This window comes from Diospyros lotus, chromosome 11 (genome assembly GCF_014633365.1).
Source record: "Diospyros lotus cultivar Yz01 chromosome 11, ASM1463336v1, whole genome shotgun sequence".
NCBI classification, from domain to species: Eukaryota; Viridiplantae; Streptophyta; class Magnoliopsida; order Ericales; family Ebenaceae; genus Diospyros; species Diospyros lotus.
The window spans coordinates 10,149,100-10,221,188 of NC_068348.1; the positions used below are offsets into that span (position 1 = coordinate 10,149,100).

The window sequence follows — 72,089 nt, forward strand, 5'->3', positions numbered from 1 at the left end:
AGTAGGCATAGTCCTACTCAAAGCATCAGCTACCACATTGGCACGCCCCGGGTGATACAAGATGGTGCAGTCGTCGTCCTTCAGGAACTCCATTCATCGTCACTGCCTCATGTTCAACTCTTTCTATGAGAACACATACCTTAGACTTTTGTGGTCTGTGAATACATCGAACGTCTCTCCATATAGGTAGTGCCTCCATAGCTTCATAGCATATACCACCGCTACCAGCTCCAAGTCATGTGTTGGATAGTTCACTTCGTGCCTCTTTATCTGGTGTGATCCATATGCGATCACCCGACCATGCTGCATCAATACACAGCCCAAACCAACATTCGAGGCATCGGTGTATACCACATATCCACCGAGCCCACTAGGCATTGCCAACACAGGTGCCGAGGTCAGTCTTCCCTTGAGCTCTTGAAAGCTTTCCTCGCACTTAGCAGTCCATTCAAACTTGACCTCCTTCCGTATGAGCTTCGTCATAGGTGCAGTTATCTTCAAAAACCCTTCCATGAATCTTCGATAGTAGCCTGCCAATCCCAAAAAGTTTTGCACTTCGGTCACACACGTCGGCTGCTTCCATCTCTGAATAGCTTCAATCTTGGTCGGATCCACTGAGATTCCTTCGGCCGAGATTACATTCCCAAGAAATGAAACTCGGTACAGCCAAAACTCGCACTTCGAGAACTTGGCGTACAATTGGTGTTTCCTGAGGGTCCCTAGCACTATTCTCAAGTGCTCCTCGTGGTCACTTTCATTTGAAGACACTACAAAAAAACTGGCATTTAGCGGCGGTTTTTTTTGCATTTAGCGGCGGTTTTTAAAACCGCCGCTAAGTGATTTAGCGGCGGTTTTCAAAACCGCCGCTGAACCAGCCGTCGTGGAGCATTTAGCGGCGGTTTTGACCAACCGCTGGAATAACCGCCGCAAAATCAGTGATTTAGCGGCGGTTTTTTTTAATTTTAGCGACGGTTTTAAAAATCGCCGTTAAAATTAAAAAAAATTAAAATTTTTTATTTTAGCGACGGTTTTTCAACCGCCGCAAAAATTAAAAAAATTAAAATTTAAAAAAATTAAAAAATTAAAAAAAAATTAAAATTTAAAATTTTAGCGGCGGTTTTAGAAACCGCCGCTAAAATTAAAAAAAATTAAAAATTTTTAATTTTAGCGGCGGTTTTTAAAACCGCCGCTAAAATTAAAATAAAATTAAAAATTTTACTCTCTCACCCGCCCGCGCTCACACGGTTGCCCACCCGCCCAGCCACGTGGCCGCATATCCGCGCGCCACGTGGCGAGGCTGGAAATTAAAAATTTTACTCTCTCACCCGCCCACGCTCACACGGTTGCCCACCCGCCCAGCCACGTGGCCGCATATCTGCGCGCCACGTGGCGAGGCTGGAAATTAAATTTCCAGCCTCCCCCCTTCCCCAGTTTCGAACCCACAACCTCCCATATGCCATTGCATGCTTGAAACCGCCTGATCTACCAACTTCCCTTGTTATATAATTACATATATAAATTATATACCACTATTTTTCAGAATTATATTTTATATTTTTTAATATAGAAAGAAAAATATTAATTAATTTATCATTTTTTAAAAGAATAAAGGAATAAATTAAAAATAAATTAATTGAATTAAATTAATTTATTAAAAATAAAAAAATTATATATATTTTAAAATTATTAAAATTTTGTTAAATTTATTTTTATTTTTATTTTTTTAAATTAAATTTTTAACTAGTGGTGAACCCGCGTGATATGTGGGAGAGTTTAATTTAAAAATAAAAAAATAAATTTATTATTTTAAATAATTTTAACTAAATTGATAATTATAATTTTTTTAATCTTTAATCATATTGAAAAAAATTAAGTTTACTTAATTATTCACTATTCAATATGCTAATGGAGAACAATTTTAATTCAATATACTTATAAATTTTTTTATTATATTATATTTATTTATAAATAAATATTATAAAATCTATAATATTTTCACTTAAAGACGTTCGTTATTTTCTATTTATTATATTATAATTATAAATATAAATTAAAACTCTTAAATATGAGTAAGAATAAGTTTTTTCAATAATAACAAAATTTAAAAAAAATGAATTTTGATTTCTTCCATAGTCTTAAAAATGTGATACCTTAAATATTAATTAGTATTGAAAAACTCTAATACTTGACAACCCTACTAATTGACATTTGGCAAAATACTTTATTTCACTATCATATTTTATTATTATATAAATATACATAGAATAAAGATATAAAAATAATATATTAAATAAATAGATATTTTTCTATGACTTAATTAATAGTTTAAGTTGTCTATTAATATTTCTCATAAAATTCATGCAAATTTAATAGAAAACAATTAGCATTGAAAAACTTGTATATTTAAAATTTATTATTAATTTTACATAATTAGTATATATTATTTCGAAACAATTGAAAGATTTAAATTATTAATGCAAATTACAAAATGTAAATTATTAATGTAATAAGTATTAAATGCAAGTTTTGGGGAAAAATTTTATTACTAGTTATCATTTCAAAGCAATTGAAAGATTTAAATTATTAATGCAAATTACAAAATGCAAATTATTAATTCAATTAGTATTAATTTTAAATCATTAATGCAAGTTTTGGAGGAAAATTTCTTTTTTGAAGACTATCCTATTTTTATATATGTAAAGATGCAAATTACAAAATGTAAATTATTAATGCAATAAGTACTAAACGCAAATCATTAATTTGGGGGAAAATTTTATTACTATTTATTATTTCAAAACAATTGAAAATTTTAAATTATTAATGCAAATTACAAAATACAAATTATTAATGCAATAAGTATTACTTGTAAATCATTAATGCAAGTTTTGGAGGGAAATTTCTTTTTTGAAAACTATCCTTCTTTTATATATATAAAGATGCAAATTACAAAATGTAAATTATTAATGCAATAAATATTAAATGTAAATCATTAATGCAAATTTTGGGGGGAAATTTCTTTTTTGAAGACTATCCTACTTTTATATATATAAAGATGCAAATTACAAAATGTAAATTATTAATGCAATAAGTACTAAATGCAAATCATTAATTTGGGAGAAAATTTTATTACTATTTATTATTTCAAAACAATTGAAAATTTTAAATTATTAATGCAAATTACAAAATACAAATTATTAATGCAATAAGTATTATTTGTAAATCATTAATGCAAGTTTTGGGGGGAAATTTCTTTTTTGAAAACTATCCTTCTTTTATATATATAAAGATGCAAATTATAAAATGTAAATTATTAATGCAATAAGTATTAAATGTAAATCATTAATGCAAATTTTGGGGGGAAATTTCTTTTTTGAAGACTATCCTACTTTTATATATATAAAGATGCAAATTACAAAATGTAAATTATTAATGCAATAAGTATTAAATGTAAATCATTAATGCAAATTTTGGGGAAAAATTTTATTACTACTTATTATTTCAAAGCAATTGAAAATTTTAAATTATTAATGCAAATTATAAAATATAAATTATTAATACAATAAGTATTAATTGTAAATTATTAATGCAAGTTTTGGGGGAAAATTTCTTTTTTGAAAACTAAATTAAATATTTTAATGAATTTTGCGACGGTTTTGAAAAATCGCCGCAAATATTAATTTAATTTTAATTATAAATTATTTAATTATTTTTAAATTTAGCGGCGGTTTTTCAGAAACCGCCGCTAAATTAATTTTTTTAATGAATTTTTCGGCGGTTTTGAAAATCGCCGCAAATATTAATTTAATTTTAATTTTAAATTATTTAATAATTTTTAAATTTAGCGGCGGTTTTTCAGAAACCGCCGCAAAATTAATTTTTTTTAATGAATTTTGCGGCGGTTTTGAAAACCGCCGCAAATATTAATTTAATTTTAATTTTAAATTATTTAATAATTTTTGAATTTAGCGGCGGTTTTTCAGAAACCGCCGCTAAATTAAATTTTTTAATGAATTTTGCGGCGGTTTTGAAAACCGCCGCAAATATTAATTTATTTTTAATTTTAAATTATTTAATAATTTTTGAATTTAGCGGCGGTTTTTCAGAAACCGCCGCTAAATTAAATTTTATTTTTTAATTATTTAATTATTTTCTAAATTTAGCGGCGGTTTTTTGAAAACCGCCGCAAAATGTAAAAAAAAACCGCCGCTAAAATAGTATTTTGCGGCGGTTTGCAAACCGCCGCAAAATTTCATTTTTTGCGGCGGTTTTAGAAACCGCCGCTAAAAATCAAATTTTTTGTAGTGAGAATACACCAATATATCATCTATGAAGACGATTACAAACCGATCTAGGTAGGGCTTGAACACCCTATTCATAAGATCCATAAATGCTGTTAGAGCGTTAGTTAATCTGAATGGCATTACAAAATACTCAAAATGACCATACCTTGATCGAAATGTCGTCTTTGGAACATCATCTGGTTTAATTCTCAACTGATAATACCCAGATCTCAAATCAATCTTCGAGAACACCTTCGCTCCCTATAGTTGATCAAACAACTCGTCTATCCTTGGGAGCGGATACTTGTTCTTTACGGTGGCCTTATTTAGCTGACGGTAGTCAATGCACATCCTTAGACTCCCATCTTTCTTCTTTACAAATAGCACTGGTGCGCCCCATGACGACTTGCTTGGCCTAATGAACCCCTTATCAGTTAACTCCTGTAGCTGACTCTTTAATTCTTTCATCTCCTCCAGAGCCATTCGATATCGCAGAATTGATATCGGCTAGGTTCCTAGCACTAACTCAATTGAGAACTCGATTTCTCTAGGTGGAGGTAGTCCCAGTAATTCTTCCGGAAACACGTCCTCATATTCTCGTATCACTCGCACCTCATTGAGCTTCGGTACCTCTCTTTCTTCTAATTGAGCATAAGCTATGAATCCATGAGCTCCTTGACTCAGCAACTTCGCTACCTTTATTGCTAAAATCATTTTTCCAATGTCGGGGTTGCCTTGCCCCTAAAATTTGACCCTCCTTCCCTCGGGTTTTCTTATGGTCATTATCTTCCTATGACAATCTATATTGGCATCGTACTTGGACAAGAAATCCATCCCTAAGATTATGTCGAACTCATATACTTCTAATAGAATCAGATCAGCCTGGAACCGAACATTACTCAGGCTAATTTCACATCCCCTCACCATTTCTGAGGACTTCATACTCTTACCCATAGGTGTCGAAATCACCATAAGACACCCCATAAACTCGGTTTCTACTCTCAGACTCCCAGCCAAAGCATGCGATATAAAAGAATGAGTAGACCCTGGATCTATCAATGCATGCACAGGAGTATCCAAAATGAAGAGAGTACCTTGGATAACTATAGGATTCGCCTTTATGTCCTCCTTGGTTAAGTTATAGACTCACCCTTGTCTGGTCCCCTTTCCCTCTTCAATCCTTAGCGGCTGCTCTTTCTTCTATGAGCAATTCCTCGAGATGTGCCCCTACTGGTTGCAATTGTAGCAAATCACATTCACTAGTGCTGCTGCTATGGCCTTACCTTCTTGGACCATTCCCTTCGAGCAATTTTTGGAAGTATGCCCGGGTTGTCCACAGGTGTAACAGATAATGCTTTGGCCATCGCACCTCTTGCCTGGGTGCATCTTCTTGTATTTAAAGCATGCCTTACCCTTTTTCATGATCTTCCCATCCCGAGGTCCCATAGTCGAGTGGGATTTCTCTTATTGTCCTCCAGTTTGAACAATTGTGGCCTTTAGTTCTTCCACCCGCGTCATGTTCTCCTCGACAGTCATAGCTTTGAAAACTATGTCTGCATAAGACTCCACATGGACCAGGCTTATCAGTTGTTGAAATTCGATTCTCAAGCCTTGCAAGAATTTTCGTCCCTTCTCCACATCGTCCATCCCGTACAGCGGCATATACTTGATTAACCGCAAAAATTCAGCCTCGTATTGGGCCACGGACATATTTGGCCCTCGGCGTAAGTTCATAAACTCTCGAGCTCTAGCCAACTTCCAACAAGTGGGAAAGAATTTCCTGTTGAACAATTCCTTAAACCGTTCCCACGACATCTGGGGTACCTCCCCTACTTCTACGTCTGTTGCCGACCCTTGAGATCCTGTTCGGTTAGGTACTGCTCGCTGCATAGACCTCCACCATTGGGCAGCTTCCTCTTCCAGCATATAGGTCGCACACTCGACCTTATCCTCATTCAAGATTCTCAATCTTTGTAGGATCTTCTCAGTCTTGTCCAACCAGTATTCACTGATTGCGGGGTCATCTGCCGATTTTCCTTGAAACACTGGCGAATTTTGTCATAGATACCTCTCCAAGGCATCTACTCTTCTTTGCTTGGGCTGTAACTCCAAAATTTGCCCAGCCATGCCTTCTAGGATTCTCTCAATCCGATCAATCTAGCCTTCACCGAGGTTGGCCCATGCATCTCTTTGACCTTCCACATCACCTCCTGGGTGCGGGTTGGTGTTGCTTTCTTCGCCATTGCCTCTCTCGTGCCTGTTCCTTCTTGTATTCACCATCTAGCAAGAAGACAGGGCTATCTATTAAATCATCACGGCATGGCACAATTCAATTTGAATAAGCAACAAGAGTATACCACTAAATATTTCAAAAATCTTAACCTAATTCCCAAAACTTACGGTGGCTTTACTCATCTAGCCACATGCGAACTTTTCCTTAGGTTCGCTCTGATACCAACTGTAACACCCTAAATTTCTCGAGCGTGTTATAACTTAGGATTTCAGGAATATAAAAATTTTTTATATCACAATAGCTGTCATACATTACACAATATCCCAAAAACCCTAATTTTCACCTTCTCAGCTTAACAAACCCAATAATCAAATAGCTAAGACAAGCGTTAAAATCTCGAATGCGAAAGCTAGATCAAACCTGATATGGTTCACAGCCATAATACTTTATTTATCATAAAATTGTTCAACACGTCTACAAAATATATTACATGGACATCATCCAGTGATAACTGAACATCTTAAACATATCCAAAATTACATAGGTTCACACATAAAAAAAAAATATGCTAATCATGCTATAGACAGTAAATTAAGCTCATTCTTCAGCTACCTCATTTCCCTTAGAGCCGCTCGTCGAACCTGGAACGTTTGAATATTCCAGAGACATAGTCCAATTAGAAGATGAATCTTCTAGCGAAAAACTCCAAAAACAGTTTATATCAATGCATGATTAAGTATAAAATATATGAGAAGACAAGGAGAACTACTCCGAGGTGCCTCGTGAACACATCAGCCTTCTTTAACGAGAACTTTCTCAATGGCACACGCATAGCGCCTCTCGGGAGGTCCCTAACCATGTCACTTCGGCTCGACCTCGTAGAACTCATGCAAGCACCACATTCATTGTTCCTTAGACTCACGATCTTCCCCACGAGAGCTTTCTCGATGGCGCACGCATAGCGTCTCTCGAGGGATATCCAACTTTTGCGCTCGGCCAACAACAAATAGGTACAATAGTATGGCCACACGAATTTTATAAATGCAACAATTAAAAAGCCAATAGCATATATTTTCAGAAAAATACATTTCATATATGCAACATGATTTCACGTAAGAGAATAACAAGAGTTTATGTATAAGAACTTCACAAAACATGTCTCATGTAATAGAAGTCTCTCATAAGAGAATAAAAATAGGATTTGGAGTATAGAAGTCTCACTTTGTTGGTTTATCTCTTGGACGGTACGGTTTCACTGCAAACGGCCTAGGTTTTTGCAAAAAATACACGTTTCGATAAACCTAAACTCAAATATTTTTACATAGGGTTGAGCGACATTAAATTAGGGGAAAAACTAAAAAATTTGAAGAAAAATGGGCCCCTCACGCTCCCTAGAAATATGGGCCACGCGCCCTCACGCGCAGCTATTTTTCGGCGCGTGTATCTCACGAGTTGCATAGCAATTTTGGACTACTTCGCCTCGGTTTGGTATTTCGGCCATAACTTCCTCATTTTAACTCCGATTTGGCCCTTGTTTGGACCTACGCGACCCTCTCTTCCCCCTCTACATGATTATAAAAACAAATCAGACTTACCTCTCTTTTTTCTGACTAATTTTGGTGAATTCCGGCGAAGGCTCGTAACTCTAGCGAGGCTCGTTCTCCCCAGCTTCTCTTTCGATTTCTTCCTGCCTTCTTGCCAAACTTCCTTCTCTCTCTCTAGAGAAAGATCCTCTTCTTAGAGTGCCTCAACTCTCAAACTTGTTTGGAATGATTTGAGAACAACCCATGGTGCCTATTTATAGATTTCTTCATCGAATCACATTATGCCACTTGTCACAATCTAAGCCATGGACTCCAAAGTCTCAAAGATATATTTGAATGCCCTTTCAAATCCAAAACTATAATGAATTCAATTTTTGAAATCCAAGCTAATTCCCCAACTTCTTCCAAATGACACTTTGGCCCTTATTTCAAGTTCTCAACTTCAATATTTTACTATATAGGCTCTTAATTTCATCCTTATTTCGTTTGGATAATTCTCTAATTAAAATTACACCCTCAAACATCAAATTTATCAAGATACTTAAAATCTCAAAATTAATAACTCAAAATTACTTGATATGTACGATTTTTCGAAGCCCCTTACCATCATTCGACCATTTTAGGCTACAACTTAGCTTAACCGAAAAATCGTCTCTAATTTGATTTCTTTTAGCGTCATAAATCTCACCTCGAGACGCTCATCAAAAATACACATTTGTCCTTAGGTATCTAAGCTCTAGGGCACTCCCTGCGACCGATTCGGTCACTCGTTGCCATTTCAAACATATTTTTCGATATTTTAAACTCACTTAAAATATGTGGCATCTTCACGAAAATATGGGGTATTATATAGAGTCTTCATGTGATGTATGAAGGTTACTTAACCTAGAAATGTTCTCATAACGAAGCCCAAAAGACCATCTTTGTCAAACGTTATCTACACACTGATTCATGATAGTTGCTTAACGTACAGTCCTCCATGCTATGTATGGGGATTGCTAGAACCAGAGTTATCATCATCTCGGTAGTGTATTTAATGATTGAACCTCAAGCAATCTGAATATTCTATTATACTTTAGTAAGCTATATGGGAATCAGTTGAACTTGGCACTTGAATTGTCTTAATCCAAGATTTCTCCATATCCAAATAACAGATAATCACTATCAGTTTAAACAATTCTCATATTCTTTAAACTGATTGAATTGGTGTGATTATCTCATTCCCTAAGTAATCTCCCTGTGAATCGACCCAGACTTACCCGAAAAATATAAGTTTTTGCTACGATTACACTCGTGCACTAGCGAGTCTAAATGGCTCACCATTTTCTTTGATGATTTGAGCTGCTAAATAAACTTTGTTATAACTAAAAAATGTATAAAAAGTGACAATATAGTGTGAGTGATGCAGCAATGGCCCACTTGAGTAAGTGACCAAAAAAATCGGGCTTCTGCAAGACCTGTTTCAGTCGGTATTTGGTCAACACCTCGATCTTATCCGCTTGGAAATAGTGGCGTAGCTTCCTCGATGCCACCACTAAGCAATAGACGAGCTTCTCCATAGGGGTATATCTGGTTTCCGCATCAAGCAGCCTATGGCTCACATAATACACCGGGTATTACACCCTGTTTTCTTCTCGCACTAGTGTTGCACTAATGGCATATTGAGACACCCCTAAGTAGACGATCAACTCATCTCCTTCCTTCGATTTTGATATGAGTGGGGCATGTCACATATATTCTTTCAGTTGTTGAAAGGTGACTTCACAGTCTTCCATCTATTGGAAGCTTTTCGTCTGCTTCAATACATTAAAGAATGGAATACATTTATCAAAGGCATTGGAGACAAACTTGCTGAGGGCAGCGATCTGGCCGTTTAAGCTTTGCACCTCCTTTATTTTGGTGGGTGATCTCATGTCAAGCAAGGCTCGAATATTTTCGTGGTTGGCCTCAATCCCTCTTTCATTCACCATGAAACCCAAAAATTTCCCAGAAGCTACACCAAATGTGCACTTGAGCAGATTTAGCCTCATTTGATATTTTCTCAAGATCTGGAACATCTCATCTAGGTTACGAACATGGTCATCGATTTGCTTAGATTTTACTAGCATATCATCCACATATACTTCCATGGTTTTCCCAATCAGATCCTCGAACATGATATTAACCAGACGTCAGTAGGTCACTCCAACGTTCTTTAGCCCGAAGGGCATCACTTTGTAGCAGTATAACCCTCGATTTATAACAAATAAGGTGTGTTCCTTATCCTCAGGTTTCATAGGAATCTGGTTGTACCCCGAGTAAGCATCCATGAAGCTGAGAAGCTGGTGACCAGCTGTTGCGTCCACGAGCTAATCTATTATGGACAGAGGGAAGCTATCTTTTGGGCATACCTTATTCAAGTCCGTGAAATCAATGCATGTCCTCCACTTCCTGTTCTTCTTCTTTATGAGGACCAGATTAGCTACCCAAACTGGATAGTGAGCTTCTCTGATAAACCTGTTATCCAGAAACTTGTTGTAACGACCCGTTAGAGGCCTAGTATTTATTCAAGAATGATTTAATTAATTGTTGAAGTATTTGATTAAGTGATTTTGCTAATTAATTATTTAATGTGGCAATTTATAGATTTTGAAGGAAAAGAATAGCATTTATTTCTTTTTAATTTTGGAGTTACAGAATTTGCCAAGATGGCAAACTAGTGATTTTTAATTGAGATAATAGTATTTAAATAGCATTTAAATGGCATTTATTTTGTGGATTAAATGCAAGGGCATGAAGGTAATTTTGGAGTTTTATTATTATTTGAGAGTTTTAATAATAATGTTTAATTAAGTGAGACTATGTATTTAAAGAAGAATGAGAATCCATGTATGAGATGGAATTGGATTAAGAGTCTCCTAGTCCCAATAGGAGAAGGTTTTGAGAGTCTCAAAGTTCAATTGGGAGAGGGATTCCAAGTTATAAAAGGAAAGGGATCTAGGACTTTATGTCTATATATAGAGTCCATAGCTTAGCTTTTCTTCACATTATGTGAAGAACAGAAAGGCTAAGAGATAGCAGAGGCTTGCTAGAGTCTTCAGGATCGCTCCAGGGTTCGATCAGAGAGTTCTATCAGGCAAGTATTCTTCCTGTAATCCCTTCCATTACAGGTTCATATCAGTTTTTCAGATTATTCCAGTTCTTCATTGAGTTCTTAGATTTTATATCAGTAAGCAGAGACGTATATATATATATATGCGTATAACAGTGAAGTTATGAGCAAGTTTCATTAATCCTTATCCATTTTGGATTGCAAGTTCCATTAATCCTTATCCATTTTGGATTGCAAGTTCCAGTAATCCTAATCCATTTTGGATTGCAAGTTCTATTAATCCTCATCCATTTTGGATTGCAAGTTCCAGTAATCCTTATCCATTTTGGATTGCAAGTTCTATTACTCTAAATTCTAATATCCAGATACCTTGTATCGTATCCGGATGTATCTAAAGTTCTTCGAGTATGATATCCGGATGATTTGTTTATACATCCGGAAAGGTCAAGATAATATCCGGATGTCTCGCCTGATATCCGGATGCCTCCCTCAAAAGTTGAATTTTTCATTCGAATAGTCCCCAGTTATATCCAAATGCATCAGTGAGATATTTGGATGACCAGAATCATATCCGGATATCCTAGTTCATATCCGAATACTTCCCAGCATATCCGAATAGCTTTTGCTTTGAATGTCAGTGAGCCTTCTTCATATCCAGATGTCTTTCATCATATCTGGATATCCTTCCTAATATCCAGATGACTTTTCCAGAAATCCAATTTTAGCTTCCAGTGATATTTTAATCCAAGTTTTAATCAAAGTAATGTATTCAATACCTCCAAATATTGAATTTAAAGGCTAGAATCTATCAAGTTAATCATACCCATTCCATAAATCATAATTCATAGAATCTTTGTATGCCATTATATAGATGAAGATCATATCATGTTCGGCATTATTTTATTATAACATGATCAGCATTATTTTGTGAGATTATGTGCATACATTTTGGTATGAGCATTGAGCATGACTTTATATGGAGCACTACATATCGTGTGCTAGCATTTATGTGAGCATTGCATTGCATTATGCTCGTCAGGCGGCTTGTCCGCGGGGATCCCATCAGTTTCAGTTTCAACTCAATTTATGAGTTGCTCGCCTGGTGGCAACCAGGGGGCTAGGGGCTTTGCCCACAGTATGTGCTTACAGTTTTTATGTATGCAGGTTTCAGATCAGACAGGTATGTATTATCATATTATGTGGGCCTATGAGCCAAAGTTGCATACCTGCATTTAGTTTACAGTTTATGTGCATTACATTTTTATGAATGCAATCAGACAGTGATTATACAGTACAAGTTTAGTCAGTTATTTATCAGTATCGATATTCTTCGATTCAGCTTCAGTATTCTTTCCAGCTTATTACTTGCTGAGCTTTTGTAGCTCACCTTGTACTCTTCACCCCTCCAAGTTCTAGCAGGGGAGTATCAGATGTGGGGCCTAGCAGCAGTGGTTTATAGTGTGTGTATGTAGAGCCGCTCAAGATAAAAGATGTATGGGAGTCTGTTGAGTTCTATAGAGTTTTCTTAGATTAGATCTTATTTTATATTTCAGTTGAGGGATTGTCCCTCAGTAAGAGTTTATGCATTTTAGTTTGTATTGACTAAGAGTTTTTATTCCAATTGATTGAGATGTTCAGTCATGGTATCAGATTTCAGATTATCAGTTAGTTTATTTTATTTTCCCCGTAGCACCTCTTCTCGGGCAGTTCTAGGAGAGGGGGTGTTACACTTGTCCACTTCTTCTTTTACGGCCACAAACTGCTCTACAGTCATGGGCCTCATATTCTGGCGAATTGGTCTATAATTGGAGTCTATGTTGAGCCGGTGTAGCATCACATTCGGGTCTATTCCCACCATATCCTCATGATTCTAGGCGAACACATCTAGGTTTGCCTTCAGAAATTCAGCTAACTAGGTTTTTACCTCTGGGGCTAGGTCCCTACCCAGCTTGAGACACCTCTCAGCATCTGTGTTACTAACCACAATGTCTTCCAACTCACCTACCAGGCTGGTAGCTTGGTCACAATCCACCTTGCATGGATCCAAGTCATGATTGACTCCCTTTTCACTAATAGCAGGTGGTCTCCCTCCTGAGACAACATTGAACTTCTTTCCTTTGAGCCCCATTTTCAATGCCTCTTCATAGCATCGTTGTAACGCCCCACTTTTCCAAATACAAAACAACGTGAAATATAGGAAGATATTACCTACGGGCGTTATGGAAACTCTTACCAACGGAAGCATTGGATCGAACCTGCAAGCTTAATCAAAGCTAAATAAAGGGGTTTCCACTATATTTCCTTTATATGTACAAGATATGCATACAACTTGCAATAAATGCAAAAGATGCAACTCACTACTTGTAGTTACAACTGCAACACATGCCCAAACTAGCGAATAAACCCTGATCATGGAAGCCTCCCTATATAACATTCAAAGTGCATCAATTGAGATATTGCCCATGCTCGTATATCAAAGCTACAACCATCGGTCACTCACACGCTTGTTACAAGCTCGAGCATCCTTATTACAATACACTGCTCGGATTACATAGGTACAAAATGAAATAGAAACTCAGATCTAGCCAAGCGTCACGTCCTTGCCCACGTTCGAATTGGAGCTTACAACACCTGATACTTTGACAAAACTGGGACGTTGAATGTCCCAGGGGTATGAAACACCCAAGTTAGATAATAACATCTAAGTGAGTGACTCAGAAAAGGAAAGTACATGCGTGCAAATGCAATAATGCTGTTATGAAATCCACCCCTGTGGTAGCAATGCCAGGGTGTTGCAATCACCCCCGCGGTCATCATAGTCACCCCTTGGCTCACCGCAAGAGCACGAGTTCTTCCATGATGGCCCAACAACTAGCCACAGTCACCGACATGAACATGATATATGACAAAGCAGAAGGAATATGCATAATCAAGGGAAAATATAATATGTAAACCACCAAGGCATGATATGCAATCCATCGTCCACACACAAGTGAAGCAAAAAAATGCTCAAAGTGTCACAAAACATGCAGGAATCACTCACCTCGATCGTTTTCCCTTGATAACACTGTTTATAGCCCGATTTCGAGCACCAGGGGTTGTTCTGTAGAAATCACATATTTCGGTGAACCAAATCTTAAATATTTCTACTCAGGGTTGTAGGTAATTAAAATAGGAGAACAACGGTGAAGATTTCAGGCTAAACGGAGGTCGGATGCGCCCTTATGGGCCCTCGGAAGGGTGGCCACGCGCTACCCCTTCTCTATTTTGCAACCCAAAATTAAAACGGCCATAACTCTCTCATTTTAACTCCGATTTGAGTGCCGTTTGAACCTATGCACTCCCTTTTCAGTGTACTACGATCTTACAGAAAGAAAAGTGACTTACCTTTTAGCTTTCTTCTTTGTTTTTGGCAATTTCCAATCTGGTCTCCCACTTGGCTTCTCTTGCCTTCTTCTTTGGTTTTTCTTGCACCTTCTTTCTTTCCTCTTTCCTTAGCTTCTCGTGGCCTGAATTCCTTCCCTTTATATAGCCTTTAAATGCCCAGATTCTCAAGGTTTTACTTGGCCACCAAGTTGCTCATTTTCCACCCAAGTAATCATCACACTTTGAAATTTTGCAATCTTCTCAAGCAAGCCTTCATTTCTTCCAATCCTAAGCTTCCAAGTACACCTTCACGTGGCCTTCAAGATAAGCTCCATCTTCTCCTTCCTTTGCAAGCCAATTCAAGTCTTACAAGTTAAGTCTCTCAAGTCAAGTCTCCCAAGTTAAGACTTTTAATCATTATAGCCAATCTTCCTATTCAAGCTTCTCCTTTCTTCCAATCTCATTTCTCCATTTGCCCTTTACGTGACCCTTTATTCAACCCATCTTATCCTTATCTTTTAGCAAGCCAATAACATGCTTCCAACTCCATTTACTTTTGAATTAAGAAATTAAGGTAATCATGGTTTAAGACTTTTGAATACAATTACCCAATACAATCTTTCCACCTCAAGGCTTCTCCCACAAGCCTTTATTATGACCATAAGTCTTCCAATGAAAGTTTACCAACTCAAAGCTTTCCTAACAAGATTTTATCATGACATTCATTTGGAGACGTTATCCCTTACCAACTCAAGGCTTCTCAAACAAGTTTTTAATTTATCTACTTTTCTTCCCTAGTAATGATGGCTTATCTTTGAAATTCTTTCACTTGATTCTTCCTTCCTTTAGAAGCCTTTCATTATTCCAATCTCATGCCTCCAATTGCTCCTAACATGGCCTCCAAGACAACCCTTCTTATCCATTTGCTTTGGTGAGCCAATAGAATTCTTCCAAGTTTTCCTTACTTTGAATTAAGGGTAAAAGTAATTATTATCATCATAAGCTTTAGGACTTTTAGGGATAATCCTCCAATCCCATTTCTCCAACACAAAGCTTCTTAAATAAGCATTTATCATTGCAATATTCTTATTGTTGGAGAAGTTATCCTTTGATATTTGCATTTGAGTCCTTAAAATCATTCCCATTTGCACTTAAATTCAAAACTTCCATTTAAAACACTTTATGGCATCATCCAACCTTTATATTAAATTTTGGGATATTACAATCGTCTCGCTGAGTATTGCTCGCCTCTTATGCACCTCGTCCCCTTTGGAGTTCAGAACTTAACCGCCAAAGCTCTGGACGAGGCAATAATATTTAGATCTTTCATTACTGGCCTCCCTATGACGACGTTATATGCTGAGGGGTAGTTGATGATCAGGAAGTTTGCCATCACGGAAGACTAGCGATCTGAATCTCCAACCGTGAGTGGGAGTCTAATACGCCCCATTGGAATCACCGTGTCTCCTGTAAAACCATAAAACAATTCTGGGGATGCTATCAGTTGATTCTATCCTAGACCCATTTGGTCAAAACATCCCTTGTAGACTACATTCACCGAGCTGCCCGAGTCTATCATAATTCTCCTCACTTCAGCATTGCCAATTCGAGCTCACACCATGAGAGCATTGTTATGAGGCCAATGCACGTCTCTGTTGTCTTCTTCAGTGAAGACGATATCATTGGGGGCCGACCTAGCCTTCTTGGATGGTCCCTCCTGTCCACCGTATCTAGCGAGCAATAGGTGACTAGCTTTTCGCTCATAACATTCATTCAACTTGTTAGATGTTCCTGTGATATGGGGCCCTCCATGATTAGTAAAGATAGTTCTTACCGCAGGTGCTTGGTCATGTTCGGGAGCTTGACAAGGCTTTGGTTGGGCCAGTTGTTGAGACTGCTGGTCTCCTGGTCACACCACATAATCACGCAAGCGACCTCTCCTGATCAATTCCCCAATTGCATCCTTCAATGCACAGCATTCAGAGATGTTGTGCCCTACCTTGTTGTGGTAGATTCAGAACTTATCCTTGTTCTTGAATCTTTTAGGAGTCCTCATGGGATTAGGACTCCCAAAATCCTCCCTGCTTTTCTCAACAGCGAAGATTATATCCGATGTGTTAGACAGGATACTATAGTTCTCATAGCGACCTCGGCGTGGAGGTCACTCGCCTCTTTTCTCGTTCCTTGATTTCTTAGCAACCCGATCATTAGGATTTTGCCCCTGGCCTCCTTTCTCATTGTCGCCATTGCCCCATTTCTTGTTCTGGTTAATGCTTCCACATCCATCCTTTTGGTTACCAAGCTTCTTCAAGTCGAAAGTTTCTTCCCATCTGATCTCCTTTGCAGTTCGCTCGTAGAATTCACCCAAGTCCCTTATAAGGGACTTATAGATGCTCTCATAGAGCTTCATATCTTTCCGAAGCCCCTTAGATATCGCAGTCATAATACTTTCATCTGACAGGTTCTCAACATTGTTGACCTCGTGCCTGAACCTCTCTATGTAATCTTTCAAAGATTCATTGTATTGTTAGAAAACTGTAGCTAGGTGACATGTTGGAGCGAGTTTCCTCCGAAGCAATCTATATTGGTTAATGAACCTCTTTTGACACTCCTCCCAGCTACAGATACTACGAGGACAGAGACTTCTCAACCACGTCCGAGATAAGTGCCCTAAGGTCGCAGGAAATACTCAGCACTTCATGAACCAACTAGAGGTCTGCAAGTCCATCTGGATGTTGAAAGCATCCAAATGGTCATATAGGTTGCCATCTCCATTGTACTGAGGAATGTTGGGGACCTTGAATCTTTAAGGAAGAGGCTCCGATTCGATTTCTCTGGAGAACGAGGTCCTCTCATCATGACCTCCCCTTCGATCGTGCGCTCCATGTTGTGCCTCCAATTGTTGGACCCTTTGCAGTAATTCCTCCACAGTTGGGCTTTGATCCACAAATCGTCTGAGGGGAGATCTCCTCTCACATACGCTACCTTGATCTAGAGAATAACGATCTCGCAGCATATGTCGTCTTTTATTCCTGAGATCTGGTGAGTTGCGGTATGTGGCGTGACCTGGGCTAATCCTGGCCGAGCTCTCCCCTAGACGCGAACCCCCACGTCGCCAACTTCCTTCATGAATCTCTTCATGGCGATCTCCATAACGATTTGTTCTCGCCCTTAGATCTATGGGGTGTGCCTCCAGTTCTTTTCCTCAAGATCGATGCTCCTCCGATAGCCTGGACCATGAGTTTGAAGAGTGCATAGATCCGGCTCGTCGTGATGTTCCCCTACCTTTTCTTTCGTCTGGAATGAGCCTTTCATCCCGAGGTTGTGGAACACCTCCGGGTGGTGCGACCTCCACCTGCTTTTGGTTGACTTGGACTTGTGTTTGGGCTAGCGCCCTAACCGTATCCACGAGTTACAGGACTGTATTCTCCAATGCCTCCTAACGTTGTTGCTAGGCCTGGATCACCTCAATCCCTGGGACGGGGGTCACAGACTGGCCAGGAACCTATGAGGGGATGCTTGAGCCAGTTCCAACCAATGGGGGAACAGACGTCGTCATAATAGTCACAACTGTGCCCCTGACTGGCGGGACTTCCTGTGGTTAGCTAACATAGTCTTCGGGTTGGTTGACTACCACTTCAGAACTTCTTGTGTTTCTTCCTCTTGCCATTGCTATATCGATCAGAGCGGCCCCTTCCTCTAATGCCAAAATTTTCGACATTCAGGATTAGTCGACCGTGATTTTTCAGCCCGCACTAATTAAATAAACACGAATACGAATGGAAGAAATAAACAACGCAGATAATAAACAATATGCAAGATAATTTTTACGTGATTTGGCCAAAACAATGCCTTCTCCATGACTGTTCTCTGATAATTTCGGCAGAGTAACAATATATCATTCATCCTTTCCCATTACAATGATCTTTTACCCCTATTTGTAGAGTGAAGTGTTTACAATTGACCTGAAGTTTGAAGTAGTCAAGTCATATCGTGAGGGATAAAGTGTCCTTATCAAACTCATAAAATCGGGGATAAACTCCATATTATCAGGGATTGGGTTTGCTTTTGATAAGGCATGTGGGCACCACCTCCGATTATTACGCGGTCTTTTTGTCTTGCGAGCTGGTCGGACTGACCAGTTAGCTAAAGGCATGGCTGGGAGCTCGCTCACTCCTGTTATTTGAGCTCGAGCTTCCGAGACATGTGACCTTGTTGGGACGTATTCAGGCTTAGGCTCATTAGGCTTTGGGAAGCTGGGCTGCAATGCTCGGTCGAATTCAACCCATAGGAAGGCCCATAAGAAGTGATTCAGAAATTACCCGTAACATGTACTAACTTAGGTATCCAATATCCATAGTCTGTAAAATCAACTACTATCTTTCTCAAAGGTAATAACATAGCATACATTGTTCTCTTTGTGTTATTGATGTCCCATTTCGATGACACTTTTAACTAGAGACATGTTTAAGATTGTACTCTTAGATGTATCAAAAACTTTACAATTGAAGTCACACCTCAATTTCTTTTTACGTAGAGTAAACATTGGAACTTTGTCTTTAGACATGTTATATTTAAGTAATTATTGAATGAATAAATAAATATAAAAGACAAATCTTGCCGATAAATAACATAAACATGAAATAACAAGATATATCACATAACAAATATATCACATCTTAATATATCAAATACAACTTAACTCTTATATATATTATAAAATATACCCAGGGTGAACACACACCTGATGCACACAAGCATACATATATATATATATCATATGACTAGCACTGCCTAATTATAGCTACTGTTTAGCCAAACTACAAGGTGAGTGACTTGAGGTCATACAAAGATGAAGAGATTTTGAACATGTCGAGGCAGGACTCGGTGGCAAGACCTCTGTTCCAAAACTTATGATAGTATTCCTGATAAGTGAATCTCTTATAAACCGCGGGGTGGCTCTCATCGATCAACTCTGAAGTGGGACCAATCACAGCGTCCGGGGATGGACAGTAGAACGTCGGAATTGAAATTCGTTCCTTCTTTTCGTTCACCAAAGCTCGATGCAGCACGCTCTTGTAACGATCATTGCTCAGAACCTAATGTCATTTTTAATGCAAATTAATTAACAACTAGAAAGAATCGTAGATGAATACAAATATTATATATATATATATATATAATTAAGTAGTTGGACCTGCATTTGATCTCCGATGTTGACGATGAATGTGTTGGGAATAGGATTTACGGCTACCCATTTTCCTTGCCGGAGGACCTGCAAGCCGGGGACGTCATCTTGAAGAAGGATTGTAATTAAGTTTGGATCCGTATGGCTCGGCAACCCGTAAGTAAGCTCCGGTTGGGGACATGGAGGGTAATAATTCATAGCCATGTGCTGGGCATGCTTGCCCAATTGGTTACTTATGTGATCTCCAGGCAGGCCCAGGCTCTCCGATATGGCTTCAAGCAGCCTCAGAACCAGTCCCCTCACGCTGCTGCAATACTCGGCTACCTCCTCCCTATAAACCAATTAATCAATGGTCACCGCTCACTAAGGAAATGATGAATTGAAGATTGACAAGTTCATGCCCGGGAGAGGATAGATCCCTGAAAGTGAAAGGGCGGAGGATACCAACGGGAAAGATGCCAACGTTTGGCTAATTGTATGCATTTATGTATGATATGGCATGGTACAAGAAAAACAAAAAATTAAATATTAATAAACAGATAAACCGGTCGAGACCAACAACAGAGAGGCACGCAGCCCTGCTTAGGTTGACCGTGAGGGCCGACGGCCTTACCTAGACGATTGAGGGGGCACCACCGTGGCCTAACAAAGGTGGGCACCCTCGTTGCCCAGGCAGCCGCGAAAGGAAGCCCTGCGGCCGAGGGGCTGCGAATTGAGCCTTTGGGCCACGAGAGACCTCCCACAGGGAACACTTGCGGGCAACCAAGGGAGCAGCCCCACCCCCGTTTTGGAGACCTCCCGTGCGGACCTGTCCCAGACAATGCACAAAATAAATGACTTCAATGTTCGAAAATCCCACCGAAGATTCTAAGAAAAAGATAGAGAATTATCCACATAAAAATTTTAATTCTAAAAGCACAAAATAAATATTATTTATAAGAATGTTAATTCTAACAAAATTTCAAAAAATTAAGATAGATGTTATTTATAAAAATTCTAATACTAAACTATTTCGAATTACTCTATACTCCTTTGTAGACAGGGCAGAGCCAAGTGAGGCCCAGACAAAAAATTAAACTATTTCGAATTACTCTAAATTGCCCCCATTGGGCTGGACAAAAAATAAAAATTAATTTATGTCCAACCTAATTTTTTATAACCCTGTTGCTAGCCCCCCAACCCAAGGTTATGATGTGGCCCAAGCCTACTTGACCAGTTCACCCCATTAGGGCTCCAACCTCCCATGATCCCACCCATTCCCAGCTTCCTTTATGTTATTCTTTTCGTTACAATCACTCTTTCTCTTCTAAGTGCACATATTTTGTGAAATCCAATCTTTTGATCTTAGATTCGACCACATTTTTATCATGATTGCAATCCTGATCTACAAGAAAGTAAGATTTTTAGTTTTATCCATCATTTTTAGTATAGATTCGTGATATATATATATGTATTTACACACAGTTGGGTTTGACCGAAAGTTTAAGCTTAGATTTATCGAGATTCATCCATTGGATCTTGTTAGTTTTTGGGTATGTTGGTTTTCGTTTTGATCAGAAATTAAAAACCAAATTTATGGCAATCCAACTGTTAGATCTAGCTCATTTTTTGATATATTAATCCTATTGGCTTAGAGTTTCAAATGGTAGCATCTGATCATAGAAATCGTCGCCTGATGGTAGTCGTCGATGGCAGAGGATGTGGCTATTATTGGCTATTTTTCTTGGATATAAAATATCAATAATTTATTATTTATGCAATTCTTGTTTAATTTTTAGGAAGATATGGAGAGATTTTTTAAAAGAAAATCCCTATTTTCAATTGAAGAAAATAATGGGGACCAGAGAAAGAAAATAAGTGTTGAGGTAGATGATAATCATGATATTCAAGAGAATAATGATACAAAGAAAGCAAGTATTGAAGAATATTGTGAAATAAAATAAGTAAGTATGAAAAAAATTCATATTGAATAAAATGAACAAGTTGATATTGCATAACTTCCTACAGATCTCAGGCTAGGGAAGTGTTGAGGATTTTGATTCGCCTTCACTAAATTAAAATTCTATCTTCGCCCCTATTTATAAATAGATGTATACTAATTCTAAAAAAGATATATCTTTAATAATAATAAAAATTTAGCTCCATAATTTTTAACATTTTTAAAATTCGACTTAAATATTAGAGTTTTTTCCGGGAGAACTCTCTCGGATACTGTAACTATTTCTTTTTTTGTAAACTTAGACCTGGCAATGATATTTTTAATTAAATTATTTTTTATTATATCTTAACATTAACAATAACAATATATATATATATATATGTATATATGATTGTCTACCTGAAAGATAGAGGATTTGTTGGCCACTCGTGGACGTAGTCACGGAGAGGGTAACAGTGGAGTCGCAGGAAATCTCTCCAATTGGACACCTGCTCGGTTTTCACGTTGAAACTCGTGGACAGCCTCGTGGACTTTGAAGGGTCGTCGGAGTAGTTCTTCAACCTCTCGCTTTCAGGCAGCCTGAAGAATTCTCTCGCCGTCCGCATCGCCTTTCCGATCGTCGTCTCCGGTACTCCATGGTTCTTAATCTGATCCATATATATATAATCAGAAAGAGTTAAGGCTAAATTAATTACTTAATTTGCTTGAAATGAAGACAAAAATTAGAAACCTGGAAGAAACCATCTTCTTGGCAGGCTTGACCAATCTGTGCGATTATGTGAGAGCGGCTAAGACCGTGGAGATCCTCAAGATCTATAAGTGGAATCGAAGCATCAGCAGTAATAGGGCTTTGAATGTTTGTGAGATTAGGACGCTCCAAAACGGGTCGAATGTAGTTTGAGGGGACGTGAGTGGCACTGGATGCCAGGTCGCTTACCAGCATCTTCTTCGCACCACCGGCGGTGGACATTGTGGTATCGGCCGTTGCAACTGGCTCTTTTGATATCTTCGGTGGCGCAGCTCCGCCTTATATAAACTATAGAGGAGTGACGTACTGGGCCAACTAGACGGATTCTTGAATAATTAAGTAATTTATTAATGCTAGCAACAATTGGAGAGGTAAAACATCTAACACCCGCGGTCTAGTTTGTAATTAGAATTGGTCTTGTTATCGATTTATAAGCTCTTAAGCATTTGTTCCATTGATTGCTGTCCTAAACGACGGAGAGACCCGGCTGTCTTTTTAAGTGAAATTACGATTTTGTCTTTGTGTTATTAAAAAATAATATTTTTATCCAAAATTATAATTTTATTACCAAGGTAAGACTAAAATTATAATTTAACCCAATAAAATGACTACTTCTTCCCACATTTTTAAGTAATTTATGCTTATATACTTAATTTAAATCTTAAATTCTAAATTCTAAACTACAAACCTAAAACCTAATACCTCTTTGATCATAAACATGACAGAAATGAAAAAAAAAAAAAAAAACATGACAAGGAGGCCAGCTAATAGCAATAGGGCAATTAAAGTTGCGTCATTTGAGATGAATTATTACCTAATCAAGGTGGTGTCATTTTATACGAGAACGAACTATCTATGTCAGGTACAACATCAGTTTGGCTTGGCTTCGAAATTCGGAAATCAAATTAGAAAACAAAGACACCGCAGAACGAGTGCAATTTTGTTCACCCCTTTAACGGAGGTGAACATCACCCTCACAACTTTTGTGAGAATGATGTGTAACGGAACGGCACTTCATTCAAAATAAAATATCATTCCGTTATATATCACCTTTACAATTTTATGTCGTTTCGTTACATATCACCTTCACAACCCTCACAATTTTGTGAGGACGATGTTCACTCCGTTAAAGGGGTGAACAAAATCGCACTCTCACGGAACGCGCATCCACACATGCAAGCTGCCTCGCGCGGTTGGTGAAGGGTACGGCAAACACGTAAGGGATAGACAGCTGGGCCTGAGTACGCAGATGATTTCAATGAAGTGACATCAGATGCTCGACGTCATATATATATGACGTGCATAGCTACTCTCGCGTCCACAAATTCGCCTCGAGACCTGCAGCCACTTGTAACACATGCTTCTGCTCAGTTTTATCTCCACGATTTTATTATATATAATTAGGAACCGTGAACTTCTTGTCCTTGAACAACCAAAAAAGACATTCTTTAAACCGGAATTCAATCAGTGCGTATATATTATATCAATGTTTCCAATAGAATATATATATTATTGGTGGAGAATACGTGAAGATACCTATATGTATTAAGATATAATATTGCTAATAAAGATAACAATAAATAATAAAATATCATGCTCGTAAGTCGCATAAACTTATTTTATTTCACCTAATGCAATTAAATAAAGACATTTATTGATCCATTAAAATTTAAATCATAAAGGAGATTGCCAATTGATAACGAAAATAGTCGGCTTTGATTCTTCTCCTTAACTTCAACCTCGATGATGGATGAAAATATAATTATAATTTTTTTTTTTTGTGTTGAATAAAGAGAAGACCAAATCCTTATTTATAATAGTAGAAATAGTTTTCTATCAAGATTCATTTGGAGTTATACATATCTTCTAAGCTAAATTAAATTTTAAGTAATTAATTATTTAATTATCTCATCAAATAAATAACATCATATTTGATAAAATATTTATTTCAATTATCATATAAAATATAAAATAATTCTTACTCATTTATTTGATGAGATATTTACATCAATTATCACATGGAATACAAAATAATTCTTATATATCACTATAAGAACTTCGAGTTTTAGAGACAAAAATATTTCGTCACTAAAGCCAAAAATTCGTTACTAAATCAATTTAACGATGGATCAACGACAGACTCTATCAGTCGCTAAAGTCTTTGTTGTTGAATTTTTTTGGCGATAAATCCATTCCCAATTTAGCGACGAAAATATTTTTGTCGCTAAATGTAATTTTTTGAATTTAGCGACAGAAATTTATTCCGTTGCTAATACTGTAATTTTTTTAAATTTTTGTCTCTATAACATATTAAAAAATAAAAAATAATTAAAAAATAAAAAATATTTTAGTGACAAAACATTTTCGTCACTAAAATATATTAAAAAATAAAAATAAATAAATAATTAAAAAATATTTATTAAAATTTTTTAAAACATAAATAAAAAATTAAAAAAATTATTTTACCAAATTAAAAAATTATATTTTTAGCGACGAAATGACATTGCTAAAATAAATGCATTTTTAATTTTTTAAATATAACTAATTATTAAATTAACCTAATTATCAAACCATAATATTTAAATGGAGATAAATAAGTTATTCTCAAGAAAAAGAAGTGCAGGACAAAAAAGATTCAATTGTAGAAGATAAGACAAACCTAATGCGAAATGAGATGAATGCTACAATTCAAACCATGGCAAAAACTTTTCCATGAGAGTCAAATGAAAAGCTCCAAAAGGATCAAAACTGAAGGAGTTATGGTCGCGGAGGGAGGAGATAGCATAACCTTGCCAAAGCTGTGTACAACAACACTGGCACAAGTATAAGAAAAAAATAGGTAAACTCAAACCATAAATTTATTTCCAAGGTAGAAAATACTCACACACAAGCAACAAACATTATAATTTGTAAATCCAGCTATATATATGTAAAAGAAAACAAATATATATAAAGAAAGAATATGACGCTTCCTTTTGACTTCAATCCTTAGAAACTTCAAACCTTATGGAAGTTACAAGGCTGAAACCTTCTATAGATTACCTATAGCTAGAACTTCACTAATTCTTACTTAATTAACCATAAGCTCCGTAATTAAGTCTTTAATCCAACTTCCTCAATTCTATATTGTAACGTGTAACTTAACTTAGAATTGGGTTTGTACACCCTATAGTTTTCACTTTTCATTTCGGATTTGGTGGCTACATATGGTGTATAGATATATTATTTGTTTGTTAGTGGTTGTCGAATCTTTTCTTGATTCACAACGCTCTCTCTTCTAGGTTGTGTGGGGATTAGGGTAGCTTGGGAGAGGGGGTGTTACATGTTTTTCCCTCATTGTTGGATTATGTAATACCCCGTATTACATGGTATTGAAAAATAAATAATTTCTAGTGATTTTGAAAGGATCTCGGGTGATTCGAGAAGCTCGAAAGTCAATTTTAAAAAATTAATTAATTAAATCACCGAATTGACGGCATAGAATGCCCCAAGACTTGGATGCCTAGGGCAGAGGGTATGGGATTGGTGAGCGCCTCGAGGTGAGGCTAATGACGCTGGAAGCAATCCAACTAGGAATAATTTTCAGAATAAATTTTGTATAAGCCTGAATGATTGGCGGTACCAAATAGTGGTAAAGGACCTCCGAGAAGGTAAGGGGACCTTAAGGGTGGTCCAATTTTACGAATCAGGTAACCTTGAAGCGTTTTCGGGTGGAATGAAGGTCTCATGCAAGCGTAAGGACAAAATCGACCTTATCGAGTAAAAATCGATTATTAATTTTGGAGAAATCAAGATTTGTGAGGCTTGACGGTAATTAATTAAGCTTTAGAAAGATCCAACTGTTATTATAAAAAATTCCCAAAACAATTATCCAAATTTCCTAAGTGAGATTATGAGAAATAGAGAGAGGAAAATGTGTAATTATGTGTGTGTATATATATATATAGGCGCGAGTTTGGAGGCCAAGGCATCTACAGTGCCCATTTTCTCTAATATTTTGAAAACAAGTTAATATTGCATAACTTCCTACAAATCTCAGGCTAGGGAAGTGTTGAGGATTTTGATTCGTTCTCACTGAATCAAAATTCTGTCTCCGCACCTATTTATAAATAGATATACACTAATTCTAAAAAAGATATGTCTTTAATAATAGTAAAAATTTTGCTCCATAATTTTTAATATTTTTACAATTGAACTTAAATACCAGAGTTTTTGCGCGAGAACTCTCCCGCATACTGTAACTATTTCTTTTTTTATTAACTTAGACTTGACAACGATATTTTTAATTAAATAATTTTTTATTATATCTTAACAATAACAATATATATATATATGTATATATGATTGTCTACCTGAAAGATAAAGGATTTGTTGGCCACTCGTGGTGGACGTAGTCATGGAGAGGGTAACAGTGGAGTCGGAAGAAATCTCTCCAATTGGACACCTGCTCGGTTTTCACGTTGAAACTCGTGGACAGCCTCGTGGACTTTGAAGGGTCGTCGGAGTAGTTCTTCAACCTCTCGCTTTCAGGCAGCCTGAAGAATTCTCTCGCCGTCCGCATCGCCTTTCCGATCGTCGTCTCCGGTACTCCATGGTTCTTAATCTGATCCATATATATATAATCAGAAAGAGTTAAGGCTAAATTAATTACTTAATTTGCTTGAAATGAAGACAAAAATTAGAAACCTGGAAGAAACCATCTTCTTGGCAGGCTTGACCAATCTGTGCGATTATGTGAGAGCGGCTAGGACCGTGGAGATCCTCAAGATCTATAAGTGGAATCGAAGCATCAGCAGTAATAGGGCTTTGAATGTTTGTGAGATTAGGACGCTCCAAAACGGGTCGAATGTAGTTTGAGGGGACGTGAGTGGCACTGGATGCCAGGTCGCTTACCAGCATCTTCTTCGCACCACCGGCGGTGGACATTGTGGTATCGGCCGTTGCAACTGGCTCTTTTGAAATCTTTGGTGGCGCAGCTCCGCCTTATATAGACTATAGAGGAGTGACGTGCTGGGCCTTGAATAATTAAGTAATTTATTAATGCTAGCAACAATTGGAAAGGTAAAACATCTAACACCCGTGGTCTAGTTTGTAATTAGAATTGGTCTTGTTATTGATTTATAAGCTCTTAAGCATTTGTTCCATTGATTTACTTAGAATGACAGGCTGTCCTAAACGACGGAGAGACACGGCTGTCTTTTTAAGTGAAATTATAATTTTGTCTTTGTGTTATTAAAAAATAATATTTTTATCCAAAATTATAATTTTATTATCAAGGTAAGACTAAAATTATAATTTAACCCAATAAAATGACTACTTCTTCCCACATTTTTAAGTAGTTTATGCTTATATACTTAATTTAAATCTTAAATTCTAAATTTTAAACTACAAACCTAATACCTAATACCTTTGATCATAAACGTGACAGAAATAAATAATAAAAATAGAAAGAATAAAAAAAAAACATGACAAGGAGGCCAGCTAATAGGGCAATTAAAGTTGCCTCATTTGAGATGAACATCATGACCTATTAGCTAATCAAGGTGGCGTCATTTCATACGAAAACGAACTATCCGTGTCAAGGAGGCCAGCTAATAGGGCAATTAAAGTTGCGTCATTTGAGATGAACTATTACCAATCAAGGTGGCGTCATTTTATACGAGAACGAACTGTATATGTCAGCTACGACATCAGTTTGGCTTGGCTTCCAAATTCGGAAATCAAATCAGGAAACAAACGCACCGCGGAACGCGCATCCACACAAACTGTTGTGTGTCTCGTGTTATTTTAAAAATCAAAAACTAAAAATAACTTTAAAAACAATAAAGAAAATGCAATCCGGTAGACTTTGAACAAGTCCAAATCTCAGTTAGAGCCTGGAAAGATAAGAGGCTTTGAACAAGTCGAGGCAGGACTCGGTGAAAAGACCGCTATTCCAAAACTTATGATAGTATTCCTGGTAAGTGAATCTCTTATAAACCGCGGGGTGGTTCTCATCGATCAACTCTGAAGTGGGACCAATCACAGCGTCCGGAGATGGGCAGTAGAACGTCGGAATTGAAATTCGTTCCTTCTTCTCGTTCATCAAAGCTCGATGCAGCACGCTTTTGTAACGATCATTGCTCAGAACCTAATGTCATTTTTAATGCAAATTAATTAACAACTAGAAAGAATCATAGATAAATACAAATATTTTATATATATATATATAAGTAGTTGGACCTGCATTTGATCTCCGATGTTAACGATGAATGTGTTGGGAATAGGATTTACGGCGACCCATTTTCCTTGCTGGAGGACCTGCAAGCCGGGGATGTCATCTTGAAGAAGGATTGTAATTAAGTTTGGATCCGTATGGCTCGGCAACCCGTAAGTAAGCTCCGGTTGGGGACATGGAGGGTAATAATTCATAGCCATGTGCTGGGCATGCTTGCCCAATTGGTTACTTATTTGATCTCCAGGCAGGCCCAGGCTCTCCGATATGGCTTCAAGCAGCCTCAGAACCAGTCCCCTCACGCTGCTGCAATACTCGGCTACCTCCTCCCTATAAACCAATTGGTTACTTATGTGGTTGTAATTGGTTAAGAACTAGTATAAATATATGTGTTTAGTTTGTTAGTTTCATTCATTCAAGTGAGTGTGATAATTCATTAGTGAAGAGTTCAAGTAAAAGCCAGAAGTGTTCTACCAAATATTACAATATTTTGTTATATAAAAATTGGTAGTAATTTAATAATATAAAGTATGCTCTGTACTTGCCAGTACAGTGGCAAGTATAGATAAGGTATGAGTTGACGAACTATTTGATGATATAAAGTATACTCACTATTTATTATTAAATTTTTATAAAATTTTTCTTTGAGTGATAAATTTGACTTAGTATGAGAGTTTCTTTTATTATAAATTAGATTTGACAACAATAAATTTTTATTGTCTCTTCACAATTACAATGCATAAATGTGATGTGGCACCAACTGAAATTACTAGAATACCCCTACGCGCTGATAGTCTCACCTGCCACTTGGATCACCTGAGAGACCGACACGTGGCAAGTCAACACTCCGAAGCGGAGCCCAGAAAATCCGGGCCGAACCGCAAGACCTGTTTCAACTTGACCGGGATTCTCGGGAGTCGTGCCTGCTCATCTCGAGTACCCCAAAACGGGTTCGCTTATAAAAGACAAGGACTCTCGTCAGGTATATTCAAGCTCTACAGCTCTCTCATTCACTACTACTTGCATTTATTCTACTGATTTGAGCGTCAGAGTCCACTCCGGGGGATCCAAGCCCCGGCACTCCATTGTCTTGCAAGTTCTACACCAGAGGTCCGACATCCCCAAGTCCAAGGTTCCATTCCCGAGGTTCAGTCACAGAGGTGGCACGTGGTGGTCGATCCCGAAAACCATCATCATTTGGCGCCCACCGTGGGGCCGACGTCCATACTCGCTAGCCTCTTCATTCCCTACCTCGCGCTTTGGACTTCAACTCCTCACCTCGGACCTCGGTCTTTCCACGAGTGTCAAACGACTTTCGCTCCTTGTCATAACTAACCACATGGCTCCCCGAAGAGACGTGACTCGCAGCCAGGTCGGAGCCAATCTAGAAGCCCCGCAACAAGGAGAGAATCCACCACCTCCAGCCAATCCCATGCCGGAGGACCGACTCACCAGGTTGGAAAACCAGGTCCAACAGCTAACTGAGTTGTTGACTGGTTATCTACACCAGACTGAACAGCATCGTTCGCATGTGCCCTCTCAGCGGGCGGAGCATCAGTCACCTCCTCCTGCTCGAGAGCCTTGTTAATCTCGCCAGACGGGTCAGGAAATCCACTCATCTGAGGCGGCAGGATCCACTTCTGCCCCCTCGCGAGAAAGAGGGACTTCGCAGGAGAGACGATTGCGTTTCCTAGATAAGCAAGTCCAGGAACTCAAGAAGGGAAAGGAAGAGCTACTCCACCTCGGCTCTAACCAACCCTTGAGTAAGGACATCATGGCAGAGGTTCCACCGGAAAGGTTTCGTATCCCCTCCATCAAGCTCTATGACGGAAGCACAGATCCCTATGACCACGTCGAGCTTTTCTCCTCTCACATGCTGGTGCAATCGGGGTCAGACGCGATGTGGTGCCAGACATTTTCGGCCACTTTGGGAGGACATGCCCGGACCTGGTACTCCTGCCTTCCCCATCGTTCCATCAACCGCTGGGAAGAGCTGAAGACCTGTTTCTTAGCCCATTACGCTCCCTTGAAGCACCACCGAAAGTCTTCCATGGCTCTGGTGAACATCAAGCAGAACCAGGGTGAATCCCTAAGGGATTTCGTGGCTAAGTTCAACGAAGAGGCATTAAGTACCGATGAGTTTGACCAGCAAATCGCAATGGTGGCTTTTCAGAATGGCTTGAGAGTTGGGCCATTTGCTCAGTCCTTAACCAAGACTCCACCTCGTACTTTCACAGAGGCCTTAGCCCGGGCTAATAAGTACATCAACGCCGAAGAGGTGATGAAGGTGAAGCGGGCGGAACAACCTGACAGGAAAGAAAGAGAAAAGGAGAAGAAAAAGCCGGCGCCAGAGCAGAAGACGGACTATCGCCCCTCCCGAGCTCCCGATCGCCTGGGTTTTGGGGGTGCACGTGGAAGCCTAGTGAATTACACTCCCCTCAATACAAGTCGAGCAGAGATTCTCCTGGCATTGGAGGATAAGAATTATTTACGGCGTCCTCCACCGCTGAAATCTCCACCCAACACTCGAAGCAAAAAAAAGTATTGCCGTTTTCACCGCGACCACGGCCATGATACTAAGGATTGCATCCAACTGAAAGAAGAAATACAAGAGCTTATCAACCGAGGATACCTCCGGGATTTCGTGGGTCGAGGAGGTACGAGCTCGGGCAGGGTAGAATCCAAGTCGGAGCATCGAGGGAGGTCTCCTACTCGAGATCGCTTTCGAGAGCGAAGCCGAACACCGCCCCGGAGAGAAGGAAAGCAGCCCGCCAAGGAGGGGGGACAGAAGTTTATCTTGTACACGCTGGCGGCAGGGACAGTTCCAGGGTCCCACTCAACTGCTCCCAAGAGCACGGTAAAGGAAGGGGTGGTCATCACTTTCTCTGAGGAGGATCTTCCGAGTTATCCCAACTATTCGGACCCTCTGGTGATCACTGCTCAAGTGGGAGAGTGGGAGATGAGGCGAATCCTCGTGGATCCAGGTAGCTCTTTAGAGATTCTCTACAATAGGGCATTCCTAGGGATGGGGTTCACGCTCGATCAGCTAAGGCCAGTCCGTGTCCCATTGGTGGGTTTTGATGGAATGGTGATCCATTCTGAAGGTTTGATCCGGTTGCCCCTGACGGTTAGTAGTGGTCCTCATAAATCCCGGGTGACGTTGGATTTTTTGGTGGCAGATGTGCCCTCGGCGTACAATATGATCCTTGGTAGGTCTGGGCTTAATGCTCTGAGGGCAATACCGAGTACGTATCACATGGTGTTGAAATTCCCTACTTCGAGAGGGATTGACAAGGTAAGAGGAGACCAGCGGCAGGCTAGGGAATGCTACGTGGCCTCCTTGAGTGCCACTGTGGCCAAGGGGTCAGAGTTAGACTCAGGACCGAATCAGGAGGCGGTCCCTCAAGCTGGTCAGGGCCAGATGGAGACGGAACATGTGAGAGACCCAAGTATAAGAGCAGGTCAGAGGTCAGTAAGGGAGGAGGGATAGAATTCCGCTGCCCCTCCCACTGTGGTTACTAGTTTCATCTTGGAAGGTCCAGAAGAGCCTAAGACTTCAGAGCCGGTGGATGAGCTCGAGGAAGTCCCACTGGGGGAAGAGCTCGATCGGACAGTGCGAATCAGTGCCAAGTTACAGGAGCCCTTGAGGTCCGAGATCCTTTCACTCCTGCGCCGATATCAAGATGTGTTTGCATAGTCTACCCTGGATATGCCGGGGATAGACCCAGCGATCATGACACATCGCTTGGGGCTCTACCCGGATTGTGTGCCGGTAAGACAAAGGAAGAGGAAGTTTGCCCCGGAGCGAGCTAAAGCTATAGAGGCGGAGGTGGAAAAGCTTATGGAGGCTAATCATATTAGGGAAGTCAACTACCCAGAGTGGTTAGCCAACGTGGTTCTTGTCTCCAAGGGATCGGGAAAATGGAGGCTTTGTATTGATTTTAAAGATCTTAACAAGGCTTGCCCGAAAGACAGTTACCCTCTGCCTAGGATTGATGTGTTGATTGACGAAACAACGGGGTGTTAGCTAATGAGTTTCCTAGATGCATTCCAGGGGTACCACCAAATCCCACTACACCCTGAAGATCAGGAAAAGACCGCCTTCATCACGGATAAGGCTACCTATTGTTACCGAGTTATGCCCTTCGGGCTGAAGAACGCTGGAGCTACATATCAAAGGTTGGTAAACAAACTGTTCAAAGCTCAACTCGGTCGAAACATGGAGGCTTACGTGGATGACATGTTAGTCAAGAGTCTATTGGCTGAACAGCATCCGGACGACTTGGAGGAGTGCCTCAGAACCTTACGCCAGTATCAAATGAAGCTCAACTCGGTCAAGTGTGCCTTCGGGGTTACAGCTGGTAAATTCTTGGGGTTCATGGTGCATTACCAGGGAATTGAGGCTAACCCCTCGAAGATAAAGGCCATACTCGAGATGCCTCCCCCTCGAAGTATCAAGGAGGTGCAGAGGCTAACTGGGAGGATAGCAGCATTAGAGAGGTTCTTGTCAAGATCTGCGGAAAGACAATTGCCATTCTTTAAGGCCTTGACTCGAGTCCAGAATTTTGCATGGACAGAGGAATGCCAGGAGGCATTTGAGCAGCTGAAACAGTGTCTAGTCTCCCCCCAGTCCTGGCAAAACCACAGCCGGGAGAGTCACTATATATTTATCTGGCTGCCTCGGATGAGGCTGTCAGTTCGGTTTTGGTACGGGAGGAGGACAAAATCCAAAAGCCGATCTATTATGTGAGCAAAAGGTTGGCCGGAGCTGAGATTCGTTACACTCCAACAGAAAAGTTGGCCTATGCCCTAGTCATCTCCACTCAAAAGTTGAGGCCTTACTTTGAGGCACACCACATTATCATCCTATCAAGTTAGCCGCTGAGGCATGTGCTGGGAAAGCCGAACTTGTCGGGGAGGATGCTCAAATGGGCAGTAGAGCTGAGTGCTTTCGACATCGACTATCGACCTCGGTCGGCCATCAAGGCGCAGGCTCTTGCCGACTTCATCGTGGAGGGTACCCTACCAGAGGAAGCAGACGAGGGGATTTCCCAAACTTGGACTCTCTCTGTGGATGGCAGCTCCAGTGTCAGAGGCAGTGGCGCTGGATTACTACTCCACGGCCCCGATGGCCAGGCTTGGCCGTATGCCCTCCACTTCGAGTTCAATGCCTCTAACAATGAGGCCGAGTATGAGGCGTTCATTGTCGGGCTCAGACTAGCGGAACAGATGGGAGTCAGGGATCTGGAGGTATATTCTGACTCGAATTTAATTGTGCAGCAGGTTGACTGCACTCCCACCCTGCAATTAAAACACAAAACAAAACACAATAAAAATTTTATATTTTTTTCTTTATTTAGGTGAGAGGTTTATACTTGTCAGTGTACGAGTGCAGTTGTAGTTCAAATTTAAATTTATATTTTCTGAATGAGTCTAGGTCATCCACTGATAGATTTATTTATGGCAAAATAAAAAAGAATGTCACACACAAGCACACACGCATTTGGACAAATTAGCAACAAGATTTTTTTATGATTTTTTAAACAACAGATACTAGGAAATAAATTAAGGCAGTAATTGAAATAAATACTTAAAGTGAGAATATAAAATTGGATAGTACTTGAGTTAAGACAATTTCAGTGCCAACCCGTTGATTCCCAAATTTTAGCATAAAAGATTAGCAACATTAATTTAATTTCAAATATGAGGGTTTGTTATTAAATGCAATTAGAGATGATGATAGTTCTAGTTTAAGCAATCCCCATACATGATATGCGAGATTCTAATTTAAGCAACTACCATAAGTCCAATTGCAATTAATACACAAAACAACTAAATTAATCATCCGGGTTTGGGTATGATAGCGTTTCCAGTTCTAGTAACTCTCATACATGGCATGAAAGCTCTAAGCTAGGCTTACGCTCCAATTCAAACCTAGTGATTTTTCAATAATTAATACAGACTCATATTGAAATTTAAATTAATGTTACTCATTTAAAGCGCAGCTTTCTTTGGGAATCATTGGCGTTGGACATTGTCCTTGCCTTAACCCAAGATTAGATTTAGCTACTCATTTTCATTAATTAATTGACAGGAATTAAAATAGCAAAAACTAACCGGCCATTTAGGCGGTGAACATTTAAATAACAGGAATTAAAATTACAGAAATTTAAAGGCATAAACTAACCGGCCATTTAGGCGGTGAATAATTAAATGACAAGAATTAAAATTGCAGAAATTTAAAGGCACAAATTAACCGGCCATTTAGGCGGTGAATAATAAAGTAATAATAAATGACATAAGAATTTAAAAGAAAAAATGAAGGAAGTAAGATCACAAGAGAGAATACTAAAGAAAAGGGGAAAGAACAAGAACAATTCTCAAAGAGAGAATTATAAGGAAACAACTAAACTTTGATTCAAGAATAATAATCACACTTACAAATGCAATCAAGTGAGCTATTTATAGGCCACAAGATGCAATACAAACCACACAATTTCAATTATTCAATTAGATATAATTATATCTAATGGGCACTCACACACTTAAAGTTAAATGGATTTTAGCTATAATACACACCTAATATTAAATGGATTTTAGCTAAAATACATACTTAATAAAGCACTCATAAAGTTAAATGAATTTTAGCTATAATATCCACCTAATAGTTAAATGGATTTTAGCTAAAAAACACACCTAATAAAGCTCTCACATAAAAAATAAAAATAGATTTCTATAAATTGGTTTTTTAATCTTCATTAGGATTAAAAATAATCCTTGGGACTTCTCCAAATAATATCTTCCATGGGTTGCTCAAATTGGGCCTTAATTCTTCATGGGCTTGAATTCTTCATGGACTTTAATTTTTCATAGGCTTGATTTCTTCATGGGTTTGATTTCTTCATGGATTTGAATTCTTTATGGACTTGAATTCTTCATGCCTAAAAAAAAATAATTTAATGTTATTAATAAATTATATATTATATATGTATTACACATGGCACATATATATATTAGATTATATTATATATATATTACATGCAAGCATATAATGATGTATATGTATTTTATATATTATTATTATTATTAAATTTTATTTTAAAATTTCATTTCATTCATTTTTCAATTTAAACTTGCATATAACCATAAAATATATATTAATATCTAATTTAAACCATTTTTAAGATCAAAAGAAGGGTATAATTATAACAAAATTTTTACAAAATTAACCACTAATTATACCCCCCAACTTAAACATTGCTAGTCTCTTAGCAATCAGATTATACACCTGCCAAACTTTATTCACAATAACTGTATGAATGTAAAAATTTAAAATTTGAAACCAAAATGCATAAAATCGAATAAGTAATTTAGCATTCTAAATCAGATTTTTGGTTAAAGGTCATACAATCTCAGGAATGAAAATTAGAATAACCAACACACAGACTTACTCCCTCGAAGTTTTGACTTCAAATCTCACTATAGATTTTCTCTCCAATAAAAAGGATTCCTCAGGTGTACACACAAGGGGTGCACCGTTATAAGAGTAAATGCAGAACAAGTTCAAAACTCGGTGCCATCCCAATACAAGGAACGTATTTTCATGAAAGAACAAGGAAATTGACATAGCTTCATGATTGGAATAATGCTCTAGATGAGTAACTTCTGAATTTAAACATGATTCCCTACTCCAAACTCGAATTCTGAGATCACATGATTTATAGCATCAAAAGGGACCAGACTGGGTTGTAATGGGGCTATAAGGTTAATACGGGTTGTCAAAGAAAAGGTAGAGTGTGCAAAGGGTGTGTTGGGATTTTTTATTTATTTATTTATTTTTTTTTAGCATTTATTTTGAAACAATTATGCTGAATAGCTAAGAGAATTTGCCCCCTTTTTTTCACTTCTTTTTTTCTTCTTTTTGTTTTCTCTTTTTTTTTCTTTTTCTCTTTAAATATGAAAATAGATAAATAGACTAATTCCCAAAATCACACTAGGTTGGATAAAATTCATATGGTTATGTGTTAAACGAGGGTAACGAAAGAAATTGTACTACAAATGGCTCAAATGGGATAGCAAGTGAGGTTAATGTAAAAAAAGAAAAAAAAGTTAGTAGGCCCAAAATGAAAGAAATTGATCCCCCTATCATGCTTCTACAAAAAGATGATACTCAGTCATCTAATTCAGAGTTTGAAACCAGTCAAACTTATCCGTTATCATACTAGACATTCAAAGCGAATTGATGTTTTGAAGCCATTGAAAAGATAAGATAAACAATAAAGCATATTTAGAGTAAGTGTTATTTCACTCAGAATTAACGGTTATTAGGCTCAAACACTCACTTGACTAATAGTCTCCACTTCTATTGAGAGATCATACAGTGTACTAATCAGCTAATTACTGTTACCTTTGACTTTATGACCGATAACCAATTTCTAAATTTTGAATCCCTGATGCATGCAAATTACTTATTCTAATGCATATATGTTTTCAAATAAGAAATCAATGCATTCATGTTTCATATTGCAAACTTAATCGGCTATCAGTGCATAACTTCAAAACTTTAGGAATAGCGTTATTTAAAACACAATTTTTTTTTATTTTTTTTTAATAAGAGCAGAAAAAGATAATCAATTCACACAAGATTACAAACTAGCAATAGCAAACTCACAGTTAAATATGAACTAGATAATTCATAACTAGACCTTACACCCCCCAACTTGAATTGCAGTAATAAATTAGGGTTGTTAGGAATACCTGTAATTCCACAAGTCCATAGATTTGCTGTGAACTGCTAAAACTTAAACAACAAATGAGCACACCATATATATATATTTATATTTTCACACCAAAATAAAAATTTCATGCAAGTCATAAGATAAGCAAAATGCGTCTCAAGAGTACAAAAAGTACTCCTTACTTAGCCATCTTATCAAAGACTTTGCTAACAACATTCCACAGTTTTGTTTTTTTTTGTTTTTTGTTTTTAAAGAACACAACCAAGAAAAATCCTGCAAGTTGTACAATAACTAAATGCGTCTCAAGAGTACAAAAAGTACTCCTTACTCAGCCATCTTAATAAAGAGCATTTCTCACAGTGATAAATCTAAATTAATCGGACCCCTTTGGTGCTTGTTACTAATTGCCTTAGACCAGTCTATCCGAGGCTCATGAGGATCATACTGTGGAACATAAGCGTGTAATTTCTCTAGCAGCTTATCAATGGTGGATGCAGAAATAAGAATCTTTCTTGCTGAACGAGAAATGAACTGTTGGTCCACAGCCTGATCAAGAAAAGAGAGTAACCCATCGAAAAAATGGTTAACATTTAAAAGTCCAATGGGTTTGGTATGGAGATTACTCTTGGCCCAGGAGATTATACAAAAGATTTCTTCAAGTGTTCCAAAACCTCCTGGTAAAGCAATGAAGGCATCTGACTGATAAATCTTACAAGCCATGCGCTCAGACATAGAAGTCGTTTCTAAAAGTTGACCGCGTGTAATCCCAGAAATATGTGGTTCAGCTAAAGGGATTGGCATTACACCTACCACAGATGAATTTCCAAGATGTACAGCTTGTGAAACATAACCATTCAATCCACGACTTCCCCCTCCATATACCAAATTAATTTTTTTCTCTCCTAATTTTTTACCAAGTTCGCTCGCTGCAAGTGCGTAACAAATATCACGCCCAAGTTGAGAGCCACAAAGTACACATATGGTATTGATTCGACGAACTAACTGGCCTTCCATATTTGTTCCTTTTGTATGTCCTGAAAAGAAGTTTGGCGATCAAAAGTAGCTATACAACAATTCAACAAGAAATAAATACAAACAAAAATCATGCGTATGTATAAGTAGTTGTGATTGTGGCTCACATCTTCCTCTGGTTTTACGTCCAGAAACAGCTTAAACACTTTCTATGAAGTGGGAATAAGCTTCCCATCTAATTTTCTTATAGATTGGCAAACATGGTCGTTTTTAGTCAGATTCCCAAGACTATAGCGTTGGTGGTCACTTCTGAACTGGGTCCATAAAGCAAGAAGTTCTCTTTGCACTATTCCACATGGATGCGTCTCAAGAGTCAATCGGATATCATCCAAAGACTCCTTATTCAGTCCATCCTTTATGAAATTAATTTTATCTTCTCGATTTATGGACGTAAACCCCACAGATTTGCATCATGTGTTACAGGTCCATCGAGCACATTTGTAACAACCATTCACTCTTTTTGCTCTTCTTTTCTTCACAAAACTAATCTTCCCTAAGCCTGGAAAATGCTTAAAACTAGGTGAAGTTTCACCAGCTAATCGAACTTTTGCTTCGATCAGCCAACGAATATCTTCAGGGATGTTATTACGCATCAACAGCCAAAGTCTTTCACACCTAGCAGCATAAATTTTTTTCAAATCATTCTGCGGGAGAGATGGATAATACTTGTGAATTTTTGAGAGATAAAGATCCATTTTTTTTTAAAAAAAAAAACTATACTAAGAAGAAAGTAAAGAACTATAAACTTTACAAAAGGGATGAGAGTACCTGATCGGAGAATAACACAAAGGAGAGTAGGCTGAGCTCAAGAAGAGTGGCTTGCCTCATACAGATATGGAGTCTCTTATAGAGCAATGGGCATCACTATTCTACACACGGCTCGAGGTATGCCATTAATTGCACTGTCAGGTTTGGCGTCCTCTAGCGTCTCATTTTTCAACATTTGGCAGTGTGCCTCTTTCTTTAGGGCAATGTGATTGCACTGCCCGAGAAAAATGACTACTACCAGCGTCAATTCTGTCTCCCTCTTCTCTTTATTTTTTTTAATTTTATTATTATTATTATTATTATTATTATTTAGGGGCCCTATAAAATCATATATACCACACAAGACAATATTATCAAGTCGACCAAAATTATTTGCACAACGGATCAATTTCAAACACCAATAAATCAATTCTTAAGTACACCTTACCCCTCAACTTGAATTGCGTATTATCTTCAATTGGCAATAAAAGGATAAAAGATAGGCATACTTGACGGTCTTCAATGCATGAACTTGTATGCAAGAATTTTATTTAGACTGCACATAGAGAAACACTATTTAAGTAATGCAGAAAAGAAACAACTTATATGTGTATATATACTTCTAAAAAAAAAATTATTATATTTTTATTTTATTATTTTTCTTATAGTTTTTTTTTTTTTTTTTTTTTTTTTTTCCAGTTAAGGATCAAATGAGTGGTTGCCCACCTAATCGTATAATATCTCCCATTCACTACACCACTTTTAAAGTTATTTTCAAAATTATGTAAATTGATTTTTCTCATGAATGCACATACATATTTTGAAAATATATCATCTGACGGTGTTGGTTTTATTACATCAGAGTACGATACATTAATTTGCATAAACACCTTACACATGTTTAGTTTAATTTGATCCCCAATAATATCGACTAGCCTAAAAGATAGAAATTTAGGCTTAAATGTGGATAAACTTGTAACACTCCGTGTTACCAGTGTTAGAAAAATGAAAGGAAAGCCGAAGAAGGCCCTTGAGATGGAAGGGTTTAGGCTGGTATCATAATACCGAGGCAGGGGTATTTTGGTAATTTGGGCAGTAAGACCCGATAAGAGGTTGGGTATAGACCTTGGGTATTGCCCAGTGCTGGGAGTAAGAATTTTAGCTACATTTAATAGGCCCTTGAATGGTGTGAGAAGCCAAGGGTGGTTGTGAGCAGCGGGGTAGCAATAAAAATGGCCGAATCGACTACAGGGAAGGCCCCGGGACTCGGATGATCGGGAATAAAGGCATGGGACGAGTGAGCGTCCCGAGATATGAATTTTGGTGTCAAGAGAAATTGGACTGGAGACAGTTTTCGGTATCGCTATAATACGGCAAAAAATACCGAATGGGCCGCAGGTTTTTCCGATAGCCTCCGACAAAGTGCTGGAACCTGAAAGGTGGTCAGGTGTTGTGAGGCTTGCATGATGGAAGCGGCTCTGGTATGGACAGAAGTCCCAGCTAGGTGCCGGGATGAATCTGACCTTAAAGTGAAAGGTTAGAAATTAATTTTGGTAAATAAATCAAGCAAGGGAGTCTTAATGGTGATTTTGACAAGGTTTTGGTCATGGGAGACATGCATGTATATATGTGCATGTGTAAAGTGTTGTGCATAAGTGTATCTATGGGCATGAGTATTGTGTAGATATTTTGAGAAAATATGAGTGATTAAAGAAATTTTAAAGGAAAAAGATTATTAGTCACTCAAGCATTTAATGAGGCAATGATGGTGGCTTTTCTTTAATTCCAAAAGAAAATATTTATGTCTCTCACCATTAATGAAGGCCTTTATGATGTTGGAAGAGAAAAGAAAATTAATTGGAAAAGAAAAATTGTGTCTTGAGATGGAAGACATGATCCAATGGCCAAGATTAAGGATTGGAGGCCAAGTAGGTGTCTAGTGATGACACTTGGCATAGTCTTGGGAAGAAAGATCATGTATGTATGTGTATGTGCATGGGTGGAGCCATACATGATCATATATATGTGGATGTTGGGAGAAGATAAAGTGAATTAAGATAATTCAAAAAGGAAAGTAAAGTGGTCTTTCAAGCATTTATTAAGGGCAATCATTATGTCGCCTAAAAGAAAAATGCAAAAAGAAAAGAAAATGGTCAAGCATTTATGAGTGAAAATGAGGGATTAATTTAAAGAGATATTATGTGATTTTAGTCACTCAAGCCATTAAAGAGTGTGATGATGGTGTTGGGAGGCTTGACTTTCAAGATATATATGCATACATATATATGTGGTGTGTTATGTAAATGGAAGAATAAGGATTTTAATGAGAGGTGGGGATTAATTCTCCCATTTCAAGAGAGATCCAAAGGTTCATATTAAACCTTGGAGGTTAGGAGAAAGGTGTAAGATATATATATGAGAGAGGCATAGGGATGGGAGAGTTCTCCCATTCAAGTGAAAGAAGAAGAGAGGAAGAAGAAGAAAAATGAGAAGAAGAAGAAGTCCAAGAAGTCTAGAGGTAAAGGTTATATAATCTTCTTGTATTTCTCATTTTTTTAAGGATCTCTTTACGATCCTAGGCTTGTTTTTCATGAAGGAGTTCGAGGAAATTAAGGGAAGTGATTTTGGAGGCTTGAAGTTGTTGGAAACTTGAAGATCCATGGAGTATTGAGGTAAGGGGAAAGCCCCAAGTGGATGGTGGCTAGCAAGACCCTTGTATGCATTTTAACATTTTTGTGCTTGCTTTGCATATGCTTGTGTGTATGAGACTCATGGCCATGAAGTTGTGTGTTGGGGTGGGTATGTTGAAGCCTTTAACCTTAATGGTTGAGGTATTGGAACCCTAGGCACTTGCATATGGCATTGGCATCTATATTGTTAATTTTCATACTTTATGTTATTGCACCCTTACTGAGCTCTTGGAGCTCATGAGGTTTATTTTGACCTCTTGTAGGTATTGAAGCATACTATGGAAGGGTTTGGCAAGAGAAAGAGGCTTGAGCATGAAGAATTTTGTATATTTTTTCAAATGGTGTAATTTTTTGCCTAATTTGTACATGCCTTTTGTAAGGGTTTCTTTAAGCCCAAATGGTACATTTTGATGTGTATATATGGAAAGAAAAATTTGGAGAATTTGGGCATTTTTTGGGTGTTGGAAAATTATAAAATTCAAAAAAAGAGGTTGTTGGACTTTTCTGGAGCAGGCAGGCCGGGGCGGTAGCAGGGGGCGCGCGGCCGGCCCGCGTGCCCGCTGCTGGGGCCAGCCCGCACGGCCGCGGGCTGCGGCCGCCCCAAGCAGCATGCGGTCGGGCCCAGCCGGCCGTGGGGCCCGTGCGGAAAAAAAAAAGGGAAAAAATTCTAAAATTAGGGGAATAAAAGGGGGAATAATAGGGCCTAATTTTGGGAGATTTTGGGCTATAGAAAAATTTATAAAATTCCCCGAAGGAGTCTCCGAGTGATGAAATGTTGGAAATTTGGAGGATTTTCTGAGTTTGAGTTTCCCCTTAGTCTAGCCCGGTGTTAAGAAGCATCCTGAGGCCCTTAAGCGGTGTAGCGGGTTATTTCTTCGTTCATAAGAAACTCGCAGGGTCCTAGGGTGTTTATGGATCCTGGGTAAGCGAAGGGCTAGACGAAGCCTAGTTCCCACCTAGGGCGTTTCGTCACGAAACATAGTCTACCCTTCAAATTCGAGCTTTGGGGCGAGGAATCCAGGAGATTATCGTCGGTAACACCCGCGAGTGGGAACGGGGCGTTACAAAACTTATGACATCTTCACATTTTGGCTCTCGGATTTTATCCTCTCCTTCCTCCCAGGTTTCTTCTTTTCTCACATCATTTTGGTCTTTTTCTTCCTCCAAGGCTTCATTGACATCTACCTCACTATGATCAACCACTCTCTCTTCTTGCACCAAAGGGTGTACTGTCCTAGGGGCATCAAGTTTCTCAATTATTTCTCCATTCCTTAAGACAGTCACTCCTATGTCCTGCTCCTGACTTTCACTTTTGATGATGGGTTTTATTAATGGGATTTGGAGTGAGTTGGGATGGACAGGCTCTGACATGCTTAAAGTCTGTGTTAGCTGTGTCAATTGGTTCCTAATGTCCTCTGTAACTCTAATGGTATGTTCTTGACATTTGGACATTTGTGTAAAAATTTCCATTTGGCCTTGTATAAATAGATTGAAGGTATCTTCTAATGAACTCCCATGAGGGGGTTGATATGCATCGAATGTAGACCCTTCATTCGTTTGAAATGATTGAGGCTGAGAAAGGAAGTGCTCATGTGGTTGGGCTACAAAATCATTTTCCCATGAGAAATTTGGATGAAAGTGTGAATTAAGGTGATATGCATCAAAGTCCGAATGGTAGTTTTCCTCATGGTTCTAGTAATACATTCCCTCATAGTTGTGTGTGTGTGTGTAATTGGATTGACCATACAATACCTCCTTAAAAGCAGGTATTATAGGGCAGTCATCCGTCGAATGAGTTGAAATTTCACACACAACACACCAAACCTCAATTTCATGGTAAGTGGGTAGCAAATGGATAGTGTCTGGTTGCAAATTAAAAGTGGTTTTCCTAGGAGGGTATAGATAATCCTTAAGAGGTTTAGAAAAATCGGATTCAAAATGATTATTTTCATCATGATAAGTATCTTGTGCAGACAGATTATAGTAGTATTGAAACATAAGTGTAAAGTTGATAATTAAATTGCAGGTAAAGAATCAAAATGATATGAAAATGCTGTTTAAGAATTCTACCTAATCTCAGTCTCATATACAATGCACAAACAAAAATAAAGTAAAAGAGAAACAGAGTTACCGATTTTATCAGGAGATGCTTATTCTTTTATTTTATTTATTTATTTATTTTTTTGTTCTTTTTATTTTTGCCTTAATCTCCCCGGCAACATCGCCAAAATTTGACTACACTCCCACCCTGCAATTAAAACACAAAACAAAACACAATAAAAATTTTATATTTTTTTATTTATTTAGGTGAGAGGTTTATACTCGTCAGTGTACGAGTGCAATTGTAGTCTAAATTTAAATTTATATTTTCTGAATGAGTCCAGGTCGTCCACTGAGAGATTTATTTATGGCAAAATAAAAAGAATGTCACACACAAGCACATACGCATTTGGACAAATTGGCAACAAGATTTTTTTATGGTTTTTTAAACAACAGATACTAGGAAATAAATTAAGGCAATAATTGAAATAAATACTTAAAGTGAGAATATAAAATTGGATAGTACTTGAGTTAAGACAATTTCAGTGCCAACCCGTTGATTCCCAAATTTTAGCATAAAAGATTAGCAACATTAATTTAATTTCAAATATGAGGGTTTGTTATCAAATGCAATTAGAGATGATGATAGTTCTAGTTTAAGCAATCCCCATACATGATATGCGAGATTCTAATTTAAGCAACTACCATAAGTCCAATTGCAATTAATACACAAAACAACTAAATTAATCATCTGGGTTTGGGTATGATAGCGTTTCCAGTTCTAGTAACTCTCATACATGGCATGAAAGCTCTAAGGTAGGCTTACGCTCCAATTCAAACCTAGTGATTTTTCAATAATTAATACAGACTCATATTGAAATTTAAATTAATGTTACTTATTTAAAGCGCAGCTTTCTTTGGGAATCATTGGCGTTAGACATTGTCCTTGCCTTAACCCAAGATTAGATTTAGCTACTCATTTTCATTAATTAATTTACAGGAATTTAAATGACATAATTTAAATAACAGTATTTTAATGACAGGAATTAAAATAGCAAAAACTAACCGGCCATTTAGGCGGTGAACATTTAAATAACAGGAATTAAAATTACAGAAATTTAAAGGCATAAACTAACCGGCCATTTAGGCGGTGAATAATTAAATGACAAGAATTAAAATTGCAGAAATTTAAAGGCACAAATTAACCGGTCATTTAGGCGGTGAATAATAAAGTAATAATAAATGACATAAGAATTTAAAAGAACAAAGGAAGGAAGTAAGATCACAAGAGAGAATACTAAAGAAAAGGGGAAAAAGAACAAGAACAATTCTCAAAGAGAGAATTATAAGGAAACAACTAAACTTTGATTCAAGAATAATAATCACACTTACAAATGCAATCAAGTGAGCTATTTATAGGCCACAAGATGCAATACAAACCCCACAATTTCAATTATTCAATTAGATATAATTATATCTAATGGGCACTCACACACTTAAAGTTAAATGGATTTTAGCTATAATACACACCTAATATTAAATGAATTTTAGCTAAAATACATACTTAATAAAGCACTCATAAAGTTAAATGGATTTTAGCTATAATATCCACCTAATAGTTAAATGAATTTTAGCTAAAAAACACACCTAATAAAGCTCTCACATAAAAAATAAAAATAGATTTCTATAAATTGGTTTTTTAATCTTCATTAGGATTAAAAATAATCCTTGGGCCTTCTCCAAATAATATCTTCCATGGGTTGCTCAAATTGGGCCTTAATTCTTCATGGGCTTGAATTCTTCATGGGTTTGAATTCTTCATAGACTTTAATTTTTCATGGGCTTGATTTCTTCATGGGTTTGATTTCTTCATGGATTTGAATTCTTCATAGATTTGAATTCTTCATGGACTTGAATTCTTCATGCCTAAAAAAAAATAATTTAATGTTATTAATAAATTATATATTATATATATGTATTACACATGGCACATATATATATTAAATTATATTATATATATATATATTACATGCAAGCATATAATGATGTATATGTATTTTATATATTATTATTATTATTAAATTTTACTTTAAAATTTCATTTCATTCATTTTTCAATTTAAACTTGCATATAACCATAAAATATATATTAATATCTAATTTAAACCATTTTTAAGATCAAAAGAAGGGTATAATTATAACAAAATTTTTATAAAATTAACCACTAATCACAGGTCACAGGGGAGTTCGAGGCCCGAGAGGACGTCATGGCCCAATACTTGGCGATAGCCAAGGATCTTATGGCACAATTTCGGATAGTGAAAATCAATCATGTCCCACGGGCACAGAATACAGTGGCGGATGCTCTCTCGAGGATAGCTTCTTCTTCCTTCCCTAGGAATTCCCGAGCTGTTTACATGGAGTCGTTGCCCCAGAGGAGCATAGAGACTGAGGCAGAGCAGCTTTGCGTGGAAGGGGTTGAAAGTTGGATGGATCCCATCGTAGCATATCTGACCAAGGGATGGCTACCCGAGGAGGAACAGGAAAGTCGAAAACTCAAGCGCCAGGCTGTCAAGTTTCTACTGGTGGGATCAGACCTTTATAAGAAATCCTTCACTTAGCCGCTGCTGAAGTGTGTGGGACCGGTCGAGGCCGACTACATCCTAAGGGAAATCCATGAAGGGATTTGCGGCAGTCACATCGGAGCTCGGTCTTTCTCCTAGAAGGCACTTCGGCAGGGGTATTACTGGCCGACAATGATGAGCGACGCTGGGCATTTGGTCCAGACTTGTGAGAGATGCCAAAAAAATTCTAACCTGGTTCACACCCCGGCAGCTGAACTCACCCACCTGGCTTTGCCTTGTCCGTTTGCCAGGTGGGGAGTCGATATCCTCGGGCCTTTTCCACTAGCGGCTGGACAGAACAAATACTTGATAGCAGCCATCGACTACTTCACTAAGTGGGTGGAGGCCGAGCCTATGGCGACTATTACAGGCCGGAGGGTAAAACAATTCCTTTGGAAATCCATCGTCTGCCGGTTTGGTATTCCAAGGGTGCTAATAACTGACAATGGCACCCAATTTGAAGATCGATCAGTGCAAGAATGGTGCCGAGAGTTGGGGATTAAGCAACATTTTACCTCGGTCGCCCATCCTCAAGCTAATGGGCAGGTAGAGCTTACGAACAAGACCATTCTGGAAGGACTCCGAGCTCGGGTTGAGAAGGCAGACGATCAATGGGTAGATGAGCTCCCCAGTATACTATGGTCTTATCGAACCACACCGCGAACGGCTACAGGAGAATGCCCTTTCACATTGTGTTATGGCTCGGAGGCTCTTATCCCTGTCGAGATTGGGGTAAGGAGCTACCGAGTGGAGCATTTCGATCCTGAGATTAATGAGCAAGGGCTAAGGTGCAACTTGGACTTGATGGATGAGCTCCGAGACCTGGCACAAATTCGACAAGCCGCATATAACCGGCGCATTGCTAGGTACTACAATCGACGAGTCCACGCTAGGAGCTTCATGCCAGGAGATCTTGTACTACGACGGTTCGACGTGAGTCATCCTCAGGACATGAATAAACTAACTCCGAATTGGGAAAGACCGTACTGAGTGGTGGAATCCCTAAGTCCGGGGGCATATCGACTAGAAGACATGGAAGGCAAGCCCCTGAAGCATACTTGGAATGTGCAGAACTTAAGGAAGTTTTATCAATGAGCAGGGGAATTCCCTGAATCTCTTTGTACTCTTTTTCTTTATGACTAATGGCAAGGCTTCGTATTCTCTTCATCTAATAGCAATCGTACAAAGGATTATACTTCGTCGAAGAAAAATCCAAAGGTCACGAGCCCTAGGCCGTCCTCAAAAGTGGACTAAGGGCCACGGAAAAACTCTAGCTAACACCCTCCTTCGCTTGGGAGTGGCTAAAATCCAAGGGTCACGAGCCCTAGGCCGTCCTCAAAAGTGGACTAAGGGCCACGGAAAAACTCTGGCTAACACCCTCCTTCGCGTGGGAGTGGCTAAAATCCAAGGGTCACGAGCCCTAGGCCGTCCTCAAAAATGGACTAAGGGCCACGGAAAAACTCTGGCTAACACCCTTCTTCGCATGGGAGTAGCTAAAATCCAAGGGTCACGAGCCCTAGGTTGTCCCCAACAGTGGACTGATGGCCACGAAAAGATTCATTCATGGGTCACGAGCCCTCGGCTGTCCCCCAAAGGTGGACTAATGGCCAAGGAAAAATTACAACACAACACCTTCCTGATTGTTGACTTAGGAAGAACCAAGGGTCAGATTCACCCTCGTTAACTATGGAAGGGATCGAGGTTCAACTAGTCTCAGCCCATATGTTCGCAAGCAAAAGATGAACAGTCAAAATGAAATGGCATTGTATAAAAGCGAGATGGTCCAATACATGATAATAGAGGAAGTACAAAAGGCCCTAGCTAGAAAAAGAAGAAAAGCTCAAGCATCAGGAGGTGCATCATCATCGTCGGCCATCTCCGAGTCCTCCATCCCAGCCACAATCTCCGCAACAGACCGAACATTGGACATGTCCAAGTCTGGATGAGCTTGTAATACCTCAGTCGCATGAGCTTGGAATCCCTTTGTCTAAGCGTCCTGCAGGTTCTTCTGGAGGAACTCCTCTACCTCAGGAAGCTTGATAGGCTCGGCATACTTGTGCTCGTATTGGCGAATGACTGAGTTCGCCCGGGATAGCTTGGAGATCGTCCGAGATAGCTCTGCCTCTAGCTCCTGAATACGTAGGTCTGAAGCCTGCCGCTCGGAGGACAACTCATCCAAGTTCTTCCTGTGGCTCTCCAGTAACTCGTCCCTCTCCTGTAGCTGGGTGTCTAGCTCCAAGGTCTTCTTGGAAGCTTGAGAGAAATGTCCGAAACGAGTGTGACAACCTGCAATGGGCAAGGCAAGTAAGGACAACATAGATGAGACTGGAGGATGTTGATAAAGTATAGGTGATTACCTGGGCCAGATACTTGCACAATGTGGCTTCTATGGCCTCCGAGGACTGCTCGGCCAACACCTGACGATCGGCGGGAGTGGCAAAGTGGTGAATCATACGTCTTGCCACCTGAGTGTTCCGGCTGAGACCACTTGCCTTCACTCCCCAATCGGGAACATGGTCTGAACTGTGGGGAGGAGACTCCGGGGCTGGAATGAGCTCTCTCGAAGGATGGGAAGTCCTCTTCCTCTTAGCACGACTAGGCTCTCCTTCCTCAGTAGGAGGAGCATTCAAGGCAGCCTTTCCCCCCGTAAGAGCTGGGCAGCCCTCGTCCTCCGCGGGTCCCCGTTTGTTCTTCCCCTAGATGAAAGCTGTGCTCACCATCTCAACTGCAAATATGCAAACAAGATATTAAGGGCAAGAAAAACAAGTTAGAAAAGTATGAAAATAGTGAAAAAATGACTACCCAAAGTGACATCAGGCTCGAAGCAAGTGTGAGTGGATAAACCCCCCAGGTACAAGGTGCGATCACATATCAGGACCTGAGAGCTGATAGGGTTCGGCTCCCTCAAGATCTAAATATTATGAAGCTCGTCCTGCGTGATCTTGCGACTACGGACCTTTGAGGGCTGGAAAGCCCACTCAACTGGCACCCCGAAGCTGACCCCTCGGTCTTTCAAGCCAGCAAAGAAAAATCTACTCTTCCATCGTTTTACCGATGTGGGGTTATCGACTACGAACTGATGCTGGTTGAGGGGGGAAAAGGCAAATCGAGGTTCAGTTTTGCTAATGGAAATTACCTTGAACATCCTAAAGAAAAGTTGAGCAGTGGGCTCAATGTCCCGAGCTTGACAGCAGAGAACGAAGGTAGATAGGCACCTCCAGCCATTGGGAGTCAACTGAGAGGGGCATAACCCCACGATAGCGAACACCTCAACTACAGGAGTCGCGAGAGGGAATCTAAGGCCGGCAGCCAAGGCTTGCTCGTAAACGGTGATACATCCATAGGGGGCCTGGTGAGCTTTCAGACCTCGGGGTTCACTATACCAATACTCATCATAAATGAGGTGATATTTTTAGAGGAGGGAAAACAACTCTCTCTTGGTCATGGTAGAATGGTCCGTGGTTAGATCCTCGGGTAAGCCTCCTAAGCTGGGATCACTACTCACATGAGACTCTGAAGTGGGATGAAGTGAAATTCTAGCAGGCCTCCTAAGTTTCCCGGGCTTACGAAGGGGGCCATGGGAGGGGCTGGATAACTCGATATTTGATTCCTCACTACTAGAGCTGGTACTAGAGTTTTCTAAATCAGAGGAAGAAGAGGAAGAAGACATGCTAAAAAACGAACAGAAGTAGTTAAGAGAGGGTCACTGACCAAGAGAGTGAAGGCCGAGGTCAGGTAGGAACAACCACGACTGGGTTTGAGCCTAGGAGAACTCAATAGGCGCGATTTAGCTTGGAAAAATCTCGAGTCACGCCTGCGAAAAAGAAGAGCCAAGGAAATGGGTTAGTCAAGTTGAACCTTGTTTTAAAGATTATTTTGTTATCATTAACAAAGGAAAAGCCCAAGGGTCGGCCATGGCTAACCCAAGGGGACAAAAAATATATATATATATAAAATAATAATAATAATAAATAATAAAAAGAAAAAAAGAGGCAAAAGTCTCAAGGGTCGGCCATAGCCGACCCAAGGACGCCCTTATATCCATATATATATATTATATATATGTATAGAAATTAGATATTAAAAAAAAATACAGAAAGAAGAAGCTGGAGGGGGGGTTGGCCATGGCCGAGCCCCCCGGCCCTGGCCGACCTCGGCCAGGCCGAGCCAAGCGCTCGGCCGTGGCCGAGGAGCTCGACCTCGCCGAGATCTAGCGAGGCCGAGCATGGCCGACCTCGGCCGCTGCCGAGGTCGGGCCAGGCCAGGCCGACCTCAGCCATGGTCGAAGCGGCCTGGCCAAGTCGACCTCGGCCAGGCAGAGGCGCATGGCCGAGGGAAAGTTTAATTTAAAAAAAATAAATAAATAAAAACAAAGAGGGAGCATAATGCAAAAAAATAAACAAATAACAAGTAAGGAAAAATAAAAGCAAATGAGGATGGGAAAGACTAACCTCAAGAAGTTGAATGCTTGTGTTGAAATAATAATTGTGGGGTGGGGCCTTAGGGCTTATATAGAGGGGACCCAAGGGGGAAAAAAATTCAAAACGACAATGTTTCCCTCCAAACGAATTTTTCCCTCCATCCAAAACTCATCCCTATAATTTCAAGGTAGTAAATGAGGTTTTCAGGCACTAATCTCAACTTTAAAAACACTCTCATGCGTCTTGGGAAAAATCAACAGTCAAGTAACCTACTCCTCGACCCAGCATGATTTTCAGCTCGGCTCAAGGAGTGGGGGGCAAGTGATGTGGCACCAACCGAAATTACTAGAATACCCCTACGCGCTGATAGTCTCACCTGCCACTTGGATCACCTGAGAGACCGACACGTGGCAAGTCAACACTCCGAAGCAGAGCCCGGGAAATCCAGGCCGAATCGCAAGACCCGTTCCAACTTGCCAGGGATTCTCGAGAGTCGTGCCCGCTCATCTCGGGTACCCCAAAACGGGTTTGCCTATAAAAGACAAAGACTCTCGTCAGGTATATTCAAACTCTACAGCTCTCTCATTCACTACTACTTGCATTTATTTTACTGATTTGAGCGTCGGAGTCCACCCTGGGGGATCCAAGCCCCGGCCCTCCATTGTCTTGCAGGTTCTACACCCGAGGTCCGACATCCCCAAGTGCGAGGTTCCATTCCCGAGGTTCCGTCGCAGAGGTGGCACGTGGTGGTCGGTCCCAAAAACCATCATCAATATGTATGTCTACCTGAAAGATAGAGGATTTGTTGGCCACTCGTGCACGTAGTCATGGAGAGGGTAACAGTGGAGTCTCAGGAATTCTCTCCAGTTGGACACCTGCTCGGTTTTCACGCTGAAACTCGTGGACAGCCTCGTGGACTTTGAAGGGTCGTCGGAGTAGTTCTTCAACCTCTCGCTTTCAGGCAGCCTGAAGAATTCTCTCGCCATCCGCATCGCCTTTCCGATCGTCGTCTCCGGTACTCCATGGTTCTTAATCTGATCCATATATATATATAATCAGAAAGAGTTAAGGCTAAATTAATTACTTAATTTGCTTGAAATGAAGACAAAAATTAGAAACCTGGAAGAAATCATCTTCTTGGCAGGCTTGACCAATCTGTGCGATTATGTGAGAGCGGCTATGTTGAGACTCGACAGAAAACTTAGGGTTTTTCTTAAGCAATCACAAAATATTTGATGGTCTGAATGGAAACAAACATCCACAGAGTTGGAATCAGAAAATATAAACGCAGAGAAACAAAAAAAAAAAAAAATAAGAACAGTGACACAAGAGTTTTTACCATGGTTCACCTCAAACTGAGGCTACATCCACGTTGAGCTCGAGAGAGAAGAGCTCACTGCACTATGAGATGAAAATCGGATTACACGCTCATAAGTCCTCACAAACAAAAACCCTCAAACAATCAGTAGTTCGAGAACACAAAACTGTCGATCAATCACTTAATACAGATTAAAGGCAAACTTATCGAACCACAAAAAACTATACAGACATGTACATAAAAGAATTCGGGAACAAACCAGAAAGAACCCTACCCAAGAGGCGAGAGCCTTCAACCCGCAAGAACCAACCCGATAGAAAAACCTTTCTGATTTTTCCTTTCGTCTTTTCTGCCTCTCTCTCAGTTCACATCTCGAGGCAGCAATTAAAAGCGATCAAGAGCGGCTGGGATTGCGCCTCAAAAAGGTGTGGATGAATGGACCAAATCAAATCGTGCAAGCACGATTATAATCCCAACAGAAAACGGCAGAGGAGCAGGAGAGCAGGAGATGAACGGGCAATGGCATAATCAGGCGCCAGCTGAGGGTCAGTTGATGGTTGCCACGTGCAGCCATCCAGCAGCTGCCAAATGGCAGCACGCGGTTGCTGCACGTGGCCTTCCAGTCAGCAAAGTGTAACGACACCGTTTGGAGCTTCACAATTAACAAGCTAGGACCGTGGAGATCCTCAAGATCTATGAGTGGAATCGAAGCATCAGCAGTAGTAGTGCTTTGAATGTTTGTGAGATTAGGACGCTCCGAAACGGGTCGAATGTAGTTTAAGGGGACGTGAGTGGCACTGGATGCCAGGTCGCTTACTAGCATCTTCTTCGCACCACCGGCGGTGGACATTGTAGTATCGGCCGTTGCAACTGGCTCTTTTGAAATCTTCGGTGGCGCAGCTCCGCCTTATATAAACTATAGAGGAGTGACGTACTGGGCCAACTAGACGGATTCTTGAATAATTAAGTAATTTATTAATGCTAGCAACAATTGGAGAGGTAAAACATCTAACACCCGCGGTCTAGTTTGTAATTAGAATTGGTCTTGTTATCGATTTATAAGCTCTTAAGCATTTGTTCCATTGATTGCTGTCCTAAACGACGGAGAGACACGGCTGTCTTTTTAAGTGAAATTACGATTTTGTCTTTGTGTTATTAAAAAATAATATTTTTATCCAAAATTATAATTTTATTACCAAGGTAAGACTAAAATTATAATTTAACCCAATAAAATGACTACTTCTTCCCACATTTTTAAGTAATTTATGCTTATATACTTAATTTAAATCTCAAATTCTAAATTCTAAACTACAAACCTAAAACCTAATACCTCATTTGAGATGAACACCATGACCTATTAGCTAATCAAGGTGGCGTCATTTCATACGAAAACGAACTATCCGTGTCAAGGAGGCCAGCTAATAGGGCAATTAAAGTTGCGTCATTTGAGATGAACTATTACCTAATCAAGGTGGCGTCATTTTATACGAGAACGAACTATATATGTCAGCTACGACTTCAGTTTGGCTTGACTTCGAAATTCGGAAATCAAATCAGGAAACAAACGCACCGCGGAACGCGCATCCACACATGCAAGCTGCCTCGCGCGGTTGGTGAAGGGTACGGCAAACACGTTAGGGATAGACAGCTGGGCCTGAGTACGCAGATAATTTCAATGAAGTGACATCAGATGCTCGACGTCATATATATACGACGTGCTTAGCTACTCTCGCGTCCACAAGTTCGCCTTGAGACCTGCAGCCACTTGTACCACATGCTTCTGCTCAGTTTTATCTCCACGATTTTATTATATATAATTAGGAAGCGTGAACGTCTTGTCCATCAGTGCGTATATATTATTTAAACCGGAATTCAATCAGTGCGTATATATTATATCAATGTTTCCAATAGAATATATATATTATTGGTGGAGAATACGTGAAGATACCTATATATATTATATATGTATTAAGATATAATATTGCTAATAAAAATAACAATAAATAATAAAATATCATGCTCGTAAGTCGCATAAACTTATTTTATTTCACGTAATGCGATTAAATAAAGACATTTATTGATCCTTTAAAATTTAAATCGTAAAGAAGATTGCCAATTGATAATGAAAAGAGTCGGCTTTGATTCTCCCCCTTAACTTCAATCTCGATGATGGATGAAAATATAATTATAATTTATTTTTTTTTGTGTTGAATAAAAAGAAGACCAAATCCTTATTTATAATAGTAGAAGTAGTCTTCTATCAAAATTCATTAAGAGTTATACATATCTTCTAAATTAAATTGAATTTTAAGTAATTAATTATTTAATTATCTCATCAAATAAATAGCGTCATATTTGATAAAATATTTATTTCAATTATCATATAAAATATAAAATAATTCTTACTCATTTATTTGATGAGATATTTACATCAATTATTATATGAAATACAAAATAATTCTTATATATCACTACAAGAACTTCGAGTTTTAGCGACGAAAATATTTCGTCACTAAAGCCAAAAATTCGTTGCTAAATCAATTTAACGATGGATCAACGACAGACACTATCAGTCGCTAAAGTCTTTGTAATTGAATTTTTTTGGAGACAAATCCATTCCCAATTTAGCGACGGAAATATTTTTGTCGCTAAATGTAATTTTTTGAATTTAGCGACAGAAATTTATTCCGTCGCTAATATTGTAATTTTTTAAAATTTTTCGTCGCTATAACATATTAAAAAATAAAAATAAATAAATAAATAATTAAAAAATAAAAAAATATTTTAGTGACAAAACATTTTCGTCACTAAAATATATTAAAAAATAAAAATAAATAAATAATTAAAAAATATTTATTAAAAAATTTTAAAAAATAAATAAAAAATTAAAAAAATATTTTACCAAATTAAAAAAATTATATTTTTAGCGACGAAATGGCATTGCTAAAATAGATGCATTTTTAATTTTTTAAATATAACTAATTATTAAATTAACCTAATTATCAAACCATAATATTTAAAAGGTGATAAATAAGTTATTCTCAAAAAAAAGAAGTGCAGGACAAAAAAGATTCAATTGTAAAAGGTAAGACAAACCTAATGCGAAATGAGATGAATGCTACAATTCAAACCATGGCAAAAACTATTCCACGAGAGTCAAATGAAAAGCTCCAAAAGGATCAAAACTGAAGGAGTTATGGTCGCGGAGTGAGGAGATAGCATAACCTTGCCAAAGATGTGTACAACAACACTGGCACAAGTATAAGAAAAAAATAAGTAAACTCAAACCATATATTTATTTCGAAGGTAGAAAATACTCACACATAAGCAACAAACATTATAATTTGTAAATCCAGCTATATATATGTAAAAGAAAACAAATATATATAAAGAAAGAATATGACGCTTCCTTTTGACTTCAATCCTTAGAAACTTCAAACCTTATGGAAGTTACAAGGCTGAAACCTTCTATAGATTACCTATAGCTAGAACTTCACTAATTCTTACTTAATTAACCATAAGCTCCTTAATTAAGTCTTTAATCCAACTACCTCAATTCTATATTGTAACATGTAACTTAACTTAGAATTGGGTTTGTACACCCTATAGTTTTCACTTTTCATTTCGGATTTGGTGGCTACATATGGTGTATAGATATATTATTTGTTTGTCAGTGGTTGTCGAATCTTTTCTTGATTCACAACGCTCTCTCTTCTAGGTTGTATGGGGATTAGGGTAGCTTGGGAGAAGGGGTGTTACATGTTTTCCCTCATTATTGGATTATGTAATACCCCGTATTACATGGTATTGAAAAATAAATAATTTCTAGTGATTTTGAAAGGATCTTGGGTGATCCGAGAAGCTCGAAAGTCGGTTTCAAAAAATTAATTAATTAAATCACCGAATTGACGACATAGAATGCCCCGAGACTTGGATGCTTAAGGAAGAGGGTATGGGATTGGTGAGCGCCTCGAGGTGAGGCTAATGACGCTGGAAGCAATCCGACTAGGAATAATTTTCAGAATAAATTTTGTATAAACCTGAATGATTGGCGGTACCGAATAGTGGTAAAGGACCTCCGAGAAGGTAAGGGGACCTTAAGGGTGGTCCGATTTTACGAATCAGGTAACCCTGAAGCGTTTTCGGGTGGAATGAAAGTCTCGTGCAAGCGTAAGGACAAAATCGACCTTATCGAGTAAAAATCGATTATTAATTTTGGAGAAATCAAGATTTGTGAGGCTTGACGGTAATTAATTAAGCCTTAGGAAGATCCAACTATTATTATAAAAAATTCCCAAAGCAATTACCCAAATTTCCTAAGTGAGATTATGAGAAATAGAGAGGGAAAAATGTGTAATTATGTGTGTGTATATATATATAAATATATATAGGCGCGAGCTTGGAGGCCAAGGCATCTACAGTGCCCATTTTCTCTGATATTTTGAAAACAAAGTGAGAGAGGGAGAAAGAGTAGAGCTCGAGAGAGCAGGGCCGAGACTAAAGAGGGGAGAAATGAGAGATCAGGAGAGAGCTGATGCGTAGTGGGCGGCCAAAGGGTTAGCCGAAGTCCCGAGCAGCGGCCGGGGGTGTGGCTGAGGTGTGAAGCGGCCATGGCAGCAGAGCGCAGGTCTGCGTGGGGGTAAGCAAGCGACGGCTCGTTGTGTGCAGCATCGGCGAGGAAGGCGAGCAGCGGTGGTGCGCAGTGGCGAAGGCGACCAGGGGCGATGGAGGTGCCGGGAATGGCTGAAGGCAGCTGCGACGGTTGTGCTTTGGTGCGGGTGTACGCATAGGGCCAGGCTTGTGGTGGTGGCAGCCGTAATGGCGGCGTGGTGCAATTGGCATCGAACGACGATGGTAGCGTAACAGGCGGTAGCAGTAGTGTCCAGCGGTAGTCGGGCTGGTGCGCAGGTGTGGCTGTGCGAGGAAGAAGATGGTGAACAGGAGTCACGGGCAAGAGAAGAAAGGAAAAAGAAAAAAATAGAAAAGAAAAGAAAAAGAAATAAAAGAAATTTGGAAAAAAGAGAAAAATAAGGGGAAAATAGCTAAAAAATTCTGGAAATTAATTTGGGCCATGAAGAGCATTCTAGAGGCTCAGAAATGGGATTCGGGCCCAAGATAGCAGTCTAAGAGGTGATGCTAGTGTGGGCGTTTGGCCGATTTCCTTCTCCAGATTGATTGAGGTAATTTCATATTTTATTTTCAAGTTAAGTTGATTATGTGAGATAATCTAATGTGAAGGGATGGTTGGTTTGTGTCATGGTTGGGGTTGTTTGGAAGTTGTTGTCTGGTGATTTTGCGGTGTAAGCAAAAATGAAGACCCGGGTGTAGTGTCTGATATATGTGGGGTTCTGTGTGATTGTGCCTAGGTTCTACCAAGGAGGCGATAGCCCTAGAGAAGTTTGGAGTTTAGCCAGACATTCTCGCCCGTGGCAGAGATGAGGCTTTAAGCCAGGTAAGGGATGACCCCAAGGGTAGTGGTCTTGCATGCATTTGTAAATGGTTGTCTTTATGAGTTGCATTTAGTGATAATATTTGCATGGTATGAGTTCTAATGTACCTATGACCATATGGAGGACTAGTGTTGTGGGAAGGGTTGGTCGATGCCTTAACCTATAGAGGTTATGAAGGCATGGAAGACTACCTGTTTTGCATTGCATCTTTGCATTACATGCTCTCTCATGCGTCATTTACTTATGCATTGCACCCTTACTAAATCTTTATGACTCATGAGGTTTTACCCCATGTTGTAGATGTGCAAGTCTAGATGCAAGCAGGGATGGTGCTGAGAGGCTATTGTGGCAACTAGTGGTGTTGCCCGAGTTTGTGTATTTTATTATCTCTCGTATCTATTCATGTGTGGTATGTATATATACCCTTGTGTGTGAATAAATATGTTGTTGAGCGCTAGATGTATCTAATTGTTGTAATTATCATAGAGTGATAGGTGATTGTGAGAATGCTTGCTGTTCGGATTAGGTGAGGATAGAGAAGGTATGTTCCCATAAATCCCCAATACTCAGTGGATATTTGATGACTAGTTTTGTGCATGGGTCACCTTTGTTTTGCTGCGGGGCGAGTTGAAAAAGGTGAAGCTCATTCTGGTTTTGGGTCCCTGTTCGTTGTGTTTTCTTCTTTGTTTGGGGACTAATTCCTCGAGTGGAGCGAATGGAAGGACAAAGTCTAGTGCTCACCTAGGGTGTTTCATGATGAAACATAGTCCAACCCTTCAGTTGTTGGTTTGACGTGTGAATAATCCAATCGATTATTCACCAGTGACACCCGTAAAGTGGGAGCGGGTCGTTACAGTTTGGTATCAAAGCATGGCTAGCAATATGAGTGGGGAAAGCTAGTGTGTTGGGGTGTTATGTATGATCGGTTAAGTGATTGGTGTGAGCGATTGCCAGAGTTTGGAGTCGAGGATGTCTTGTATGATTTGGATGTAAGTCGGAATGTCCCACCTGCTGAGTTGGGTCGGGAACAGTTGGTTTGTGATTTCGAGGTTGCGATGTAAGATTGATTCGATGGCCTCGAAAGTAAGGACATGTGATTCGAGGACCCTAGGGATTGGGTCGAGGCATTGAGGCCTGTGATGGACTGAAGGGTATGCTCGGATATTTCTGTTATAGAAAATATCATAGGTTGAGATGATATACCCATAAGAGGTATACGGGTATAGCAAAGAAGAACCGAAAACCCAAGTGTGGGTGTGGTGTTAAGAAACCCGAATGTGGGAATTTTGGTGGCATTAAGTGTTCCAAGGATGTGAGTTCCTTGAGATTGAGAGTAGAGGCTTGTGTGGGAACACAAAGCCGAGTCATGACAAGAGTCATGAAAGGGCATGCAGAGCCTGAGGCATGACTAATTCGGGAGGGGATTAGTGGAGCGTCCCTATGTCGGGGATTGGACAAGCATGTATGAGGGAATAGAATTTTTCCCTTGGAAGTGGTGCAGTAAGGCTTGTGCGCTTGTGATGAAGTGAGCTAAAGTGGGAGTTAGCTCGAAACTCAGGAAGGGAGTCGTCAACGGGCCATGTGACGAGCTCTAGGAAGGGAGTAAGGTTGCTTGCAGTGAGGCTCTTAGTGGAGTGTGCATGTAATGCATTTGCATGTCATGACCAGTGCAAGCATGACGAAAGTAGCCTTCGAAAGGACTCCGAGGGGAGTCGTGTGTGTGTTATATGCATATTATATATATCTGGTACGATGTGATTGTATCATTGTGATGATCCCAGAGAGGGATGTGCCTACGGTATGAGTGGACCCTAATTAGTTTCATGATGAAATGAGATCTATCCTAGGGAAGGATAGGTGTGTGGCAAATGGGCCCTAACGGGCATTTGTAGGAGATGAAATCCCTAGCGAGTCGAGTTGAGATTTAGAGGAATCCAGATCGGGAATATCAGAGTTAGGCATGTGTTATTAAGAGTGTAAGAGCCATATGATTAGAAGTTCATGTTGTGAAGAGCCAAGGGACCATTCACGTGATTGATGGATGAGAGGCCAATCAAACACTCATGGTGATGCTTGGGGTTTGGTAGGACGCCTAAGCTTAGGAGATGAGAGGTGAATAGACCCTCACTGTGATGCTTGGGGTCGGGGATAACGCCTAAGGTCACGAGATCCTTGTTAGGGTGATTAAGAGGTTACCCGATGAAAGGTGTGAACGGGCTGTGTGGTCCAAGTGCAGTGTTGATGAGGTTGTGGCAACAGGACATCCATGGGCTATGCGCGCACTAGAAATGCCAACTTCGGATGCCTGGGTAGGCGAGGGGAGTAACGAGTGTTATAGAGGCCCCTGGTTGTAATTCCAAAGTCACGGGAGCCCGAGCAAGGCGTGTTGGAAAGACGAGCTGGGCGTAACGACTGAATGCATATAGGGGTATGCAAGGGGAGACATGAGGTCTCGATTTACCTAGAGGGTGACAGTATGTGCGTCGGTCGGTGGGTGTCGGATCCTGAGGTAGTCAAGCTTTGGGATGAGCTTGGTGGCAAGATATTTATGATGGACTTAGATCCATTGATATAGAAAGTGAGGATCTTTCAGATCTTGGTTGAAAGACGTGAGGTATGATCTTGTGGGATAAGATCAGGAGGCCTCAAGAGTTAGAGTGGTTTAAGATTCTCTATGGTTGTAAGAGATGCAAAGTCTTGAGGAACGAGGCTCATGGAGTGAGCTTGTGGTTATCAAGACAAAGACAACCTGATGAGGTTGCTTTCGTTAGATGGTGGTGGAACAATCGTAGCTCACGAAGGCTTTAACGTAGCGTTAATGCTATGGGTGTAAGGCTCATAGTGATAAATCTGATGCTATGGACCATGTAGTAGATGACTAATGTGTTGGCTCATAGTTAGGGTGGGTGGCCCAATGGCCGGAGCAACATAGTGTACTGTAGGTGACGATCAGATGCCGAAGAGTTAGAGCAGCACCATAAGTATTATGTCGAGTAAGGGTCCAGAGTTCGTAGGACCAAAAAAAAAAAAAAAAAAAATTCCATGAAGGTCATGGTGATCGAGGAGCTAGGGCAGCTCAATTTGTGATAATGTCTCATATGTTGTGGTGGTTAGTCGCTTAGTGTCGAAAAGAGAGCTCAGTAGAGTAGTTGAGAGTTGCGAGTTGGGTAAGTGCATGGAGGCCAAGATGGGCGAAGTGCATAAAGGCCCAAGTGGGGGTTAAGTCCTTTGTGGCAGTGAAACGGTGATGAAATGGTTCGTCGCATGTTGAGACTATGCGGTGTCTCGAGATGTCTAAAGAGAATGGAACCCAATGGATGAGGAATGGCTCTAGCATGGAATAATGCTACAAGTGATGCTTATTGGTGACAGGTCTAATGCTAAGGACGACTAATGCAGATGTAGATGGTAGGTGGCCATTCGGTTAGCTTATGACTAGGGACCGCAGCCCTCTGTGGAGAGTAACCAGTTTGCAGTGGAGACGATTAGACGCCAAAAACCTGGAGCGAACTGTAGGTTATGTCCTGGCTAAGCCTAAGTTCTATGTTGAGTGAGGACTTGTGGAATCATGGCAAGTCGCGTGATGATGCTCCTTGTTAAAGGATCTGAGCACATTTGTGCCTAGAGCTGATCGTGTTTGATCTGGTAAATTGGGGTGGTGGACCTAACATGACCCTATGCGATGTGAGAATATAGGGTTGACTGGAAGAGTTAGCAAGTGACCCAGGAGGTCATGTGAGGTAAGTGTCGTGGAGGGCGATACTTACGAGATGAAAGCCAACCATGAGATGGAATACTAAAACATGTAGGGTTTCAGGAACAGGGATCTCTGTGACGTGAGTTGTGTTAGGTTGAACATGTGGCTAAGGCATGGTTCCAAAATCTGTGAGGGGTCACAGTTGCACCGTCAAGTGTTAATCCTGAATATGTTGATGTGATACTAAGGAGGCATCCTCATATAGCACTGGATGGGTTTCCAGTTGATGACATAGGATCGATTGCTAGGTGGTGGCACCTGTAATGGCAATGTTCGGAGCGTGAGGCTTAATGACTGTAAACGTAAGGCCTTATTGATTGCTGTATATGCCACTAATATGAGGGTTCGGCGAGATCTGGTGGTTAGATCGGTCGGTTTGAGAAAGAGATCCGAAGTCTAGAAGGTGGTTAGTCGTACCAGGGATGAGCTCGATTGAGTGTTTCTCCATAGGGAGTTACGGAACAGGTGAGAGGTCATGCAGACGAGCTGGCGAAAGGCTGAGTTGTCGAGCTGGTTAGTGGCCGTGTTGCCGAGCTGGCAGAGGGCCATGCTACCGAGCTGGCGAAGGGCTGAGTTACCGAGCTGGTGGAGGGCCGAGTTACTGAGCTGGTGGAGGGCCGAGTTGCCGATCTAGTGGGAGGTCGAGCTGCAGAGCTAATAGCCGAGCTGCCAAGCTGCTAAGCTCAAGAGGGTTTTTGAAGCTATAGTAGTGCCTAGAGGAATGTTGTGTTAGTTGCGAGCCCGATAATTCAACAAAATCTAATGGAGTGGATTAAATGGATGTTGAGGGCGAATTTGAGATTCGCCAATGGGTATTGATAGCTCTAATGAGTGATTCATGAGAATGAGATTGGCCTCCATGAATGAGGTTTCGGTGCTAATGAGATCATCTGATAGCTATGTGTGATACAACTAGGGGGGTGCCTTGGTGTGTGGGCAATGGTTGAGAATCCATCTCGTGGTTTAAGGTTAAGGGTCGTGAAAGAAATTAGCTAGTGGAGTTGATCGATGGTCGGTGGTGCCTGAAGGTGCCGATCGGTGATAGTGGCAACGACTAGCAGCCGTGGGCCATGGCCGTGTGGCATCGTAAGAGTGGTCAGTCAGTGGCGTTGGTGGCTCTAGAGCCGCGGTTACGGATGTATGCGACGGCGAGCAATGGCAAGAGGTCGTCTTGGTCGAGGATGGTTGCATTAGATCCAATGTGGCTACTAACCAAATGGTATGAGTTCGTTGGAAGTGAAAGGTACAAGAAGAATTCGGGAGAAGCCAGAGTTTCTCGGGGATTTGTAAGTTATTCAATGAATGGCAAAGTAATGAGGAAAAAGGCTAATCCAAGATTGTGATTGAGACGACCTGTGAAATTTAAGATGCAACGACCTTGGGAAAGAGACCCGTTGTTGTCATGGTATTTTCATTGTCGAGGAGGACAAAGAGAACCATTGGGCATGGTAGACTTGCAAAGTCATGTGTTAATTGCGAATTGAGAAGTAAGCTGTTAGGGGATGGCCATGAAGGCTCGTGCCTTTGAGAATGAGGTTGTGTAAAAGAATTGTGGAATTCAAAATGTTCTGATGGAATTGAAAATAGGCTAGTAAACTTGGCTAGAAAACTGTTACATTGGTGGTGGTGTAACCATGATGGCTTAAGGTAGTGGAGGTGGTAACCAAAGGCTCGGAGTCATACTATGGGTGCGATGCAATCAGTGACGGGCCTAGGCCATGCTATTAGAAACTGGTGTTAGGTCTTGATGTGCCTGTATGGGAGTAACATGGTCGTGAGGACTAGGTGTTGGCTTGCCTAATGCACAGGGCAACACAGTGATTATGCGGGTGGGCAGAGGCCGAAGATCTATGGCATGCATGGTAAGGATGATGAGGGTTGTGGTAAAAAGTTCCACAACCTTAAAGAAAAATGGTAGGATCACTTACTCATTGTAGGGTTTGACAGCTAGAGTAAGGCCTAGTATGGGTCTTGAAGGCGAAAAATTGAGGTATGGGTGCAGAACATTTAAGAGGGGTTGCCTGACGAGAGTCCCAGATATGGGTAAGTGACCCCAGTTGGCGAGTAGTATCGGCCAATAAGAAAAGTCTCAGTAACTTTGATGAGCATGGAAAGAATACCTAGTTGGGAGAGTGTTATGGTGCATGCATCATTAAGCTCGAGGTGTGGACCCGAGTAATGCATGTTATCAGCTGAAGCATGAAGTCACCCACTATGAGGTATGGGTATGTGGGTCATGCTCAAGTCAGCGATATGTGAAGGTCGGTTAGTCAAGGTAGCAGACCATGTGATGAATGGTCGAAGATGGCTAGAGGAGCCAAATGGTTGCTTTCCATGTAGTGCTAGCATAGTTAGTTAATCGGTAATGAGAAGTTGCCATGAGGATTAACTCAAGCTATGTGTGTGAATGGTTGATGTCGGAATGCCATGGTGGAATGGGTGATAGAGTGTCTTGTGGGTACTATATGTGACATTGCTGCAGATGATCAGTGCTAAGACGTTGCTGGTTGGACCAGCGTAAAATCGTGGCCATGTGGGATTGGTAGTGGGAAACGTTGTCGTGTGTGATCGGTCAAAATAATGGTAAACTGATCAATGATGCAATGTTAGCGTCTGTTGGTTTCGGTTGATGGGAAAATGGGAAGTGGACTGCAAAGCGATGCTTCGAGGCAGAGGAAATCCATCAAGAGATGGACATGGTTGTAGTAAGCATGACCAGCAACTAATTGGGGGATTTGGTAGGAGGCCAAAGTGGCATCAGTTGATGAATATCCTCAAGGGTGAGAGGATTAGTAGCCTAAGCGGAACCTTGAGATGGGGATATCCCAAGGAAAGGTGAGCAATGGCTAAGCTTTGAGATTCTCGAGTATAGGAGCTCGATGATTTGCTCGAGAATGTGGTTGTCTTAGGTAGAAGAGAAAGGTAAAGTGAATTTCGAGAATGAAATTCTTTTAAGGGGGGTGGAATGTAATACCCTATATTAGAAAATAAATAATTTTCAGTGATTTTGAAAGGACCTCGGGTGGTCTGGGAAGCCTGAAAGTCAGTTTCAAGAAATTAATTAATTAAATCACCGAATCGACGGCAAGGAATGCCCCGAGACTTGGATGCCTAGGGCAGAGGGCATGGGATTGGTGAGCGCCTCGACGTGAGGCTAATGACGCTAGAAGTAGTACAACTGGGAATAATTTTTGAAATAAATTCTGTATAAGCCTGAATGGTTGGCGGTACCGAATGGTGGTAAGAGCCCTAGGGGTGGTCCAGTTTTGTGAGTGAGGTAACCCTGAAGTGTTTTCGAGTGGAATGAAGGTCTCATGCAAACATAGAGACAAAATTGACCTTATCGAGTAAAAGCTGGTTATTAATTTTGGAGAAATCAAGATTTGTGAGGCTTGACAGTAATTAATTAAGCCTTGGGAGGATGCAAGTGTTATTATAAAAAATTCCCAAAGCAATTACCCAAATTTCCTAAGTGAGATTATGAGAAATAAATAGGGGCAAATGTGTAATTATCTATGTATATATATAGGTACGAGCTTGGAGGCCAAGGCATCTACAGTACCCATTTTCTCTGATATTTTGAAAGCAGAGTGAGAGAGGGAGAGAGAGTAGGGTTCGAGAGAGCATGGTCGAGACCAAAAATGGGAGAAATGAGAGATCGGGAGACAACTAGTACGCGGTGGCCAACCAAAGGGTTAGCCGGAGTCGCGAGCAGCGACCGACGATGTGGCTGCGGTGTGAAGTGACCATGGCAGCAGCGCGCAGGTCTGCATGGGGGTAAGCAAGCGGCGGCTCGCGATGCAGCATCGACACTGAAGGTGAGCAGCGGTGGCGAAGGTGACTAGCGACGATGGAGGTGCTGGCAATGGCTGAAGGCAACTGTAACGGCTGTGCGTTGGTGAGGCTATACGCATAGGGCCGGGCTCTTCGTGGTGGCAATCGTAATGGTGGCGAGGTGCGATCGGCCTCAGACGGCGATGGCAGCGCAACAAGCGGCTGATTGATGCTAAAAAAATGCAAAATTTGTTATGTTTTTATTACCTCCTAATCCATTTAATCGACTTAAAATCTCCAAAATTGCTTGTTGCAGACCAAAAGAAGGAAAAGAGATGAAAGAATGACTCGTACTCTCCAAAGGCATGATTGAAAGAGGAAGAGAAAGCTAAGAAATGAAGGTGTTCTAATAAAAGTCAAAGCCATTCGAATGAGTCTTCAAAGATATTCAAATATGGAGCAAATCAGAAGAAAGCTTCTCAATCATTCGAATAGATCATTCTTACATTCGAATATGCAAGATATCGGGTATGTATTCGGATAAGATTGGCCTAATTCGAATAAGAAGTAACAAAAATCAAGATCTCTAGGTAAGATTGTGCTTATTCGAATACTTCCCAAGTCATTCGAATGAGCCGAGCATGAGAAGAAATTCGGATAAGCACATCGTTTGGAAGCAGTGAAGATATATCCGAATAAAGTCCAAGTCATTCGAATGTAATTGAAAAAGAAAGGAAATCTATTCGAATGAAGGCTGAGTAATTCGAATAAGAAGCAACTCAAGGAATTCCAGATTCGAATACTTCCCAAGTCATCCGAATGCAATGAAGAAGTCAAGAGAAAAATTAGAAATTCATTAGAATAAAAGTACTGTTGCATTCGAATGACTGAGAAAATCGCCGTGTAAGGAACAGTAAAGCGTGAAATTCATTCGAATAGGATTAAAATTCATTCAAATGACCCGAGCAGCCAAAAGAAACTCAGTGCACATTCGAATATCTCTGCTAACATATTCGAATGAGCATCCGAACAAAAATCTGACATGCGCAAATAAACGCGGTGGCTCTGAGGTAAGTTCAACCAACTTTTTGAACAACTTTTCAACAAGTGGTCCTCACTTCCATGCGCCGTAAGCTTAAAAAGGAACCAACATTCTTTGGAATGAGAGGTTGGTGAGAGCAGAGGATACTAAGAAAAACAACACAAAAAAGACGAAGATCATTGGAAAGGGGAGAGTTTTTTTTCTTTTGTCTGTTTCTCTCGTTTTTGTTCTTATCTGTATTTCTTTTTTTTTGCGAATAGCACTTCAGTTACTCTAGTTGTTCTTGCTAGTTCTGAGCTTTGTATTACAAGTCCATCTTAATTTTTGTTTCAAGTTGTAGTTCGTTTCAGTAATTAATACAGCAGTAGTTTATTCAATTCTTATCGTTTGTCTCAATTTATTTTCTTTGCGAATCTCGTATTCATCCGTTGAGATTAGTTTTAGTCATACACTTCCTATGAAGATGTGTGGCTAATTCGATTCTTGGGTTAAGGCAAAGATCGTGCCCAAAGCCACTGATGAATCAATATAGCAGAACTCCATATGTTAAAGTAACCAAAGCAAAAGTAGTTTGGGAAATGTTATTAACCAAAATCTCAGGCTTGGATTGGTTCGTACGCCTAACTTAGAGTTCTCATGCCATGTATGGGGGCTGCTTGACCTGGAAATGTTCTCATACCCAAGCCTCGAGCAATTATTTGTCAAAACGTTATTTATACACTTATTTATGATAGCTGCTTACCATAGAGTCTCCATGCCATGTATGGAGGTTGTTTGAACAAAGAGTTATCATCATCTCAGTAGTGCATTTAATGGTTGAAAACCCGAGCTATTTGAGCTGCTAGTTACATCACAGAAAGCTATATGGAAAATCAGTTGGGTTTGGCACCAGATCTGTCTTGACCCAAGACCTCTCCATTTCCAGATTACAGTCATATCACATTTAGTTTGATCTCATTTTATTATTCCGTTAATTAAAAGAACTGGTGTGGTTATCTCCTTCCATGAGTAATCTCCCTGTGAGTCGACCCGGTCTTGCCCGAAAAAATTACATATAAATTTTCTGCTACAATCACACTTGTGCACTGGCGAGTCTAAACGCCTCATCCTATTTGTGAACATAATTAGTTGCTAAATCAGCTGAATTAGTGAGAGAAAAATACAAAAAGTGATAAATGCAGGGTGAGCGATGGAGCAAATTTTGGCACCGTTGCAGGGGAAATTAAGGTAAGCCAAATAATCATCCCTAGTCCTTTTTCTTTTACTTCTGTTCTTTAGTTTCCCTTCTCTGTCAGTTTGGTCTGGTGTGAGACTTAGATCCGGTAGAGTGGTTGAACAAGTGTTACATTCAGAAAGTACTCCATCTGATTTTGAGTTTTCATTGCCACACTCATTTATGGCTCAACCAAACAACATGTCTGAACATGGGAGTGACCATGGTGATCCTGATCCTGTTGATCAGGAATTGATTAGACCTCTTAGAGAGTACCTTCACCCTCTAAGGCAGACAACACCCTCGTTTATCATCCTTCCCATAAATCACCATAGGTTCAATTTCAAACCTGGCACAATCCAATTGTTGCCCACATTCCATGGTATGGATTCTGAAAATCCATATACTCATATGAAAGAATTTGAGGAAGTATGTAGCACTTGCATGGACCATACAGTAAATGAGGATGTTATAAGGTTAAAACTTTTCCCATTCTTACTGAAAGATAAGGAAAAAATGTGGTTAGGCACTCTCCCACCTAGATCTATAGGAACTTGGAGAGAAATGCAAGCAACTTTCTTAAAAAAATATTTTCCTGCCAACAGAACCGCTACTCTTCAAAGACAAATCATGAACTTTGCCTGTAAATCAAGTGAAAATTTTTCCCAAGCGTGAGAGAGATTCAAAGATCTTCTCCACACTTGTCCGCATCATGCCTTTGAGCAATGGCGAGTAGTCAGTTTCTTTAATGACTCACTCACGCCCCAATTAAAAATGTTAGTTTCTACAATGTGTAATGGAGAATTCTATGAGAAAACTCCAGAAGAAGCTTTTCACTTCTTTGACACATTGGCTGAAAATACAAGAAATTGGGAAGTTGGCCCAACATCTTCATTTGATCTAAGGGAAAATCCACAACAAATAGGTAGATACTAGTTGAAGAGAATGATGGTCTAAATGCAAGACTAACTGCCTTAACAAAAAAGGTTGAAAACATGGAGCCCAAAAAGGTACAATCTGTTAAACAAGTAGAAGTGAAATGTGTTGTGTGTGAAACAATGGATCATGCAACTGAAGAATGCCCTACTCTACCTGCTTTTAAGGAGGTATTGTATGGGCAGACTAATAACAATAATTCACACAATTTTGAGGGAAGACAGAATCAAAATCAAAGTGGAACCTATTACGAGAACAATCAAAACTACAATTCATACCATCCCAATAATAGGAATCACCCCAATTTTTCATGGAGACATGATTCTGGAAGTCATTCTCAAAACTCCTTCCCTGCACATCAACAATCCTTCCAACAAAATCAAGGTTCTTCATCCAATACTTACCAACCTCCTCACAGGAGATCTTTGGAAGATACCTTGCATCAGTTCATTCAAAATCAAACAGGCATCAACAATCAGGTTGCCCAGCTTACAAAGAATCAAGAGCAAACAAATAGAGCCGTGGAGGATATGAGAAGCCAGATAACAAAGTTGACCCAAACACTAAGTGTGAGAGAACCTGGAAGATTCCCTTCTCAAACCAACCCTAACCCAGTTAGGCAAACAAATCAGGTGGAATCTTCTAGTGGTGAAAGTAATGCACATGAACAAGTCCAATCTGTGACTATCCTAAGAAGTGGAAAGGTGATTGAAAAACCAAATGATCTTAGGATAAGCCAAACTGTTGGTGAGGAAGAGAAAGCAGAAGGACAGGAGCCAACCTTAGAAAAAAATGAAAACAATGAAAAAGAAAAAAACAAGCAAAAACAAAAAGAAGATGGAAAAGGTAAGAACATTGAAAGAGAAAGTCAATATCATCCTAAACCTCCTTTTCCTCAAAGACTGAGTGTTACAAAAAAGGAACAACAAAATGCTGACATATATGAGGTGTTTAAACAAGTAAGGATCAATATTCCACTCTTGGATGCGATCAAACAAACACCCTCATATGCGAAATTCCTAAAAGATCTTTGCACTGTAAAGAGAAAAGTGAACGTGCATGGAAAAGCATTTCTGACTAAGCAAGTGAGCTCCATTTTTCAATTTAAGACTCCTCCCAAATACAAGGACCCAGGCTGTCTAACCATCTCATGCATAATAGGAAGCCAGAAGGTTGATCAGGCACTCTTAGATTTAGGAGCAAGTGTCAACCTATTGCCTTATAGTGTCTATCAACAGTTGGGTTTGGGAGAACTTAAGCCTACCAGAGTCACTCTGCAACTGGCAGACAGATCAGTCAAAGTTCCTAGGGGTATTGTGGAAGATGTCTTAGTTCAGGTGGATAAATTCTACTTCCCAGTAGACTTCATAGTTCTAGACACTCAACTCCATCATGGTCCACAACCACCTGTTCCTATCATCTTGGGGAGACCATTCCTAACAACTTCCAATGCAATCATTAACTGTAGGAATGGAGTTTTGAAACTGTCGTTTGGAAACATGACTGTGGAGATGAATATTTTCAGAATTTCCAAACAACAGAACACTGAAAGTGAGATAGAAGAGGTAGATTTGATTCAAACTCTGTCTAAAGAGTATTTTGAGAAAGAATTTGTCACTCAAACTGTGAAAGGAGATAATCATTTGGAGGATATCAAAAAGGAAAGTGAGATGCCCTTGACTCAATGGATTCCTAAGCTAGAGCCCGTAGAACCTTTGAATAAACCATCAACCTCTGTGAGTTATCCACCCATTCCTGAAAAGAAGCCACTGCCATTTGAGTTGAAGTATGCCTTTCTAGGAGAAGGAGAGACATACCCAGTAGTCATTTCTTCCAGCCTAAGTACCCAACAAGAAGTGTAGTTGATGAAAGTACTAAGAGCACACAAGAAGGCTTTAGGATGGACCATATCAGACTTGCATGGAATTAGCCCTCTAATTTGCACCCATAGGATCTTCTTAGAAGAAAATTCAAAACCAATGAGGCAAATGCAGAGAAGGCTAAATCCTAATATGAAAGAAGTGGTTCGAAAAGAAGTGCTCAAACTACTAGATGCAAGTATTATTTATCCAATATCTGATTCAAAATGGGTTAGTCCAACTCAGGTCGTTCCTAAACGGTCTGGAGTTACTGTGGTGAAAAATGAGAAGAATGAGTTAGTCCCGATCCGCCTCCAAATAGGTTGGCGTGTGTGCATAGACTATAGAAAACTCAACTCCATGACTAGAAAAACCATTTTCCTCTCCCGTTTCTAGATCAAACACTTGAAAGGATAGCAAGTCAAGCATTCTACTATTTTTTGGATGGATATTCAGGATATAATCAGATTGATGTAGCACTGGAAAATCAAGAGAAAACAACCTTCACCTGCCCTTTTGGGACATTTGCATATAAACGTATGCCATTTGGGTTGTGTAATGCTCCTGCCACCTTTCAAAGGTGTATGATGAGTATCTTTAGTGAAATGGCTGAACATATTGTAGAGGTGTTTATGGATGACTTCTCTGTCTATGGAAGTAGCTTTGAGTTGTGTTTAAAAAATCTGGAGAAAGTTTTGATTCGTTGTGAGGAGACTCATCTTGTGCTCAATTGGGAAAAATTCCACTTCATGGTTAACCAAGGCATTGTCTTAGGACACATAGTCTCATCTAGGGGTCTAGAAGTAGACAAGGCCAAAGTTGAAGCCATTCAGAAGCTTCCAACCCCTAGAAATGTCAAGGACATTAGATCTTTTCTTGGTCACGCTGGCTTTTACAGGAGATTTATTGCCTCATTTAGCACAATAGCAAGACCCTTGTGTTTTCTGTTATCTCAGGACGTTCCATTCGAGTGGACTCCAAATTGTCAAAGTGCCTTTGAGAAGCTGAAACATGCACTTATCACTGCACCCATCATACAACCTCCTGATTAGACTTTACCTTTCGAACTAATGTGTGATGCGAGTGATTAAGCCATAGGGGCTGTGTTAGGACAGAGCAAAGAGAAGAAGCCCCATGTCATTTACTATGCTAGCAGAACCTTAAATGAAGCCCAGAGAAATTACACTACCACAGAAAAAGAATTGTTGGCTGTGGTGTTTGCATTGGATAAGTTTAGGTCATACCTGATAGGATCAAAGGTGATTGTGTACATAGATCACGCTGCTTTGAAATATCTGCTCACCAAGCAAAACACCAAGCCACGCCTCATTAGGTGGATTCTGCTCCTCTAAGAGTTCCACATAGAAATTAAGGATAAAAAGGGAGTAGAAAATGTTGTAGCTGACCATCTGTCTAGAATCCCAGGTTAGGATCTTACTGAGGGTTCCATTCCTGATAACTTTCCTGATGAACATCTTCTTCATGTGAGTACATTGACTTCTGCCCCTTGGTACGCTGACATAGCTAATTATTTAGCTGTAGGTACAGTTCCCAGTCATTGGACTAGGCCAGATAGACAAAAGTTTTTCAGGAAGGTCAGAACATTTTTCTGGAATGAACCATATCTGTTTAAATATTGTGCTGATCAAATTGTGCGAAGATGCATTCCAGAACATGAGCAACATAGCGTTATGAACTTCTGTCACACCCTTGCTTGTGGAGGTCATTTCTCTACTCGGAAAACCATGGCAAAAATCCTACAAAGTGGATTTTACTAGCCTACCATGTTTAGGGATGTACACCAGTTTTGCTTGTCATGTGATAGATGCCAGAGGTTAGGAAGTCT

At 39.7% G+C, this 72,089-nt stretch overlaps 2 protein-coding genes and 1 long non-coding RNA gene across 6 annotated transcripts; all 3 read right to left on the reverse strand.

Annotated features, from left to right (window-relative positions):
• Positions 1-13,441: 13,441 nt before the first annotated feature.
• LOC127813767 (uncharacterized) lies at positions 13,442-14,635 on the reverse strand. Its single transcript, XR_008026186.1, has 3 exons — positions 14,536-14,635; positions 14,192-14,251; positions 13,442-13,796 (listed from the first exon to the last, which is right to left on the reverse strand). It is a non-coding gene; the product is annotated as an uncharacterized LOC127813767 (long non-coding RNA).
• Positions 14,636-19,153: 4,518 nt separating this feature from the next.
• On the reverse strand, positions 19,154-27,387 carry LOC127813573 (protein DMR6-LIKE OXYGENASE 2-like). Of its 4 annotated transcripts, XM_052354603.1 has the most exons (6): positions 26,742-26,934; positions 22,579-22,677; positions 22,372-22,454; positions 22,041-22,288; positions 19,712-20,033; positions 19,154-19,613 (listed from the first exon to the last, which is right to left on the reverse strand). In XM_052354603.1, the coding sequence occupies exons 1-6, from the start codon at positions 26,785-26,787 to the stop codon at positions 19,335-19,337; spliced, it is 1,077 nt and encodes a 358-aa protein (XP_052210563.1). In that variant the 5' UTR covers positions 26,788-26,934; the 3' UTR covers positions 19,154-19,334. The 4 variants fall into 4 exon arrangements, with proteins under 4 accessions (XP_052210563.1, XP_052210564.1, XP_052210562.1 ...); XM_052354604.1 differs by lacking the exon at positions 22,579-22,677; XM_052354602.1 differs by lacking the exons at positions 22,372-22,454; positions 22,579-22,677; positions 26,742-26,934 and adding an exon at positions 27,076-27,387.
• Positions 27,388-27,854: 467 nt separating this feature from the next.
• LOC127813575 (protein DMR6-LIKE OXYGENASE 2-like) lies at positions 27,855-53,062 on the reverse strand. The gene is made up of 5 exons (XM_052354605.1): positions 52,878-53,062; positions 52,014-52,071; positions 51,681-51,928; positions 28,612-28,933; positions 27,855-28,519 (listed from the first exon to the last, which is right to left on the reverse strand). Exons 1-5 carry the CDS (start codon positions 53,060-53,062, stop codon positions 28,259-28,261), a joined length of 1,074 nt encoding a protein of 357 aa, XP_052210565.1. The 3' UTR covers positions 27,855-28,258.
• Positions 53,063-72,089: the final 19,027 nt, after the last annotated feature.

Bases quoted from the DNA above. Each gene is read 5' to 3' on its own strand.
- LOC127813573 (XM_052354602.1), bottom strand. From the start codon at position 27,315: ATGTCCACCGCCGGTGGTGCGAAGAAGATGCTGGTAAGCGACCTGGCA. The intron at 22,289-27,075 runs GTTTCTAATTTT...TATATGGATCAG, and splicing joins AAGAAGATGGTTTCTTCCAG to ATTAAGAACCATGGAGTACC. The intron at 19,614-19,711 runs GTCCAACTACTT...AAATGACATTAG, and splicing joins ACATCGGAGATCAAATGCAG to GTTCTGAGCAATGATCGTTA.
- LOC127813575 (XM_052354605.1), bottom strand. From the start codon at position 53,062: ATGTCCACCGCCGGTGGTGCGAAGAAGATGCTAGTAAGCGACCTGGCA. The intron at 52,072-52,877 runs GTTAATTGTGAA...GTCTCAACATAG, and splicing joins GATCTCCACGGTCCTAGCTT to CCGCTCTCACATAATCGCAC. The intron at 28,520-28,611 runs GTCCAACTACTT...AAATGACATTAG, and splicing joins ACATCGGAGATCAAATGCAG to GTTCTGAGCAATGATCGTTA.